Here is a 72,089-nt window from a genome sequence, read left to right on the forward strand (position 1 = left end):
AGTTTAAAATCAATAAGTACATCATTGCAAATCAAAAAAGATTAAGTTTCCGGATTTTTGTTTGCATAGAAAAAAATTTATACTTTTGTTAAAATGAAAATTTGAAAAAAGAAATTGAAATTAGGAGGATAATCATATTTTTTTTTTTCAACTCAGAAATAATCATTATGAAATTTTATATATAAGAAAATAATATGTTATTTTAATTAAAGTTTGAAATAAAAAGGACCATTGCATCAAATCAATTAAAAATAATAATATAGATAAGATTGTATCGAAAAAAATAATAAAATTTTGCTTTAAATTAAAGTTTGAAATTAAGAGAATAAAAAAATTATCATGATAAAAAAATATCTTGATTTAATTCAAAGTTTGAAATTAACAAGATAATTAAATCACCCAAATAAAAAGACTAACTAAGTGATTATTATCATGAAAATTAAAAAATAAAAATAATTTTTTTGGTATAATTTGAAGTTTAAAATTAGGAGAGTAATCAAATCATTCAACAAAAAAAATTTTAAAAAAATAAAAAATAATTATCACGAATTTTTTTTAAAAAAATCTTGATTTAAATCAAAGTTTGAAATCAAGAAGATAATGAAATCATCAAAATGAAAATAGAAAAAAAATCACAATTTATTTCTAGTTAATAATACTTCACATTAAACAATGAATTTTTCTTTTTTTAAAAAAATCATATTCGATCTTTAACTAATATCTACTTCACCTTAAATAAAGAAAACATTTTTAAAAAATCAAATTTTCTTTGTTTAAGGTGTGTTATCTTTTTTAATATTTTTTTCTTATTATTTAAGATAAGTTGTATTTTTTTAAAAGTTTGTATGAGATTGAGATTTAGAATGAATAGTTTTTTCAACTTATATATAAATTACATTTTCAACGTTATGAAACACATACAATACATATAGTTCAAACTAATTTTAACACGTATAATGCATATAGTTTAAATTAGTTTTTCATAAATGAATCAACGTAGTTTCGATAAGTAATTAAATATTTGATTTTAAAAGAAAGCATTTAAGGAAAAATGCAGAATATCATACACGCTCCCCCGCGTTTTAAGGAAAAAAGAAATAAAAGGAAAGTAGGCAGTCTTGTTTGACTTTGAGTTGGGCTAAGCTCAGCGGAAACGTAAGGCTGCAAACCAACTAACTTCACACAATCTCATATTATATTATATATCAAAATTGTCATCTTACGTGGCATTAAAATGTTCTAGCATCCATCCTCCCATATGTCTAGGTTTGAATCCTTTCACGCAATTTTTTAGATTGAAAGTTCAAAATTCTTCTAGACATAAATTCAATTTTATATTTAATTAATTAATTATTATTTTTTAAATAATGATAAACACAAAAAAAACCTATTAGATATGAAATTAAAAGTAACTTATTAAACATTTTTTAAATTTAATGATTTATAACATAAAAAGATTAAAAGTTATCAACAAATTTTGTAACTTAATTCTTTTTACTCATTTCAATATTTTTATGAAACTTTAAACTAAACTTCTAAAATAAAGATTTTGGATTTGACCTAGTATCAGAGAATATTCATTTATTTGCCATTGAAATGGATTGTCTAAAATAAAATTTTAGTGAGTTATAGGAGAATTGGAGCATAGGACAAAATTTAAGGTTTTGTTTTGAAAAATGGTAAAGAATAAGATTTATGGAAAGTAATAGTAGAATATCCTCATTTTGCTCATGTAATTAACATAATCTCCATATTTTATTATTAATTTAGATTTTGTTTAACCACCTTTTAAATTAAGCTCACCTAAATTAAATATCCAAATTTTTATATCAAATTAATATTTTAAATATTCATATATTATTAAATTTTATTTTATCTAATCATATTTCAACGTTATTCAATTTTTTTTAATGTTTTTTTCATTACTTTCACATATTTAATTTTATTCAAATCTTTGAATTGTTTTTTATAATTTTATACGTATATTCTTAATAAATTAGTTGTATATTTTCCATATTCGTGAAGGATTAAATTATTTTATATACTATTTTTGCTATTATTTTAATGATTTTCATAAATTTACACATATATTCGTAATAAATCCATAAAAAAAATGTAAAAAATGTAAATATAATATAAATAATAGACATTTTAACTCGTTTAAAAATCACAAAATATTTATTTACTAATTTACATTTTTTTATTTTTTAAAAAATATCCATCTAAATCGACATTTTATCGATATTTTCATCAAAATTTTGATAAAATTAAGATCTCGATATTCCCATCACATTTAACAATCTAAACCTTGATGTAAAGAGAAGAAGACAAAAATCTTAAAACTTAGAATGTAGCCTAATTTTGCCTAAAAAATGTAGCTTAATTTTTTTGGGTCGTTTTCAAATGTAGGAAAATGGACAAAAATATTTACAAACCAAAATTTCACTGTCTATCTAAGATAGACCACTCCTATAGACTACTAATCGTGATCTATTGTAGATAGATTATAATATTTTAAGCAATTTTATCATTTAATATAAAATTTCAACCTTTTTCTGGTCGTTCCTACGATTATCCCAATATTAGTCATTGTTCCTCTTTAATATTGCTAAATAATACACAAGAGAATAAATATAATAAAATTGTCATCAAGTAGCCATTCAATTCGAAGACATTGGAATTACGAGTTACTTAGCTTGTAAACTAGTGATTGACTTATTCCATATACTTTATAATTTATACATATTTATATGGAGTTTTTTTTTTTTTAGAAATATTTATATGGAATTTGGGAGTTTATACAATAGCCACAAAAAGTTTTTTTCTTTAGTAGTTAATAGAAAGTATATTAGCTATCAAGGCTAATTGACATAATTTTAATGATCTTTTAAATATTTTTAACAAATATGATCATTACTATTTAAAAAAATAAATAAATATAACCATTATTAATGGTTGTGTTTCTGTCCTTTTTTGTTTTTTTTTCATTCAACCATATGCGTGGTGAAGAATTTAAAATTTGATCTCTCAATTGAATACTTAAATTTTTGCTAGTTGAGTCATGCTCAAATCGACCAGTTAATTATTAAGTTAATTCAATAATTGATCGAATAACTTTTTGTCATAGTGATCAATTTATTATATTTTTTTTTAGAAATATTGATTATAGTTAAAGATAATAAATAAATAAAATGTTCGCCTATAAATATATTAATTTTTAAAATATTGCTTGTGACATATTACTTATTTGTCAGGTTTAGTTATTTAATATGTGGATATGTTTTTAAAAGGGGAATATTGAATTTTAATTATATAAATAATAATTGATAGTTATTTGGAGAATATTCATTAATTGAACTCAATTTATATTAAAATATATATATAAAGTGTTTTTTGGTATTTATTCAGATGTTAAAAGGGATGTACCTTTTTTATCCTGATGATTTGATCATTTTTTCCCTTTAAACTATTTTTGCATTTTATTTTTGATTTCTGTTGGTATCTCTCTTATTTGTTATATATATACACTATAAAGTTAAACTTACTATTTTATTTTAATATTTAAAAGAATTGGAACCTTTGTTTTGAAGTTAATTTTCAAAATGTTTCTAGGATCTTAAGAACATTTCAAATATCAAAATTTCAAAAAGTTGTTATCCAACAACTCAAATTTATGTATGTATAATCATTATTATAGGCTTTAATATAATCAGATGTGAAATTCCATAAAGCAAAACATCTCAAAATATTAAAACAAAATTCCAACTTACAAGGAGCACAGAGCCAACATAAACAGTTATGGTTCAATCAAAGTTTGTGTTTAGTCGATAAGTAGATGGTAGGCAAATTATAAACAGAAAAGTCAGGGTTTTTTCATACCAAAACAATTGGTTTAAGGATAATTGCAAGTAATGAGTAGCGCTTTTTACATTGTGATATATCTATAAATACTTTGAATCTGATGACTATATTTGCAACGTCCCTTTATTCAAACAATATTGATGATTAATGTTCACCATTCAAAATACAAAACCTACTTCTTCACCTTCTCCACCATTATCATTATTCAACAAACACACCTATCTCTCTTTTTAGTGATTGATAATCATTGTTAGGTAATCTGTCTATTGCACTAGATGGTGACTTTCAAAGGCCTATAACCCAAAATTATTGATATTTTGGTTCATACTAATCACATGAGATTAGATTCAAATCCACAGAACATTCTTCGTATTAACTTATCATTATTAATTAAGTATTATTATTGAAAATCTTATCTATTAAAGTTACTTTGTTCGACAAGTGAATTCAACTCTAAAGTACATTCAAACCTATAAATATGAAATAATTGAAATGTATTGTGAACTTGATGAGCACAATGGAAACACGAATGTTAATAAAGTATAAAATTAAATTATAATATAATATAATATAATAATAATAAATTAATATTAAAATAAATTAAACATAATATATAAATAAAATAAATTAGCAAAATATAAAATAAAAAATTTCTCTAAATTTTTCACTTTCTCTAATTTTCATGGAATTTGCCTGATGTGTGTCTTTTAAAACTCACAAAATGTCACTATTTATAGGCAATTTGACAAGTGTGTAGATTACACGAACCTAATAATGTGTAATGTTGAGACATATGGACAAAACTTTGAGAAATGGGGATGTGACACATGATCAATGAACACTAAGTATAAGCATCTAATCTATTATCATAATATTTATAATATTCCCTCTTGGGTGCCCATTATATATATATATATATATATATATATATATGAAATATGTCTTGTTAAAACCTTACTAGAAAAAACCTCAATGGGATAAAAATCATAGTGAAGGGAAAATAGTACATATTTCATATAATTTAGACTCCTAAAAAGTATACTTACTTTCTCTCATAGAAACATCACTTGAAATTTTTGAGTCGCCATATTTTAATGTTGTGCATCAGTTTTTCAAAGATTGCGGTAGGTAATGCCTTTGTAAATAAGTCTATCAGGTTATCTTTCGAACAAATTTATGGTACAGTGATACCGCCATTTTCTCCAAGATCATGAGTGTAGAAAAGATTTGGTGAAATGTGTTTTGTTCTATCTCCTTTAATATATCCTCTTTTGATTTGGGATATGCATATTATGTTATTTTCGTATAATATTGTTGGAAGATTTTTATTAGAAAACAAACTACATGTTTCACGAATGTGATGAGTCATTGATCTTAGCATACACATTCTCAACCAGCCTTGTGAATTGCAATAATTTCAGCATAATTTGAGGAAGTAGCTGTTATGGTCTGTGTCACTGACCGCCACAATACAGCAGTTCCTCCATATGTGAATAGATAATATGTTTGAGATCTATCTTTATGTGAATCAGATAAATATTCAGAATCCACACAACCAACTAGATCAAAATTTGATTTATTTGAATAAACCAAACCCATATCAATCGTTTCTTGGAGATAAGAGAGTATATACTTAATTCCGTTCCAATGTTTTTTTGTTGGAGAAGAACTATATTTTGCTAATAAATTTATTGAAAATGCAATATCTGGTTTTGTATCATTAGCAAGATACATAAGTGCACCAATTGCACTAAGATATGGTACTTCGGGACCAAGAAGTTCTTCATTATCGTCTCAAGGTCGAAATATATCTTTCTTCACATCTAGTAAACGAACTTCCATTGGAATGTTCAATGGAGGTGCTTTGTCCATATAGAATCTTTAAAAAGAATTCCTATATAAGTTGACTTATGGACAAATATCCCATATGTTAAATGCTCAATTTGTAAGATAAGACAAAAATTTGTTTTTTTTCGAGATCTTTCATCTCAAATTCTTTCGTAAGATATTCTATTGCCTTTGAAAGCTCTTCAGGAATTCCAATTCTATTTAAATCATCAACATATACAATTATAATAGCAAATCATGACTGTGATTTCTTTATAAAAATACATGGACATATTGGATTGTTTTGATATATTTTTTTTCAACAAATATCCACTCAAGCGATTGTACCACATTCGTACTAATTGTTTCAATCTATATAGCGATCTCTGTAACTTTATTGAATACAATTCCCAGGAATTTGATTTATATGTTTTAGATACCTTAAATCCTTCTGGAATGCTCATATATATATCATTATTAAGAGATCCATATAAGTATGTCGTGATTACATCCATAAGATGTGTGTCCAAACTTTCATACACAGTTAGGCCAATTAAATATCTTACTGCAATTACATCCACCACTGGAGAATACGTCTTCTCATAATCAATATTAGGTCTTTGTGAAAAGCTTTGTGCAACTAGTCTTGCTTTATATCTTGTGAACTCATTATTTTCATTTGGTCCAAAAACCTAATGTTTTGAAAGTGAGTTTAATTCTGCCTTGATTGCTTCTTTTCACTGAAGCCAATCTTTTCTATGTTGACATTTTTCAACAAATTTTAATTCAAAAACCTCACTTTCAGATGTAATATCAAGAGCAACATTATGCGCAAAAATATTGTCGATAACTACATGAGTTGGGTTCCATCTTTTTCCTGTCATGACATAGTTTATTGAAATCTCATTATTATCTTTATGTATTTCATCTTCCTTATTAGTCATGTCATGAATTTCTTCATGAGTATTTACATCCTTAACCAAGTCTTCTTGACTATTAATTATTTTTCTTTTTCGAGAATTTTTATCTTTGGAAGTAACTGGTCTACCATGCTTCTGCGTGTTCTAGACTCATTAGTGATAACTTACTGTATTGGGATATCACTTTTCTATGGAACATTTGCAGCTGGTACATGTGATTTAGTTCCTTTCTTTGCATCTATAAATGAATTTGGTAATTAATTTGCTATATTTTGCAAATAAATTATTTTCTAAACTTCAAATTCACATTGATCTGTATGGGGATCTGAATGAGACAATAATAATGATGCATTCCAAGTAATTTCTTTTTCCAACTTTTGAATTCCTCCCCTAATGTTGGAAAAATTGTCTCATTAAAATGACAATCAACAAATCGTGTAGTAAATACATCACCGCTTAGAGATTCAAGATATTTAATAATTGATGGGGAATCATATCCAACATATATTCCTAACCTTCTTTGAGGACTCATCTTAGTACATTGTGGTGGAGCAATTAAAACATATACTGCATATCCAAAAATTCTCAGAAGGGAAATATTTTGCTCATGGCCATAAACTAATTGTAATGGCAATACTTATTATAAGCTATTCGCCTAATGCGTACAAGTGACGATGCATGTAAAATAGCATGTCCCCATATAAATGTAGGAAGCTTAGCACTCATAAGCAATGGTCTAACAATTAATTGCAAACATTTTATGAATGATTTTGCTAAATCATTTTGTATATGAACATGAGCTATAGGATGTTCAACACTTATCTCAATTGACATACAATAATTATCAAAAGCTTGGGATGTAAATTCACTAGCATTGTCAAGACGAATGGTCTTAAATGTATAATCAGGAAATTGTGCTCTTAACTTAATTATTTGAGCAAGTGATCTTACAAATGCAATATTTCGACTTGATAATAAACAAACGTGTGGTCATCTGTTGGATGCGTCTATTAATACCATAAAATACTTAAATGGTCCACTTGGTGGGTTAATAGGTCCACATATATCACTATAAATTCTTTCTAAAATTGCAGGGATTCAATTCCCACCTTGGCTGGTGATGGTCTAATTATTAATTTGCCTTGAGAGCAAGCATCACATGATAATTTATTAAATTGAAGAATCTTCTAGCTCTTCAATAAGTGTCTATTTGATTTCTCAATAATTCTTCTCATCATTATAGATCCTGGATGACCTAATCGGTCATGCCAAATTAAATTATAAATATGTATGGATTCAAGAACTTCAGGTCCATTGTTGTATATATTTCAATTACTCGTATATGTATATAATATAATCCAAAGGATAAAGTAGGTAACTCTTCCAATATACGCTTTTCATATGAGATAGTAGATATGATATAGAGATATTTTATATTATTATTTCTATTAATCTCAATATGATAATATTGCAATGTATATCTTTAAAACTAAGTAGATTTGTCTTTGATTGGCTAGAGAACAATGCATTGTCGATTGTAAATTTTGTTCCTCTAGTCTAAATAATATTTTCTTTTTCAAATCCTTCAATTAGGTTTGCAGAACCTGATATTGTATTGACTTTTGCTTCCACCATTGTCAGTTTGAAAAAAATATTCTTTACTTGTAAGCATTGTGTGTGTAGTTGCACTGTCTTGCTAGACATATATCTTCTTTGCTTATTTTTGAGTCACCAACATATGAAAATAATCCAGGCTTCTTCACTAAACAAAAATAATAATAAAAAGAAAAATAATACTTGAAATATACAAAAGTTAACATTTACCAAAAAAAAAAAAAATATGAAGATAGATAAGAGAAAACAACAACATTAAATCTAGATATTCTCAAAGTCACTTGATGTTTCATTAATTGTGTCAATCTTCTCTTTAAGAAATTCAAAAAAGTCTGCCACATCCAAATTAGTCATTTGGGATGGATCAAATATGTTATTATCCTGGTATACAAAATTTGCTTCCACATTTTTCTCTTTTTCCTTTAGAGATGTTTGATAGAGATCAACTAAGTCTAAGTGTTTTGACATACGATAGGTACGTGACCAATGCCCAGTCATTCTGCATCAAGTTCTGCTTTAGGTGAAGTATCTTGTGGAACATTTTTTTTGTGATCAACATTTTGTGTGGTTCTTTTGAAATTTGAATGATTAGAATGACCACCATGAAAATAATAATTATTTCTTCCTCTGCCACGGTTATGACCTCAACTATGACCACGATCTCGACCACGATTATTAGAATTCACATTATTCACTTCAGAGAATGATGTTGTTCCAGCTGGTCGAGATTCATGATTTATTCACGATTATTAAAATTTACAACATTCACTTTAGGGAATGTTGTTGCTTTAGTTGACTGAGATTCATATTTTTTTTAGTCAATAACTCGTTATTTCATTCAACCATGAGAAGACATCAGATGAGTATAGAATACTTTTAAAATATTTCTCTCGATATTGCTACTGCAGGTGCATATCCGAAATGTAGAAAATTTCTTCTCTAACATATTGATTTAAAATATTGGAGTCTCAAGAGCATCCATTTATGACGAGGTTTAGGAAGAAATTTTTTCTCTTTCTGATGACCACATTTTTATGGCATCAATATGTATTTTGGCATCAAGCACTAATGATAAATAATTATTACCATTAATATCAAATGTTACAAATTCTAATTTTGTGAGATTTGTCATGCACTATCATAAAATATTATATTTATATTAGAAATTTAATAGATATTAAATATGTAAAATAACATTAAATTTATTAATTATAATGAAGAGAAAAAAACCAACATACCTTTGGGACCTATCTTTAGCAGGAAAATCAATAGGAGCTCGTGTTGATAACATGTTGTGAGCTTGAGGAGTACAACGAGAATACGAATACCAATAAAATATAATATTAAAATAAATATGATATAATATAATAAAAATGAATAAATATTAAAATAAATTAAACAAAATAAAATAAATTAGCAAAATATAAAATAAGAAATTTCTCTAAAAACTCCACTTTCTCCAATTTTCATGGAATTTACTTCATGTGTGTGTTTTCCAAAATCCACCAAATGCCACCATTTATAGGCAATTTGACAAGTAGAGGTGGATTGCATGGACACTAATAATGTGTAATGTTAAACATATGGACAACACTTTGGAAAATGGGGACATGACACATGATCAATAGACACTAAACATGTGCATCTAATGGACATTTATTATCATAATATTTATAATAAAATGTTTAATAAAAAGAATGTAAGTGAACGTAAGGAAAATTTGAAGAATGTCAACTAGCATTTAAGGCCACGTTTATATGAGGAAAACGTAATAAATCAATGGTAATCTAAAAAGTGGATCTCATGTGGATACGTTTGGTGTTGTGTACTTGTGTTCCGTACCCTTACTTACATCCAGAGCCCACTTCTAAATTGTAATAAAAACACAAATTGATTGACTAGGTGGAATGCATTTGAAAATTCCGACGATATCATTAAGGCTAATGTTAGTGTTACTGTAGAATATGAGAATTATGAATTTGTTACTTTTATTATCATTATCATTTGATCCTAAATAATAGTAAATATGACAGATTTAATTCTATGTTAACATGACCAAAAACAATCGAATTACGTTTGTGATTGTGGTTCATTACGATTTTCATTACAAATCGGTACAAGTAACCTAAATTAGATTTAATTTAAGGAATAATGGATGGAAAAAGCATATTATAAATAATAAGAAGGTCATGGGTGAAACAAACTTTTGGTGAGGGCCATAATGTCTCCCTTCTTGCAAGGGTTAATTTATTAGGTCTTCCTCATGGCCTCTCAGTTTGCTTTTGGTATGAAATAATGATTAAAGGCTATGGTGCCTTTAGAAGGAAACTACCTTTATTGAAAGGACTTGTAGGTTGTCAATTTGGTAACCCAACCTTATCTCTCTCCAAAACATACAATCAAAAATGTGTTCAATACGACTTTTCTTTTAGTTTCTTTGAATCAAATCTCATATACTTTATTCCAACCAACATGAATCCACTAAATTACGGTAAAAGAATTATTACCATTCACTTTCACATTGTTTTTCAGAGTTCAACTACTTCATATATTCTCTTCGAAATGAAGTTAGAAAAAGTTGATTTATACTTAACTAATATATCACCTATAATTCAAACCATAAAAAAGTTCATATCTAGCTATAAACCTTTACGAGATAAAGCAACTTTAGTAAACAAAAGGTGTTAGGTTGGCCACTTATTAAAGTACAGTGCATAATTTAATGAAGTTGAAATTTTAGGAGGACATTTATCTTATTAACTTGGATGCACTCTAAATATCTCTTGATACGATATTTATATTGTAACACAATAATCATACAATGTTCTTTTTAGGATTTATATTGATTTAATCTATGTTACTTCCGTTTATGTCTAAGTCATTAGAAAAGATCAAATGTGTAAATTTAAAATGCAAAATCCGCAAAATCATTTCAACTATTTGAACTTATATACTTCACTTGTCTAATTACCAATGCTTAGGGATGATATATAACTAAACAAAACAAACATTCTATGCCATCAATGAAATGTGAAGTGAAAAAGGGTAATAAAATTGAAGCACTAATTGAAACTTTTTAGGGTTCCAAGGTTAAGAAGTTGAACAAATGGGTGCAATTATGAAAGTTGGGAAACAAATGAAGTTCTTGATTCAAGTAATTTTCCTATTTAGGTTCACAGTTTTGTGGTCCTCTTCCTCTGTAATTGGGCTATTGTGACCATATTTAGAAGTTGATAGTAAACCTAAAAAACTAGAATCTTCCCATTTAATTCCCAAACTATGAGACAAACATCAATCTAGATCTTGATCCATTTTGCTATCACTAGGATTACTATTTAATTTTATTAATTAAAATACTATTTCGGTCTTTGTACTTTGAATCTTGTTTATTTTTCGTTTCTACACTTTTAAAGTTGGATTAATTGGAATAATATTATTGTTAAAAAAAAATCAGACAAAACAAATATTTTAAAAACTATTTAGTAAAACATGCATCTTTTTTATCTTTCATAGAATGCGTTTTTTAAGAGACGTATTCAGAGGGCCACTTTTATATATAAAAAAAAAAGTCCCAAAATTCCAAACAAATACGTCTGACATAGTGGTTATGCTGCTACCATGTTTTATAAAAGACCTTGATGACTCGTGACCAAGATTTGTTGCAAAACTCGCACTATCATAGCCACTATGCCAAATGTGTGTGCACCTATTTTGTATTTTGTGATTTTTTAAAATAAAATGTCGCATTGTCACCCAAGTTTGTTTACCCAGTTAGCTTTCATATTATTTTTTTAAGGTGTATAGAAGATTTTCTCAATGCATCTCTTCAAGAGAAGTATTTACAACAAATATTGCATAGTTTATATGAATATTTTCAAAAATATTTGTTTTGTATTTTTTTTTTTGAAAAAACAACAATATTACAAATTTTAAAGTACAAGAATCAAAATGGTATTTTAACCAATATTATTTATAACTTTCTATGCTAGAAGTCCCTAACAACGTATTTGTACTTTACCTCTAAATTTAGGAAGAACAATAATATTACAAAAGAAAAAAAATGTAAAAAATGAGATGAAATAGCTACTAAATGAGTTTATAGTTAAAAACTAAAAATTTGTTTAAATACAAGTTTAGTCACTGAAGTCACACGTTTGTGTCTAGTATTTTCTCAAACTTTTAAAAACGTTAAATAAATATACAAACACTCAATTTTATGTCCAGTAAATCATTGATCTTAACAAATAGAATTAAAAAATGTAAGTAGATCACATAAAATTGAAGATTCTAGGACCTTTATAGTACCATTCAAAATTCAAAACGTATTATATATTAGATTAAAAAAAAAAAAAAAACTTGGTAGACAATCTTAAACTTGAAGATGAAACTTGTAATTCAAATTTAAAAACTAAAATTTAATATTAGAGAATGGGAATCTGATCTAGGTACTAATGGTTAGGATCTAATTCCCACCAAACACGGTGATATTGATACAACATTTGATAACGACTTTGTGCAACACCATCTTGCTCTCTTTCTATCTTTATGAGTTGTGATGTTTCTAAGTTAACAATTCATTAGTTAAGGATGGAAAAATTCATCATCATTAAGCTAAGTGGCCAAATAAGAATAAAGATGGTTACTCAAGACCTTAATTTAACTTTATATTATAATTCCCAACCCCAACCACTTTCAACAATTAAATATATTGATAATGTCAATTAAAATAATGGAGGAATATCTGATGTGTAGATAATAAACAACAGGTTTAATCATTTTTAGAATTCTATATCATTCTATTATACAATATATGTGTATTATAGAAAAAATAAATTAAACAAAGGGATCAGTGGAATAAGAGAGAGAAATTTTGGCTCAACTTGAGGAAAATAAAATGATTTTCCTTTTTTTTAAACAGTAAAAAATCTTGAATTGAAACAAAGGAAGCCTAATAAAGGAGACACATCACACAGTTGATTGTACCATGAAAAGCAGAAGATTGGTTTTTTAATTATGAAATCAGCAGAAACAACAAAACCCATCACCACGAAGGAGAAGAAAGAAGGGCGCAAAGAAGAACAAGACATGGAAGAAACAGAGAAAAAGAAGAGCAAGAAGAACAACAAGAAGCAAAAACATCAACACCCAAATGATCAAAACACAAAATCAGCCTCTGATTTCTCTTTCAAGCCAAGCTCTGATGTAAAGGGTCTTAGATTTGGTGGCCAATTCATTGTTAAATCCTTTACAATCCGGCGAGCTAGGCCTCTAGAGCTCCTCCAGCTCCTCTCTTTTCCGGCTACCACCAGAAATTCCGGCCACAAACCGCCGTTCCCATCAGCCACAGCTTTCATTCCTACAAACTTCACAATCCTTGCTCACCATGCTTGGCACACCCTCACTCTAGGACTTGGCACTAAGAAATCCAAAGTTCTTCTCTTTGTGTTTGAAAATGAGACCATGAAAACAGCCATAGATCGTGTTTGGCCAACAGAAATCCCTTTAGGCGAAGTGAACAAGAAGATGATTAGAGGGCTAAGTGGATGTGAGATGGCTCGGTTCAAATTCAGAAAAGGGTGCATAACTTTTTATGTTTATGCAGTTAGAAGGGAAGGGTGTTTTGGGTTTTCTTGTACTGATGATTTGAGAACTATTTTGGAATCTGTTGTTGCTCTTAAAGATTTCTTGGATCACACTGCTATGCTCGCTATGCCTAATCAGAGAACCATCAGCTTTGCTGTACCTCCTGTTGCAATGGCTTATTAGCCTCTCCTCTAATTATATTGTTATTCATTTTCCTCCATCATAATCAATATTAGCCAAGCAGAAGGGATTGATTGGTAATTGGTAATTGGTTTATTTGTTCACACTCCTCTTCTTTTTCATTTTTTTTTCCAAGATGAACATTTGTACCGTAGAATGAATAAGATTAGTCAGACTACTTCTTATACTGGTTGTATACATTTTCTCTGTGCCCATATCTGTCTTTGTTGTGATTGTATACACAGTTTGCTTTGTGAAAGTTGAAATGGAAGAGTATCCACTCTTCACCAACATGGAATTCTCTATGTACTTACAGATAAATTATGAAGATTTTGCATCTACAGACCACAAAATCCCTGCCCTTTTCCCCATTTCACTCCCTTTCCTAATCTTTATCTCCAAATTCTGTTCTTCTTTAGTAATTCCTTAAAGATCTCTACTTAGCTATGAATTACATTGCATGTTTGCATGTTAGCATATAACAGTGTCATTGCAATCCCAGAAGATGCTAAAACTGAAATCCACAGAGTCCCAGAACAAAATTGTTTTCACATACCATGAAGTGTCAAATCCCCAATAGATTCATCCAAACGCCAAAAACATCACATTCATTTCATAATTCAGACAAAACCCATTAATGAAATTGGAACAAATCAACGAAATTTCTAATTTCCTACTTTTCTTTTTTCTCTGTGGCATTATATCAAACACTTGATGCATGTGAGTGGTGGTACAATTAAAAACAGTGAGGTCAAAATCCTGCAGCACCATAATAACTTTGTGGTCTAAGAAATTAAAGAGAGAAGGAAGAAAGAAAGAAAGAAGACTTAGCTTTTTCGGATTCCCCGTACTCCATGGCATTAATCATGTCGAGAGAGAGGGCCCCTTTTCAGTGAGCTTTATCGCACCACGAGTCATCATGATCAAGTACACCACTACCACCACTTGAATAAAATGGAAGCTTTCATGTGTATGGTTACGCTTCTCTGCAGGCATTTTTATCCTAATGGGGTATCATTATTTTCCTAAGAAATGAAGAATTTTCAGTGAATCATAATTTGTCAGCTTCAACTTGTTCAATTTTCTCTCTTTTTGGGTTTGAATTAGTTGAAAGAGATAAGGAGACAGCATTATTTGGAATTGAGAAATTGTAGAGAAGTTTCACTTCACTTGCTTTGAATAAACATATGACAATGGTGATACTTAAATTTGATAACGAATCATTTGACACTTAGATAATATCGAAACATTAACTTTTGAAATTATAGTAATAGGGAGTTATGCTCAAAATAGTATAGTTAAAAGATTAATAGGATTATGTTGATTTTTTTTAGTACAATAACTATATGATGGAGAATTGAACCTTCGACTTAGAGATAAACAATATCAATTAATGACTTCAATGGTACATAACTAATTTGTTTTTAAGTGAAAAGAAAAATATAATCACGTGGGAAGGAGCTTATTTCTAAGGTAAACAATATTACTTGATTGTAAAGTATGGAAAGTTTTATTTAATCTTAATAGGTACTACTTCCTTAAAATTTGATGGAAAAGGATTGACGTTAAATCTATTTGAAAGGATACTTTTTTTTTTTTTTTTTTTGTCTAAAAGAGAGAATGATTAGGACGTATATATAATTTTGTATGAGTAGAAATGTAGACAATTCTGAGCATATACTACTCATTTGTATAAGGCTTCTTGAATGGAAAACCATTGGCAAAATCATTCAATTTTAGACCAAAGATAGACAATGTGTTTCATTCAATAAATATACATAGATTTGTTGTCGTAAGTCCTAACAAAAATTTATCATTATTTACTAAAGATGCCTCAAATATTTACACTCAAATCGCTATGTATTTCATCATCCTTGCCATGAAGCCACTTGGATTAATAATCTTTTATTGTAATAGAAGTGAGAAGCTAGTAACAATTTTGTTCATAAACTTTAATTTGTTATGATTTTGTAAATTACTTTCAATATTGTAACAATTTAGTTTTTGAACTAGAAATGTCCAATTTTTAGGGATGGGATAGGGATTCCCCGATTAGGCGGGATGAGGGAGGGGGTGGGAGAAAAAATTTTCTATGAGCTAAACAGGGACGGGGACGGGGACGAGGAATGCGTTCTCCATTGCCCATGTCCCATTCTCGCATCGATTAGTCTCTATTTATTTATTTAGTATAATTATTTAATGTTATATTATTATTACATAAATATTATATTTAAATTTAAATTTTGATTGTTTATTGGTTAAGATAATGGATATATTTAAATTAATTATTTAAATTTAAATTATATAGATAAATAATTTGATTTATATTTATTTTTTTACTAAAAAAGTTGATTAATTTTTTTAGACCAAAATTTGAGTAATTTATCTTTTTCAATTATTATGTAAAATAAATCATAATATGATTTAGTCATGGAGTTAATTATTTAATTAAAATTTATCTTAATTAGGAAAATTGTATGCAAATACAATTTAAAAAAGCAAAGAAGTGACTTCAAGTTATTTATTTATTTATTTTTTTTTTTGTTATTACAGGCATGACACGTCCTCCTCTCTTTTCGATATTGCATCTGCCTCTTTAGTTCATCATCATATCTCTCTTCTTTCTTTCTTTAGTTAATTTCTTAAACCAATCTTTACTTCTTTATCCCAATTTTTTTGTAATTTCCAATATATATATATATATATATATATACCAATCTTTACTTCTTTATCCCAATTTTTTTGTAATTTCCAATATATATATATATATATATATATATATATATACATATGAAAAAACTCTCTTTATTTTCTTTTTGGTGTCTAGGTTTGTTTTTAGACAACTAATACTTTTTTTTGTAGTAATTTTCACCTTTTCCAATTTTGATGGTGAGAACCAAACCACATCATATTGATTTTTTTTAAAAAAATATTTATTTGCCTTTTTCTTCTAATGCGGTTTCAGATTCTTCCCTAAATTTTCCTTTTCTCCATTTCCAAATCAATTATATTAGGTGTGAGTTTTGATTTGCATGAGATATTAAATATTTCCTAATTGTCTTAGGATATATATATGATTATTATTTGATTGTCATCTTTGATTATCATGTGACTTTTCTTAGAAATTAAGTACTTTGTGATTTCTTTCTGATTACCATGTGATTTCTATGTGATTGTTCATTAGATATTAAGTATTTTGTGATTTCTATTTGATGACATATGATTGTTATCTAATTGATATGTGTTACCCCTATCATAATACTCAATCAATAGGCAATATCAGAAACCAAGGGTAATCAATAGGCAATCAGAAGACAATCGACCGAAAATATAAAAAATAACTAACTATGCGTCTAAGAATAAAAAGGAATTAAATACTAATCAGACAACAATCCAAAGATTGACAACAATCACATAATAATCATATAGAAATCAGATAGCAATCAAATTCCAGGCGGAAGTCAGTGAATTATGCCCACATGGGTAGAATTTTTCATGTTTGCAAAAAAGCAAAAACAAGGAACACGCTCCAAATTTCCATTTTTTTATAATTAAAGTTGCAATTGCCACTTTAAATTAATTGGTTTTTCTTTTTAAAAAATTAACAGAAAAAATTTTCCGATCCTCGCTCTGATCCTCGTTGGGAATTTCACGGGATGAGAAATGAAATGGGGAGCGAGGATGGAGATAGGGAATGACATCCCGATCCTGCCTCACCCTTGGATATCTCGACTTTGAACTTTACTATGTGATGGTAATATAAAAGTATTTAGTCCCTATCGTAAAAGAATCATGAAAATTAAATATCGATTTTATTATTTCATGATGTAGATACTTTGTAATTTGTAAATATTGATTATATAATTAGTTTATCTATTTACTCTAGGCAAGAATCTCATTAAGTCTTAACATTAATTTTAACAATAGGGAATAAATCGTTACAAATTTTAAGTACAAGAACCAAATTTACATATAAAATTCATGGACTTAATTGTTACAAAACCTAAAGTATTGGGACTAAATCGTTAAAAACCAAGGTTCATCGATTAAAATGATATTCTACAAAAGCTTAGGGATAGGAGTGGTTTTTTAACCCAAAAAAAAAAAAGAAAAAAGAAAGTCTAATATGTAGGAAAAATAGCCAAGCCCAATATACAAAAGAGCATTAAAAGCCTCACAGGCCCACACTTTGGTTCAGGGGAATAACAAAAAAATGTAACGCCCACCGTGGGGCTCGAACCCACGACCACAAGGTTAAGAGCCTTGCGCTCTACCGACTGAGCTAGACGGGCTAGTTGTTTCGTTTCTTCACATAATAGAATAAATTTGAATTTAGCTTTTCTTCCTTTTTTTTAATCTTTCTACAAACTCCGGTTGTTGACTGCTGAAGGGCGGAGTAGCGCCAACCTCTCTTGGCTTCCGCTGCAATTTGAGCTACAGAATGGAGTATCCATGGACGATACTGTTCATTTTGATTAGCCTTGCTCTTTGTATTGCAGTAGGTTTGATATCTGCTGTCATCATTGAAGCTTACAGGAGGAGATTCAATCACCAGTACGCTACTGCAGCATTCGTCATTGATTTGAATTGCAATTTCTCATATACCTGTTTAGATGAGGTTTTTGTTGTGCTCATTCGTTGTTGATTTGTTTCAGGCACGTTGAAGCTCCAGCAATCTTCGAGGACCCAAACTCGTTGAAACGGGTAACACTTTTTGATCATCGCCTGAAAGATTAAATTATACGTTTAAAATCGACTCTCAATCACTCCAAGATTGTCTTTGAAGAAGTTGAATTTATAGGCAGCTAGTGGTTTAGTCAAACAATCTAGAATTTGATCGTAGGATTGTATGTTATATGTACCTTCATAGCTTTACAAATTGTGCGCTCAATTTACACCATGACAGGGATAAAAAAGTAGTTGATGTGAGGATAGGATAGGTTGGAGATCTTGTTCCTTGTCTGTAGAAATGCTGGCATTTCGCGCAAGCCATATAGACTACAAAAAAGCCGATGGAGTTTAGCCTATGTGTTTCCCTTTCCTTTTTGAATGGATTCACATTGAACACAAGAGAAAGAAAGTCCCGAATATTGCTAGGAAAGACAGTCTGCCGACCAAATGCTTCTAAAATGTAATTCCATCTCTTATAATCCCAAAAGGTAATACATACCGAGATGTTTCAATACAAGGAGTTTGTTCCAATCTGTAATGGGCTCTTTCATCATTGCTTTGGTATTTTCTCTAATTAATATATTACCAACATGAATGAGATTAAAACGAGTTGTAGCTTCTTTGAACACACATATGGAAGAATCCGTTTTGAGTCATGCAGCCCAAACTTAATAGAAGTCGTTCTTAACCTTTCGAACCTTGGAGCTTGTTTTAGACCATACAAGGCCTTGTGTAGCTCGCATTCATGTTCAGGTTTCTTTTAGGTCCACATAACCTTCTAGAAGCACATACAAATCTGTTTTAAACTATTCATGAAAAACGAGCTATTTATATCCAATTTCTTTTTTATGATTTTTGTTTCCCGTAGAAAAGAGAATGCCAATTGGTTCATGTCCCATCCTCACTAATCAAAAACAAAATAGAAGAAGAAGAAGAAGAAAAAAAAAGAAAAAGAAAAAAGAAAAAGGAGCAAAGCCTAGGTCTCTTGTTGCTGATATGGTAATTGGCAGGGATGATTTGATGGTTGAAGAATCATATCATCAGTCCTTACAGATTGTGTTTTTGCAAGGATTTTTTGAAACCACTTGCAGATTTCCTTTCATTGGAAGATGACCTACCACAGGCTCCAAAGATATTCTGAAAGGTATCATTTATTATTACTCAAAGAAACAGTATAATATCGCCTACAATCACAATCCTCGATCTTAGACGATCGATCCCTCTCCTATCTCTCGCTCTCGAGAAGTTTATTCTCAGACTTCCCTCCCTTTCTCCTACGCTTCTCCCACCATATAACCTTCACTCCTCCCCCCAACCCTTGTGGACCCACTCTCAACTCCTTTCAATACAACTATCTCTCACTTGTGGTCCCACCAACACACTTCCTTGCCCTCTCCTATTCTTTCTAGCATATGTATGTACAATTTGGGGCCTAACATTACTTCCCGCCTCCAACTTCACCTTGTCCTCAAGGTCAGGGAATTGCTGCTGAAAATCTTCAAATACTTCCCAAGTAGCTTCATGTTGTGGCAAGCCCTCCTAACCAATCAATACTTCTCAGTGCCTTGTAGAAGGATTTTTGCGATAACCAAAAACCTCTTTTGGTTTAGTAAGCCATTCCATATTATCAAACAACGGTGGAAGATCGATTGAACTTCTTGCCGTGGCCCCATAGCCTTCTTCAACTGGGAAACATGAAACGCGAGATGAATGTTTGCCCCAGTGGGCAACAACAATCGATAAGCCAATGTCCCTACACGATCCACAATCTGTTATGGCCCAAAATATTTGGGAGACAATTTCTCATTCCGTTGGCCAGCCACCGAAGTCTGACGATATGGATGAAGCTTCAAATAGACATGATCCCCAACAACAAATTCAACTTCCCTCTTCCTCCTATCAGCAAACTTTTTCATCCGACCTTGAGCGGCTGCCAAATGATCCTTCAAAACACGTAACATTACATACCTTTCTCGTAGTTGCTGATCCAAACTAGAAGTAGAGGTAGCCTGCTCTCCATAGTAGATCAAAGCTGGAGTTTGTCGACCATACACAACTTGAAATGGCATAATTCCAATGGAAATGTGAAACGTGGTATTATACCAATATTCTGCCCAGTGCAACCAAGCATGCCACTGTTTATGTCGATCCCCATAGAAACATCGCAGATAGACCTCCACACTCATATTCACAACCTCTGTCTGTCCATCCGATTGGGGATGGTAAGTTGTGCTTCGGTTTAAGTCCCTGTTAGCCTAAACAATTCTTGCCAAAATTTACTTAAAAAGACTTTGTCACGATCAGAGACAAGGGATCTAGGATAGCCATGTAGATGGACTACCTCTTTAACAAACACATCTTCTACCACCTTAGTCGAAAAAGAATGCTTAAGTCCAATGAAATGACTATATTTAGATAAGCGGTCCACCACAACCAAGATAGCATGATAACCATGTGATTTGGGCAATCCTTCGATGAAATCCATTGAAACGTCCTCCCAAATAGCATTGGGGATAGCCAAGAGCAACAACAACCCCGCTAGAGATATGGCCAGAGCCTTATTTTGCTGACGAATAGAGCACTCTTGAACATACTTTCTCACATCATTCTTCATTCCCTCCCAATACAAGTCCCCTACTAAGCGCTTATAAATGCGCAAAAAATCCGAGTGCCCCCCAAACACCGTATCATGGTATGTGTGCAAGATGGTAGGAATCAATGTGGAAGTCTTAGAAAGCACAATTCTTCCTTTGAATCTCAATACACCTTGCTACACTGAAAAGTGAGGGACACTATCTTCATCAGTGAGTAGTTTTTGTACCACCGCCTGCAACTTAGGATAATTTTTCACCTCTTTGATCACCTCGATATCCAACAACGTAGGAACTGTCAAATTAGCTAATCCCACCTCCTCTAGCTTCCTAAACAAAGCATCAGCTGCCTTATTCTCCACCCCTGGATGATAGAGTACTTCAAAATCATACCCAAGCAATTTTGATAACCATTTTTTATGTTGAGACACGCGCTGCTCCAACAAATACTTAAGAGAATGTTGATCTGTAATAACCATAAACTTCTACTCCAACAAATATGGACGCCATCACTGAACTTCCTTAACAACATCCATCAATTCTCTCTTATAAACTGGCTTGTTGCGATCCCTGGTAAACAAAGTATGGCTAAAGTAAGCAATTGGTCTCCTCTGTTGCATCAATATAGCCTCCAAACCAAAACCAGAAGCATCGGTTTCCACCTCAAAGGGCTTACTGAAATCGGGTAAAGAAAGAACAGGCAATGTTACCATAGCATTTTTTAATTTCTCAAATGCCTCTTGAGCAGCCTCGGACCAATCATAAGCTCCTTTTTTTAACAATTGTGTTAACGATGCTGCGATGCTCCCATAATTTTGCACAAAACGTCTGTAGTATCCAGTGAGTCCCAAAAAACCCCTCAATTCCCTTATGTAAGTGGGTGTTGGCCATTCAAGCATAGCTCTAACTTTTACCAGATCTGCTTCCACCCCCTTACTGGAAATTAAATACCCTAAATACTCAATCTTCCCTCTCATAAACTGGCATTTATTCCTGTTAGCATACAACTCATTGTCACGTAGAATAGCTAACACACAATCAAGATGCTTCGCATGCTCCTCTAAGTCTTTACCATACACCAAGATGTTATCGAAAAATACTAGCACAAATTTTCTCAGATACGGTTTAAATATCTGGTTCATCAGTGCTTGGAAGGTTGATGGAGCATTAGTCAAACGGAAGGGCATGACTAAAAATTCATAATGACCTTCGTGCGTGCGAAATGCACTCTTTTCCACATCACTTGGGTTCATCTGAATCCGGTGATACCCTGATTTTAGGTCGATCTTAGAATTTCAACTCTCATTTTCGAGACCTCCACATCAACCGCATAGATCTTCTGCATCCTCTTCTGTGCAATTTTTCCAAATTTTCCTAGGGTGAAGCTCTGATACCAATATGAAAGGTATCGTTTATTATTACTCAAAGAAACAGTACAATATCGCCTACAATCACAGTCCTCGATCTCAGATGATTGATTCCTCTCCTACCTCTCACTCTTGAGAAGTTTACTCTTTGACTTCCCTCCCTTTCTCCTAGCCCCTCCCACAATATAAACCTCACTCCTCCCCCCAACCTTTGTGGACCCCACTCTCAACTCCTTTCAATAAACTAACTCTCACCCGGTCCCAAATACACTTCCTTGCCCTCTCTTAGTCTTTCTAACATATGTATGTACAATTGGGGCCTAACATATTCCTAGCATACACTTTGGGTGGTCATCCCTTCGAAAAGAAAAAGAAACTTCTTTGGGAATACTTTGTTAGAACATTTTGCTGGATTCTTTGGCTAGAAAGAAAGCTAAGGATCTTTCCATATAAGAGACTCACCTACAATAGATTTTTTGAGGCTATAGTTAGTTTGGTTGTGATTGTGACCAGGTGTAAATGTTTTGCACTCTTTCATTACTGTAGCTTTTCTTTCCTCAGTTCTAATCGGAGAGGTCCTGTAGCTTTTATTTCCTCAGTTCTAATCGGAGAGGTCCTTTGTAGATCCCCCTACTGGGGACTCCCCATCTTTTGTAAGTTCATGGCATCAATGAAATTGTTTCTTATAAAAAATCAAAAAAGGAAAAAAATAGATTGTTGAAGATTTAACCATTTCATTGATTCCTATCCTTCCCCAACCAACTTGGCTTTTAGCTTGTGCAGGGATTATCTGAGTTTAGTTTCACCTTGAACACCCATTTATTCCCAATGATATTTAATTCTGATGAGAGGGGAAATAGATTCCAAGCTTTGTTTTTAAGCAAAGCAGTAGGTTCTTCATCCTTTGTGATTATAGACTATATTTTTCCACTGAACTTTCAGTTCGACAAGATGAATTTAGTACCTTTTGGGGTTAAAATCCCCATTGTCTGCTCCAGTAATCAGTGGTGCACTTGGTCTTGTTCAATTCTGTTTGAGGGTTCCCGATGTAATCTTAAGTCCTCTTCAAAGCCCTTCTGAAGTCTATTGAAGACTTGTGTTACGACCTCAATGTAAGCAACTTGAACGCTGAACCAGGACAGCCTGAGTTGAGGTTCCTTCAGCAGTTAATAGTGGGCAGTATATGGTTCCTAAGATTTTGACCCAGATTTCTGCCACAGGATGTTCAGTTGTTGATTTTATTAGCTCCATGACTTATGGGATTTTAGCAATCTGATCTTGCCTGATTGAGAAAGTGATCGACATTTTGTAGGCCTTTGTAAGGCTCTAATACTCAAAAGATAACAGGGGAAGGAAAATTTCTTGAACGCTTTTCGTTAAATTATTCAGATAATGAGTACAATTATTTAAGGCATGAAGTCTTGCAGTTCTCCAACTCTAAAAATTATCTAAAGCAACCCCAGTTAATCAGACAAACAAAACTCTCTTACAATTTACTACTGCCTAACAACTCATTAGAAAAAAAAAAAACAAAACATTTTACTGCGACTTAACAACCACTGCCAGCACCTAATGGATCCTCTTCACACCCGGCTAGCCAATAGTGGGTGCACACCAGATATTGAGTTTGAGCTTGATTTTTAATTGGTGAAAATTCAAAGCGGGTAGACTGTAGAGTGTGGTAAGAGGTTTGGTTAGGATGTTCGATGTTGTAAGCTAAGTAGAGAAAGGCAGGGATTGAACACTGTAGTTCTTGCCAAGAAATAAATCGCACGCAAAGTAAATGTCAATCCATATTTAGTAGGATTGAAACTAAAACTTTTATTTTATTTGCATCAAGTAGTCCGTAATAAGAAAAAAAATATTCTTTTAAGTAAAATTAATAAGCAAACTCATAAAAAGAATAATGCAATGAAAAAAAATAAAATAAAATAAAAGGGGTCCTTGTAGAAACTGCCTAAATACGGAAGGGCTCCAAAATTGCAATGATATTACATCATGTTTATGTTTGTAATATTTGGATCAAAATCGATGCAAAGTGGTTTTTAGAATGCATGATAGCAAGTTTCTTGAATCCTTAGGTTCCTTGCCCCTCAATTTTCGATCCAGCTGAGAAGTATATGTCCTTGATCGTCCCTGCTTTCAATGAAGAGTACAGGCTTCATGGAGCTCTCGAGGAAACCATCAAGTAAGTTGAAACATTACATAAAGCATTTCATTCTTTCCATATAAATATTGTTACTTCTTGTCTTTTATACCTATTAGCTCTCTTTGACATTGGTTTCTCTGCATACCAATCCTGTCTACTCAGATTTTTCTGAATTCTTGGATTTTTCAATTTTGTGGTAATAGTCTCTACTTAGCTAGATACGACTTGCAAAGTAAGATGTGAAGAGCATGTTTCTCAACTTTTAAAGGCCACAATCTTTCCTAATTCATGGAAAATATTAGTAGACCTAAAAAACTTACAAAGTAAAATCTCATTCCTCCTTTGTGTTTTAGTTATCTTCAACAACGTGCTGCAAAGGACAAGTCATATTCCTATGAGGTATTTTCTTTTTTTCATCTGTGTCTTTTATTCTTGTTTCCTGTTCATGAGCATTGATCGGGACAACTTTAAGAAAATTTGTATTGTTGATTTGTTGCTTATGAAACTCTACATGTCAATATTTTATTGCTTGTGATACCTTGATATATTCTTCTTCTTTGTATTTTTATATTTTTTAATAAGAAACCTGTAGCTATGTATTAAGAGAAAGAAAAGACAACCTACGGGGTTGGGGGAAGAGGAATTCCGCTCCCAAAAGCAGCTACTTACAAAAATACCTTCCCATCTGGAAGAATCTTTAGAAGGGAGTAATTACAAAAGAATTGGCTATAACTATGACACTAGTCACTACTAAGAAGCAGGGAAATATAAGGAAGTCACTAGACTTATCTTCGAATGTTCTGTTCCATTCGAACCAAATACCTCATATTATCGCACAAGAAGCAAACTTCCACAAAACCTTGGTTCTTCCTTTCAAACTTTATTAACTGTAGATGATGCTTTCGGCTCCTGAACTGTGGCTGATGCATTCCTCTACTAAACTGTGAATGTTGTTGAAAACTTGTTGCTTTGATTCAATCTATTTTTGTAATGAAGACTTGTTCTACTTCTTACAGAACACAAACTGTTTAAAACACCAAAGTTGAAATCTAATAATGTTTAGTTCAAATTTATTTAGACTTTAGTTTATCTGATGAATTATGTTTCTGAAGCCAAATTATGAAATAAAATTGGCTAAATTACAAAAATTACACTGAAGCAATGAACTTTTCTTCTCATTATTTAAAAAATACCCCTATTGTTTCAAAAGTTGCAATAATATCTTTGACTTTTCATTAACGTTTCAAAATCACCTTTGTAGGAATGTTTTTTTTTAAACAAAGGGTGTAATTGGTTTTGTCATGCTTTGCAATAGTATCTTTGACTTTTCATTAATGTTTCAAAATTATCTTTGTAGGAATGTTTTTTTAAACTAAGGGTAATTGGTTTTGTCATGCTTTTTGTAAATTTATAATTTGTAAAGGAGATAAGATAATGGTCTGAAACTTCGTTCCAAGTTTGAGGTTTTCTTAAGAACAGGTTGAGCATTTTTAATGTATAATAGATCATAGAAATTAGGTTAAATAAAAAAATTTTAAAAACATAAATCATAGAAATTGATTTTGTTTCGTACTAAACAAAGGTGGAAGCTTATTTTTACGTTGTTTTAAAACAGAAATAGAAACTCATTAAAAAGATATAAATGCTCATTGTTTTCCCATCTCCATCCATCTGAGATAAAGGAATGGAAAGGTCTGGTGTTATATAATGCATGAAGCTGAATTGATCATGCTTTGTGTGCTTTGCCTTTGCTGAAGATATAATCATTTGACTTGTATAGGTGATAATAATTGATGATGGGAGTGTCGATGGAACAAAAGGTGTAGCTTTTAATTTTGTTAGGAAGTACTCTGTCGAAAATGTGAGGGTTATACTTCTTGGAAGAAATCATGGAAAAGGGGAAGCTATTAGAAAGGTGAGTTTGGACTTCGCACTTTGTTTGCAACACTTGTATGGTTACTATTTTCTTTACACCATTTTTTATGGCAATTTGTGAGACTCACTTTCTAAAAGGTATTATCAAGCAGGGAATGCTTCACTCACGTGGTGAGCTACTTCTAATGCTGGATGCTGATGGAGCAACCAAAATTACTGACCTAGAAAAACTTGAAAACCAGGTTTCGACAAACCAATCCATTTTCAAGTGCAATTTATTTCAATGAAGTTAGCTTATGTAAGCGAAAGCCCTGACTTCCAAAAATGTGATAGTTATTCAAGATGATTTTTTTTCTCCTCCAGATCCATGCAGTAGTTAAGAAGGAAGCTTCAAGAGATCCAAGCATTAGAATATCTGATATTCCTATCGCTGCATTTGGTTCCCGCGCTCATCTTGAGGAGAAGGCTCTGGCGACAGTTTAGTTTTGCTCTTGCAGTTATCTCAGCTTCATCATTTAAGCTTTATTTTTTATTTGATGGGTTCTCTCAATTTTCAGAGGAAGTGGTACCGCAATTTCTTGATGAAGGGTTTTCATCTTGTGGTTCTTCTAACTGCTGGTCCTGGAATACGGGATACACAGGTGATTCTTCTCACTGTTTGCGTGCATATGCTCCTTAGTATATATGTGCCATTATCTCTGTGCTTATGTTGCTGTGCAGTAATGCAGATATAGTGCGGATTCATGCCAACAACTGGCTGAAGCTGCTAAGCTTCATTTTTTGTTCCTGACTTTCAATCACTGTGATTATATGCAGTGTGGTTTTAAGATGTTTACGAGATCAGCTGGAAGGAAGCTGTTTACCAACATTCGTTTGAAGAGGTAAGATCTTCTACAATATTTTCTCTTTAAGTCACGACTGCTTATTAGAGGTTTTAGTTTGGATTATCATGTCATACGGAGTAGATCCCGCTCTCTTTTAGGAGCATGCGACCACACCAGAAATAATATGGTAAATCAGTGAGTATAGTGGAATTGATTGCATTCAATCTGAGAGCAAAACCGCAACAAATGAACTTTGTTGGCTTATTTTGTTTCCCGTTCTCTTTCTTAATCCTTCCACTTGATGATACACTTGATGATAAATCATTTTCAGCAGCTATATTAAACTTTCATCTCTGATTTGTGCTTCCATGAAATTGCTGATTTTGATCAGGACTAACCTACTAAGGATTCACTTCCTGCAGGTGGTGCTTTGATGTTGAGTTGGTTTATCTCTGCAAATTTTTTGGCATTCCTATGATTGAAGTATCTGTGAACTGGTCTGAAATACCTGGATCCAAGCTAAGTCCACGGAGCATTTTAAACATGCTTTGGGAGCTCGCACTCATGTCGGTCGGATACAGAACCAGAATCTGGAGAATTTTCAACTCAGCATCCGACTGAATTTCTCAGACCAAGAAAAAAAAAAAGGGATGAAAAATGAACAATTCACCAATACGGTACATATTTCACCCGCAATAGTCCGTGGTGTGCAAAATTTAGAGCTGAACGAATTTAAACCAGCCATTGCTGATCATTCCCATCTATAATGCTGGAAATTTTCGTTTACCAAATTGATATTATACTGTTTCTTCTTCAATTAATTTTCAAATTTAATATAGCACATCTCAGATTATTTCTTTTGATGCATGTGGTGTGGCTATGTTTTCCTAGTACAAAAGCTTCTTTAACATTACATCTCTCAAATCTCTTCAAGATCCCCTTGATTATATGTGGGCAGTAAGCAATTTACAACTCAATGTGTCGTGCAGCCAAAATTTCAGCTTGTCCTGCAGTTTCCACTATAACAGGTAGTCCTTAAATCTCTTTATTTCATTTGAACTCTTTCCAATTTTAATAAAAATTGGGGTAAGGGAGTGATTGAAACGTCGTCCAACACTAAGCTAATCATCAAATAAGTTTCTTCGTTTATGCTGGAATGGCAATTTGAAGTACAAGTTCATTTACGAGAATAATTTTGGTAAGCAAGTAGAGACGAAATAAATATTAATAAAAGAATGGTACGGTCTCGGCAACCAACTCCAATACGTTCTTGAAATCAATTATTTCAATATTAGAACAATAGAGAAGGATAGTAAATCTAGAACGAAAATTTCCTTCCGAGACTTAAAAATAACAGTACTCCCATGTCTTAATCGTTCTGTTTCTTGTCATTTTAGAAGCATTTCCTGTGCACAATTGATGGCCCAGATTCATCATACTCTGCCTTTGCAATCCACATCTGCAGGAAAAGAAACAAGACAACGATAAGTATAGAAAAACAAGTGAAAGCAAAATTGAAAGCATTTGTGAAGGTCTTATGAATAATATCAACCTGCTGGAAGGTACTCAGAGAAGCCAAGATAGAACCACCAATCCAGACACTATATTTTCTCTCTGGAGGTGCTACCACCTTGATCTTCATGCTGCTTGGAGCCAATGCAGAGATTTCCTTGCTCATTCTATCGGCAATTCCCGAAAACATGGTCGAACCACCGGAGAGGACAATGTTGCCATACAGATCCTTCCTGATATCCACGTCGCACTTCATGATGGAATTATATGTGGTTTCATGAATACCTGCAGCTTCCATTCCGATCATGGATGGTTGGAAAAGAACTTCCGGGCATCTAAAACGCTCGGCGCCAATTGTGATGACTTGTCCATCAGGCAACTCATAGCTCTTTTCAACTGATGAACTGGTTTTGGATGTTTCAAGCTCCTGCTCGTAGTCAAGGGCGATGTATGATAGCTTTTCCTTCATATCTCTCACAATTTCACGCTCTGCTGTGGTGGTGAATGAATAACCACGCTCCGTGAGAATTTTCATCAAGTTATCAGTAAGATCACGGCCAGCAAGGTCGAGTCGAAGAATGGCGTGTGGAAGAGCATAACCCTCGTAGATGGGGACTGTATGACTGACACCATCACCAGAGTCCAACACAATACCTACATAATAGAAAACAAAACAATCCCTTTGAGAAGAAGAGTAATTGCCTAATATACCAATCCGGTAGCCTCACAACATGTCAAGAAATCATTTCAAATCTACAAGAAAACATCATTACGTTGGCAAGACAATCAAATCAAAGCATCGAACTTTCGAACCTTATTCAATCTTCAACAACGGTGAACTTTATAATATGAACATAGACAATGTAAATGATATAATGAAGCCTTACCAGTTGTTCGACCACTGGCATACAGTGAAAGGACAGCTTGAATAGCTACATACATGGCAGGAGTGTTAAAGGTCTCAAACATGATTTGAGTCATCTTTTCACGGTTAGCTTTGGGGTTGAGAGGAGCCTCAGTTAGGAGTACAGGATGCTCCTCTGGGGCAACACGAAGCTCATTATAGAACGTGTGATGCCATATCTTTTCCATATCATCCCAGTTGCTCACAATACCATGCTCAATTGGGTATTTCAGGGTCAAAATACCACGCTTGGATTGAGCTTCATCACCAACATAAGCATCTTTCTGGCCCATGCCAACCATCACACCGGTGTGACGAGGACGACCAACAATGCTAGGGAAGACTGCCCGAGGAGCATCATCCCCAGCAAATCCAGCCTAAAACAATGGCACAAAGAAGAAGAGGTATTAACCAAACGTATAATATAATTCATTCTTTTTGTCTTTTAGAAAAGTCTACCTTAACCATTCCTGTTCCATTATCACACACAAGAGGCTGAATGTCCTCTGCATCTGCCATCTTTTATACCTGTTAGAGAAGTTACTATTAGCTGGGAAAAAAACAACTTTCCAGACAAGAAGATTCACTGCATGTCATTGGAACGCTAACATCCAATGATAAATATAAGGGTATATCTAGAATGACTTTTCAAGTGTTTTCAAAAACTATTCCGTACCGGCTCTATAACGTAGAATGGTTGTGACTATTTTTTCTAGGGATGAATAAGTTAATCGCCAAAAGTGAGCCTAAACATTTAGCAGAGCCAATACACTTTCTATCTTCAAATAGGCCCAAGCCCCCACATCACTTTGGTATTGAAAAGACACATAATACACTGCAAAAGACATATAATATGTTGTTCTTTTTATAGGTTTCTTATTCATTGTTCATACATTAGCATCGAAATCATCAGTCTTATCCTAATAGATTCTCATGATGGAGTAACATGATAATACACTCAATTAATTCCAACGCCATAAGATAAAATCAATTTCATTAATACACAAACATATCCAGCAATGAAGAAAAACCTTTTGAAAAATGTTATTGGTCCAGAAAAACAAGAGAGAAGAAAGAAGAAGAATACCAAGAAAAGGAGATGGGTAATGAGGAAATAAGAAGAAGAAAGAGAAGGGGAAGCAAATAGAAAAAACCTTTGAAAAAAGTGAAGGAGAGAGGAGAGAGGCTTCCAAGGGAGAAAGGGAAGGAAGGGGTAATTATTATTTATTATTAATTATAATTATAAAGAAGGAATTAAAAGGGGGATTTTCATAAGAGGGAGAGAAAAATGAGAGGTTCTTGTGGTAATCACTCACTGGATTTGCGACTTCATTGGGATGCCCTTCCTATTTCTTGGGGTTGTTATTGCTTTGCTCTTCAAACTTTCTTCCACCACTCATTTCATTCATCAAATTGAATCCATCATAGTTTTTTTTTTTTTTTTTTTTCAATTTTAATAATTTAGTTTCTAAATTTAAGTTGGTAATAATTTATAATTTGTAAAGATTGTCTTGATAAATACTATTATGATTTACTGAAATTTCTTATATGTGTAGATGAATAAATTGATTGAGGATTGGATTTATTTATAAATTATCAAGACTTAGTCATTAAAAAATGACAATTAAGTTTGACGAGATTTTTCAAAATAACTAAATTCTAAAACATTTGAAAGTATAAAAACTAAATTGTTATATGCAAATTCAAAAACTAAATTATTACAAATTTGAAAGTAAATTGCTACAAATCAAAGATTTGTGATTAAATTATTAAACTTTGAAGGTTTAGGGACTAAAAGTTAATTTTATTTTTTATCCATTTTTTCATCCAATCTTATTTCAAGTTTTACTTTCAACTATTTAAAGATTATAATTATTATTCCAAAATCTTGAGATATGACCCTTGAGTATTATATAGTTCATGAGCTTTAATTTTTATAATTATTTATTTTTTGAAATGATCGCTCACGAGGAGAATTCTACGATAATTAGTATATTTGAGTTTTAGATTAATTAGTATTTTATAATAAATAGTTAATTTTCTTATTTTTTTATAAGGTTATAAATAGTCACTTTAGGTTTGTAATAAGAAATTTTTGAATCTAGAACATTCGGTTCTTTTGAAAGGTGTTCTCTCAATTTTAAAGGATAAATTTTCTGATTTAGCCTTATACTTTATTCGGCTACATCAAAGTGGTATCAAAATCCTCGAATGATGTTATAGGGAAGAAGCCAAACTATAGATAGCGGTCGGAGATCGCCACCATTACCACTTCCACATTCATCATCCTACCATAGCCATATTTATCACTATTCTACCTCATCCAATTATCCCAACATCATATCACAAATCATCCAAATATCTTAACCCATCATCATCCAACAACATAGTGCAGAAAATAGAAGTTAAAATTATTGAAGAAATTAGAAAGAATGGAAGATAGAGAAGACAAGTTATGGTTGATATGGAAAATCGTTTCAGGTGGTGTATGCTTCAACTCCAATGTACCATTAAAAATTCGAACAGAGAAAAGAATAGAAAATTTAAAACTAGACCCCGGAGTTTGCAACTTCGTCAGAGGAGATTGTTTTGTTGGAGAGTCATCAGACGAGGCCCAAAATCATTGTTGTTGCAGAATCGTCGGAGATGGAGGTCGATCTCGCCGTCACTACATCGTCGGAGCCTCCGATGACATTGGTGGAGGAGAAAAAAAAGAAACAATGGCCATGGATTTGACCTAATACTTTATTCCACTACAACAATTGCACGTGTATTTGATCTATGTTATCATGAAAATTGAGTCTAAGTGTGGGTTAGTGATGGCTTCTTCGTCTCTGTCCTTGTTCCTATCCCACTCATGCACTCTCCATTTCATTTTCTTATCCTTGGGATTGGGTTCTCGGTGGAGACCCTGTTTGGTAACATTTGATTTTTTGTTTTTGCTTTTTAAAATTAAGTCTATATCATTCATATTTCTTAATTTGCATATAATACGATGGTTAAATTTTTAGTCAAAATCCAAAAACAAAAACAACTTTTTGAAAGTTACTTTTTTTAATTATCAAAATTTGTCTTGGTTTTATAAATTATTGGTGAAAAATAGATAACAAAAAAAGAAATTTAGAATTGGGAGTAGTGTCATAAACTTAATTTAAAAAAACAAAACACTGGTTACTAAAACGGGCCTAGATAATTAAATTTCTTACTATTTTTAATATGATTAATTTTACATAGACAATTTAAATTTAGCGAATTGACTCAAATTTATTGGTAGAAGGAAATAATTACCTACCAAATTATCCATATATATATATTATTCAATTTAAATATATTCATTATCTTGACCATTAAAAAAAATTTAAATTTAAATATAATATTATATAATAATAATTACATAACAATAATTATTGTAATAAATTAAAAAAGAGACAATGAGAAATGGGGAACAGGGTTGACTGTTTGTTTAACTTAGGATGAATTTTTTTCTCACTCCCTAAATGAACATCACAAACTAAGACATTATACCATCAACCATAAAATTAAAGAATCAAAATCTACATGCTCACATGTTTTTCTTTTTAGATCAACAATGGTAGAAGTAGAAAAATCAAATTGTTGATACTAATATTAGCTAAATTATCTTTGATTGAATTCATAATCATAGGAATTTTTTTTTAATAATGTTATTTTGATATATATTAACAAAAATAGGATAGGACCGAAAAGATTGACAAAAATAGGTTTTTTAATTGTGTATAAGGTACACGATTACACCTAAATCGTGTACCAGGTACACGATTACCTTAAGTCGTGTATCGGATACACGACTTTGCTCTACATTAAACGGTGGTGCCTCTTCTTCTTCTTCCATCCGAAAACTACTAAATCCTTCTTCCTCCATCCAAACATCATCTGAAAACCATCTAAAAACCTCTATGGCGTCGCTTTTTCTCTTGTTGCTGCCACCGTGAGTCAATCTACCTAAGGGTTTTCTTCATCTGAAGTGTTTCTTTGCCTGAGATAAAGTTTTTTCTTTAATTTTTCCCAATATATGTATTTTTTTTATAAAAGTGAGGATCAAGTTCGAAAATATATAGTTTATGGATCCATGATTTAAATATATAATCTTCATATATGTATCATTTTGTTTGCATTTAGACTGAACCAAATGTGTAGTTTATGGATCCATGATTTATTTTTGGATATATATTGAACTTAGAAATTAGATTTTGTTGGGTTACTTTGTTGGATGATTAGGTTGACCTATTTGTTGGGTTAATTTGTTGGATGATTATGTTGGAACTTAAAATATATGTATATGTTTATAAAAATGAGGATTGCTTCATATATATATATATATATATATTATTTTGTTTGCATTTAGGCAAATGTATGATTCATGGATATACTATTTTGTTTTTATTTAGGCGGATTTAAATGTATAGTTTATGGATCTTAGATTTGGGTTGATTTAAATGTATAATATTTAGATCTTATATGTTGAACTTAGAAATTGGATTTTGTTGGGTTGACATATTAACATATTTTTTTTTTGTCAACTATAATAGTTGAAAAAATCATAATAAAATCATAATAAATATGCCGAGGTGTCCGGAAGATTTAGTAATTCTTGAACTTGGAAATGGTGGAGATAGTAATATTGATGTTGAAGTTGATGAATTATTTGGAAACGATAGTAGTGGGGAACATGATCTTGAGTTGGTACCGTCGCACATGTTCACCCAAATAGATTGAAAAATTACAAATTCAACATGTGAACTAGGGTCAACATTGGAGGAAATGAGTATATGGGTAGATAATTGTAGTTTAATATATTTAATATTAAAGAAGATTGCTGTTAATTATAGACGGGTGTGGCAAGCCAAGAGAAAAGCGTTGATTGTTGTGTTTGGTGATTGGGAAAAATCATATTTAGAGCTTTCGTATTGGTTGAGTGCTCTTGTTCATTACAATCTAAAAATACGATCAGATTGGTATTTCCTTTTGTCCGATGTGCCAGGTACGACTATTTTTTGTCGTCCTTCGGTCTTGCAAGAGAATGGTTCAAACATTGTAAGCCATTAATCCAGATCGATGGAACTCGTCTCTACGGAAATTATTGACCGCCTTATCTATTGATGTAAACGGGCATATATTTTCCCTTGCTTTTGCTATTGTTGGAGGTGAAAATTCGTCCAGTTGGTCATGGTTTTTGTAGGCATTGTGTGAATATGTTATCCAAAGAGATGGTATTTGCTTGATTTCGACATAAGGGCATTCTTGCTGCAATTAATAATGAGGAAATTGGTTGGAGTGAACCTAGAGCATACCATCGATATTATCTTCGCCATGTTGCCAGTAATTTTAATACGAAATATAAATCAAAGCAACTAAAAGATTTGGTGTTTAAGGTAGGAAATCAACAATAACTCAGACATGCAATGCATGAATGGTATTTTCAAAGGTGCTAGAATGTTACCAATTACTTTGGTTAGGCTAGCATTTTATCGCACAATACTGTATTTTGAACGTCGAAGACAAGAAATCAATGAAGCACTCGATCTTGGGGACATGTATACAGAATATGCCCTGAGAAAACTTAAGAGGTGAGAAAAACGAGGATCTGCGCATACAGTGACATCTATTGACAGGAAAAGTCAAACTTTTGAAGTACAAACTGACATAAGTATGATTTCTCCCTATAAAGGACAACACACAAGTTTTGAGCTTGAAAGAAGGAACTTATTCTTGTAATAACTGGTAGTCATTCAAGATTCCATGCTCTCATGTAATTGCAGTTTGTAATTACATGTGTTTGACATACATACCACTTATTGATGAATGCTACAAATTGTCCAATTTCAAGCGATGTTATGAAGGTCGCTTTCATCCAATAGAACACCCAGATTATTGGCCAGGATTATCATTTATAGAAGTTCGCCCGAATGCGGACTTACTAAGAGAATAGGGTTGGCCAAAAAGTACGCGCATTCATAATGAAATAGATTGGAGAGAGGCAAGCCAAAAAAGTTCGATGTACAATTTGCAAAAGAGAAGACATAACAGACGTACTTGTCCACAACGTACATTAGGTATTTCGTCTTCGGGTCATTAGGTGTATCTTTTATGTACTTATATTTTTTTTATGTAATTGTAGTTTTCATGTAATTATATGTTTTATGTACTTATATTTTTTTATGTAATAGTTTTATTTTATGTAATGAATTTATTTTTCATGTAATTGTATCTTTTTATGTATCTTTTATGTGATAGATTTTATTATATAATGTAATTTGAACATGGAGCCTGGTTCTTCTAATCCTGTAAAACTATATCAACAAAATACGCATAGTTCACAATCGATATGGGATAGTTCTTCTACCATAGTTTTGAGTTGTAGGAGAAGGGAGGCATCTGCACAATATATTATCTCATTTGATCAACGTATTATTCCCTACGTTGAACAGGCAGGTTTTCTTGAGGTTGCACAAATCGGATTTATCCAACTTGATCGTGTGTTTAGACAGTTCAGTCTGCGACAAACGATACCTTCGTTTGTCTTATACACTCTCAGCACTACACCGGATTGATTTGGGAGGTAAGCACGGCCAAAACTGGCATCGAATCCACGCGGAATATATATCCTATTGGCATGGACGACATGATCATTGTGCACAAGGAGAAATAACAAATGAGCTAGCTGTATCAGATGTACTTTTCCTAGTATGATTCAATCACGAGGCAATTTATCACACCTGACGCGTGCTTACTATTACTACATGGTAAGAGATTTAAAATCAGATATTTTCCATATATATGATATGAATATTGTTTAATATTTTTTTTTTTATCGTACAGAATAATTTTATCGGAGATGTACAATAATATTCAGTGCAACACAACCTACCAAAGTTGGGTTCAATGTGTCACCAAACATTAGTCAACATAGAAACTATTATTCAACAAACAAGGCGACTCAATGTTGCTAGGGTGAACCTAATTTAGAGGGACACGAAGACAACTCCTATGTGGGGTAACTGCCAGGGGGTCGTTTTTAAATTTCATGTAAATTTCTATTTTCAAATTAAAGAACTAATTGTAAATCTTATTTAATATTATAACATCTTTTTTTAATATGAGTGTAGAATAATTATGTTTTCATTATAGATTAAATATATAATTAAGCTTAATAATAAAGGAATTTGTGGACCCGGTCCTTAAGTCTTAATATTGTTGTACATCTCCGATTAAAAAAGTTAGTCAATCTATTTTTTTTAAAAAAAAAAAAGAAAAAAAATCATGGACCCATCTCATGAGTCTCCATGCAACTGGTCAACCAAGTCAGTCGACGTGATGCTAACTGGTTAATCGTGTACCCCGTACATGATTTCACTACTCTACTTTTGTCAATACTTTCCATTCTCACATATTTTTAAAAATACTTTCCCATAATACTTTTCCATATAACCCATTTTTGTCAATAGTTTGAAAAAACACTATATTTTTTAACTTCAACCTAAACATAGCTGAATTAGTTAAACATAAAATTTCTATAATGTAGTATTTAAGTACAAAACAAATATATTTGTCTACATCAACATAACTCAACTAAAAAGTTCAAATATCCACCCCCACATAGTTCAACTCAAATAATAATAATAATAATAATAATTAATGGTAAAGAATGAGCCTTTATCCATTTTCCCCTTTAAAATATTGAAAACGCAAATGTTTTATCAAAATAGAAGAAAGAAAACTTTCAATTGACAAGAAAAGGATGTCATTTAATAATTATTTCAAAAAACTGAAATATTTTTAATCAAGTCTGACACCATAACTAAAATAAGCTTAGCTCAACTTTTCTCCTTAGAGATCGAAATTTAATCTCCATACTCACAATTATTGTACTAAAAAAAGAGCAACACCATATTATTTAGAATGGTACCGAAGTTTTGATTTTATTTTATTTTACATTTCCCCCTTTTTTGTAGTGCCAGAATTCTATTAGAACAATAACTTACAAGCATCTAAAATATATCAAAATGAGTATAATCGACATAGTATTTGTACTATCGACCTAGGTTCGATTCATTCCCAAATTGTCAAAAAAAAAAAAAAAAAAAAACCGAGAGAGTTGGAAAGTCTATGAAAAGAAAACATGCAACCATCAATCACCAACAATACACTAAACTCCAAAGCAAAACAAAAGGACCATTGTCCATAATGTTTAGACTAAAACAAAAGAACATAAATTGCATTTGGAAAAAATGATGTCTTTGCCTTGTCTATGTCTTTCAAGGGACATTTTTAATGTTTAAATCTAAAGCTACCAGCTTGAGATAGAATGGATGATGAGGCCACCAAATCCTTCTACAGAAATGGAGGAAGAATCACCCATCTGCGTGGATACTTTGGCCTTCCCTCTTTCCCATCAAACAGCTGAAGATACAAAACAATTCAAGTTCAAATGAGAGGCAAAATCACTACAAAAATGCTTCTAAAGAAATTTGCAAAACCCAAAACTACTGCCCCTTCAAAACCCTCTACCAAGATCCAAACATGTGATAAGTTTAGTCCAAGGGAACCACACGTTTAAGCTCAGAGCATCCCAAAACATAGTGCAAAGGATATCAAAAGTTTCTAATAATCTATTGGTTTAAGCTTTTGAATTTAGTAGTGATTCAATATATCAGCAAAGCTAGAAATACTATTTTCAATCTGTTGTAGTATCAATTCTCCAGTTAATAGGGATAATTCATTTATTAGATCTTGTGTTAGGTCCTAAGGCCACTAGCAAGGGACAGTGTTACCCATACATGAAAAAGGATTAGTAGGTTCTAACCTATCAACTTAAAAACCCCTTTAGGAGGTGTTTGGGGCACTGGGTTGGTCACTATAGTAAGTTAATTATAGTGAATTACCACTAGACCTAAAAGCTTAAACGGCTAGAAAAGATGAGTTAGATGATACCTTCTTGAGGCGACGGTGCTTTGCGAGGGCCCAGTTAGTCATGATAAGAGCAGCAACCACAAGAAAGACATAACCAGCAAAAGTCTGTGTAGCTATATTGAAGCCTACCCACTGATATATTTCTGTTGTGTAATTTGCACACGTCACAATGTTGAACAGAAACCCCTTGGGGATTTGATATCCCCCATTGCCCTCAGGACTCCGCAATTTTCTCAGTAAGATATGACAGTAGAAGTTTGACAGTTGACACAGCAAACCAAATGCAAAGCCAATCTTCATTTGTAGGTCACCAACAGGGGTATAAAGTGGGTGATTGACATAATATGCAATATACGAGCCAAAGGACCAGTAGTAAGCACAGTTTCGGAACACATTCGAAAGTGGTGAGGTTGCATGGCTGAACCTATGCACAAAAAATGTTTCCATGATTCGTTTGAAGTAGTGAAAACACCAGTAGTACATTGCATACGTCTGAACCGGATGGATGACACGTTCTGCCTTGTAGCCAAAGAACTGATATACAGGGAAGTAGTAAAAGATGGGGTAGAGGATCAAGGGACCCAAGTATTCCCAGAAAAAGAGCGTACGATAAGAAACTTGTGGGCCCAAGTCCTTGAAGATAACAGTTATGTTGTCCGAGTTGTCGCTACAATATTCTCTGAGGCTTTTCTTGTAGTTAAGAACAGTAGGCCTCTCCTTTGAACCAGGTTGAATGGGAAGAGTTAGCCTTTGCCTAGCCGGGTAGAACTTTTTGGCTGTTTCAACAAAACAAGGAAATCAGATAGCTGCACTTTACATAAAAACTGACATCGAACTACATGTATGCATCCTAAATGACAGGAAACTTTCCACTGCTTAAGAAACATGTAACAATATCGAGCAAAAATATCAAATGTTCCAGGTATAACTATAAGAACTATAGGTAAGAGACTATCAAGTCTAAGTAGTTTTAAATTCCCTTTTGTTTTTCCTTCTTCGTAAAACTCATAGTGGGGTGGAGGATTCTACAATAAATGTTAAGGGACTTCATGTCTAATCTTAGCTGACAACAATAAGAGAGCCATGTCACAACAATGCTGATCTTCAAAGTAAATATCAGGTAGATAATGCAAACGGAACTGCATAAGCCTGCAAAGCATGGTTTTCTTTTCTTAATAAGAAAATTCCCCACTCTAGCCACAATGCATACTAAAAGCCAGAAGGCATGAAGCAACTGCAGAATATTAGAGGAAACAAAATATACCATCATGGTAGTATGATAACCATTTGGATTTAGCAGCTATTCTAATGCACTCCTCGTTGGTTGAAATACAAATTTATGTAGTAATACTGAAAAAGATACCTCTTCATTCAATTTTTTGACAATGATTCCTCTAAAATTTATGACCAAAAAGAAAAAGAAAGAAAGAAAAAAACCTTGCAATAGTCCTCGCCCAACAATTTTATTTATGATAAGATAGCAAGGTACTAGGAAGGTTACCTCTCCCAATTCTCTAAAGAGAATACACAGAAATGTCAAAAGATACCCCCAGCAAGCAAAACCACCTAAATAACAATCTTTCTAGCACGTTCTATCTAACAAAATACCTTGGGGCCCACTACATACGTATGCATATACACTTTTACAATTGGGGGGCTATCACCTTGCTAGGGATGGGGAGGGGAGGGATTGCCTATGTAGCATCTAGAATGCCAAGTATGCATTTTGTAAGAAAAATGAGAGGAAAGATACTTTTCATTAGTTTTCACACCACAACCATGCTGATATGAACATTTATTTAAAGCCGTTAAGGTGCATTAAAAATCATATTGAGCCCCAAAAATGTATTTTAAACCCCATTCTACGAAATCAAAAGGCAACTAACCATCTATAACGAAATCATTTCATCCTTTGCCTATCGTAAGTCTAGAGAAATGATAACTCTATGCAATATAATCAAGAACGATAAACATATAGTTGTAAAAAGCCAGAAAGATCAGCATACCCGAGCACAGAAGGCCTATTCTCATCTTCTGTAATCATAGAAGTTATAAAGACTAATTTTCTGGAAGCATGGCACAGGAAGAATACAATGGACTTCTTCAAATACTTTACCATTTACGTACTAGTAACAAAATTTTGAGTCCTCAGCAATTCATACCCAAAAATTAAACTGCTAGGCTAGGCTGAATTTAATTTTTAGATTTATCCTTTTAATAACTACAAATAAATGGGCAAACCACAAGCAGATGCATGACTTAAGTAACTAGAGCAAAGCTCAACAATTCAAGGCATATGCCGGTTCGAATTTTTCCACCCTGTCACTCACTACCATAAAAATGCAAATCTAAGCTAATAAAAGAGCATGTGTGCAACACAATTAAAGAAGGCATTCTACTATCTTGCACTCACTTCTCTTATAAATCGCATCCTGTAGATCTGCCACTGAAGCCTGCAAAAAACAAAACATCAATTTCCATGAAACTTAAAGTCCCGTCTTCAACTCATCTGTAAGAAGCCAAATTGGTAGGTCTACAAACAGAACACAGCCACCAAAACAAGTTGTACTCTTCTCATCCTATCAAGAATCGAGAAGGGAAGTGATAAAAAAACAGTAAATCAATCAAAATCGAAACACTTACAGAGTCGCTAAGTTGAATACCCCCTTTAACAACCTCTCTCCCGCTGCGGGAAACTACCGAGACCTTCATTTTTGCAGCCAAATTAGAGACCCAGTTGGGGAATAAGCCTATTATTTGTACCCAGATCCTGAAAAGAGCAGAATGAGAAGACCCAGAACCAAAAAAAATGGTTTTCTGATGAGATCCGCAAATGGGTGTGAATTTAAAATTGGAAAAAGTTTCTGGGTTTGAAGTGGGAGGTTGGGAAGTAGGCTATTAAATGGGGTGCAGTTGGGGTAGGAGAGCTAATTCCGATGACTGATGAACCGTGTCGCTAATCATCTCCTTATTGCAATTCGACACATCGTTCTGTCTGTGAGGCTGGAGGCTGACACCCAACTGAATAAATAAATTTATTGGGATGAACGTGAACCTAAATTCCTAGTTGCAGCAAAAATTTGCCATGGATTAGTGAAGAGAATGTGCCTGTGTCATCACTCCAAAAATCTAAGAATTGGTAGTGAGTTTAAAGAAGAGCAAATGATAATTATAGAGAAAATATCTAAAAGCCAATCTCATTTATTTTGAGCCCATCTTGCATTTATGTGGCCAATTTAGAGTTAAAATTTTGACAATGGGTGAAATATTGGAGTTTGGGATCACTTCATCTTAAATGAAACTTTATTATTGAGGAAGATTTTAGATGCTTTAGGATATAGAATTTTAAATCAACACAACAATTATAAACACTAATAAATATTATGTAACTTTTAAATAAGTAAATAAGTATATTTGTTGAAATTTTCTTAAAATAAAAAATTGTAAAAGAAAATATAGTTTACCAATGATTTTTTAAAGTGAAAACTATATATTATTTGTACGGTCCTAATAGGTAAAATTAGAATTATATTGTAATTTTTAAAAGTATTTATGAAAATGTGATACTTTTAAAAATATTTAGAAAAATATTGTAGTTTTGCAGTAATTACATTCTCTTCTCTTCTCTCTCAATATCCAATAATCTCCACTCATGACTCACATTTTATTCTCTTTCTTCTTTTCCTTTCTTTTTCTTAAACCAATAGGTTAATTCAAAAAATTCAAATTGAACTAATTCATTTATATATCTTTTCTTAGATAAAGATGACTTATATACCTTTAAACATAATGTGAACACAATTAAAAATTGTAGCAAAATCTAAAATTAATCAAATGTTATAAATAAAATAAATTTATGGTTCGATGCAATTAGAAATAAAAGCTAATATATACTTTAATAATTACTAACTACTAAATTAAATTGGTAACACTTACACACATAAAGCTCAAATTAGTAATATTACAATTTTACACTTAAAATTTGATTTTTATTTCAATTTGGTCCCTAGACTAAATGATTTACATTTTTAATCACAATTAATCTAAAATAATTATGACGTGAAATTTTAAATTCAATTTTAAAAGTGATGAAAAAACAATGAAACTCAATTAATTATAATTCATTTAATTAAATTAAATTTATTAGCATACATTAACATTAAAGACAGAAAAATGGGTATTCAATGGAAAATCAATGTTCAAAAATATAAATTTTGAAATCTAGAGACCAAATTGAAAGAAAAATCAAATGTCAAGGGTAAAATTGTAATATTTTGAAACCGATTTCAATAAATTTTCAAACTTTAATTTTAACCAAAATATCATTATTTATTTTCAATGATAAAACAAAGTATTTAATATGGTATTTTTTTAAAAACAGTTTATTTAATAGTTTAAATGTGAAATTATCTATGATCTCCCTATATCCACCGTCAACTAAAAGGGGTAGGAGGGGAAATCAAATGAATGGTACTCTTATAATTAATCACTAAAATAGGCTAAAAAGGAAATAAAATGTTTCTTCTTCATAGTCCCTTTTAGCTAGCATAGATAGATAAAATACGTTGCTGTTATTATTATTATTTATAGAATTAGAAAATAAATACAATGTTAATTAAAATGTATTGTCAATATAATAACTTTATTATCAATACAATAACTTAGTGTTTCCCACTAGTTCGGGTTGGTTTGGGTTATTTGAACTAAACTTATAAAGTTTTCATCTAATTTAATTAATAATTTCATTTAAATCATATTTAGATGAATATCTCTCACATAACCTATAGTTTTAATTCAATTACATCAAATCAAATTAATAATTAATTAATCTTCCAATTAATTAATTACTAAATTAAATATCACAATTTAATTTAACCTACATGCGAGTCATATTCAATTATATTTACCTCTGTATTCTTACGTACTAGTGCTTCTCTCATGAACAATCTTTTATGGTCCAACTATTAAAGAGAAACCCTCTCGGGCCAGTGAGAGGGTAGGGATCCTTTGTTCAAGTCTCAGAGACACCAGGAACAATCATCTACTTACCCTAAAATCGGGAATGAGCGAAATTCATCTTGTATTATTATGTTCTCAGCTCCTCACTTGGTCTTGTCCCTAAAATAGTATACATATAGACTCTTTAGGCTCCCCATATGATAAATATAGAGTGAAATCCAAAATGGTAAACACAAAAGTGTATACATAAAAAATATTACATATATTTTGAACACACTAAAAAAAAACTTATTAAACACAAAAGTGAAATTGTATAAATTCTTAGATACTCTACAAAAGGTTAAAAAACATTGTTGGTCCCTAAACTTTAATGAAAGTAACAATTTATTCCCTAAATTTTGGTTTATAATGATTGAGTCCTATACTTTTAATTTTGTAACAATTTAACCCCTTGACTTAATATGTATTGATTTGATTTTTGTACTTTCAAATTTGTAACAACATAGTCCCTAACATAGAAAATTCATCAAAATTAGATGTCAAAATTTATTAATTTATTATGTAGATATTTTAGTATATAAAAACATTGAGTCTCTAACTTGTTCATCGGTTTATTTATGCAAAAAAAATCTCATTAAACCTTAACACTAATTTCTACGATAGGGGCTAAATTATTACAAAATTTAATATAAAGAAACTAGATTGTTATATAGTAAAGTTTAGGATCTAAATTGTTACAAACCAAAATTCACTAACTAAATTATTACTTTTACGAGAGTTTATAAACTAAAAGTGATTTTTAGTCTTTATAAAATTTGGAGATCTATCAAATATAAACTTAATTGCTTTATATATTTATTTGATACAATTATAAAAGTTAAGAATGTAATATATATTGCTTGAAACCAAAAATTAAATAAAATTTTTTATGGTTGATATTAAGTTAAAATATAGTTATCATAAACGACAAAGAAAAATCAAACAAAGAAAATAAGGGTATTTAGGTCATTTTGTTCATCAAGATTGCCTCAGGTGTGACACCGACAACAGCAACCATTTTTTTCCATTCAGATCTCTCTTATCAAGAAAAACAACCATATTTTCATAAATATTTTGTACTTTTCTAAATAATTTTTTGAAGTAAAATATTTTAAAAAATGATCCGTCCTAATACTCATGTTGAAATGTTTACATTAAAAGAAGCAATCTCTGATCAAGGTATGTTATCTATAATTCTATATCATACTCAATCTACTACAACTTTGATCAAATAATTACTAAGGCATCAAAGTGTGTTAGACATAACATCACATTAGTGCGAGTGAACTGGCTTGCAATTATCAAGAAGACGACGTGACTCGTCCAATTGACTTAATTTGTGCTCGAATTGTCATATCTACCCATCAATTTAGAAGCATCTTTAAAAAGTGAATAAAAAATAAAGGAATTTATAGATGAAAGTAATGTTTATAAGTTTAGTTTTTTTTTTTTTTAATGATTATCAAAGATGATGTAAGTATTATGACATGTAAATTGATCACCACCCGTTTAAAAAAAAAAAGTTGTATAACTAAAACATGCAACTTTTGAAGGACCATATCAGAATCTTTTAGTTTTAATCAATCAAGACAAATAAAAGAATGGTATAATTGAAAGAGAAATTGCGCAGAATGGCTAAAACGAGATGTCCATTTGAAAATATAACCAATTTTTTAATTTTATGATTTATGGCCAGAATGTTATATGTAGGAACCCTCAATCAAATAGTTATATCTTCATGTATTTTTGGCAAATCTACACGTGGAAGATCGTTTATCTTTCTTCGTTAAATTTGTTTTTGATTTAGAAAACCAAACTCTTCATCTTCCCTTTTTTGTTCAAAACCATTTCTCTTCTCAATTAAATGGAAAAACAACGAGAACCAATCTTTTCTTCTCCCAATTTCAAGTTATCAACTATTTAACTCAACTATCAAATATTCTCTTCGAGCTCCTTCTCCAACAATAAGGTTTCTTTTTCGAACTTTTTCTATAGTTCAAAAAATAGTTTTTTCTTTTAATCCATGAATCCAAATGTTCCAATTTAGAACGAATTCGATTCGGTAACATAAATCATCTTATACATGAAATTTGTGGGTCAAACTCATGATTTGACTCATTTTCCATTTGTTTCGATATGTATCGTAGTCCATTTTTTGTAATATTGGTGATGAGTTCTAAAAGGTTTGCGATATGGAGGTGTTTTAGAGGATTGAATGGGGGTATTGGAAGGATGGAGATGAAAGGTGGGGGTGGGAGGGTTTTCGATGGACATGAAAGGTTGGAGATGAAAGATTGGGGATATGGGAAGGTTTGCATTGAATATGGAAGTTTGAAGATGGAAGGTGGTTTATTGAAGGATTTCTCGTTGGAATATGGAAGGTTTATGTGGGGAGATGTGTTGGTTTTTGCAGGTATTAAATGCTATTATTGATTTCGTTGTTGTTTTGGGTTATATCCTATAATTATTGGATTAGAGTTTATTCATCCAAAGTACATTGTATCTGCATTTGTAGATTTTAATAATTTTTTAAAAACATGGATGAGATTTTTCTCCATTATCATTGTAGATTTGAGGAAGATTTTCGATGGTGTATTTTGAATATAAGCTATTTTCATAGCACAATATAACTCACTTTAGTTGTTTTTTTAGGTGTTAAAAGGTATTTTTTTTTGTTGTTACAAGGTATAAGATTAATATAGTCTAATTTAAATTGTCTTAGGTATTTTGTATTACTAAAAGAGTAATGAAAATTTTAGCTAATTTTAGTATAAGGTATTTGTGTGGCAAAACTATGAAGAGAAATCTAGCATTTTATAGTAGAACACATACGTGAAATGCTATGAATATGAAGTAAATGAATGAGGAAAATAAGACAAAACAAATACCCTCCTTATAAATACGAAAATAGATAATTAATAAAACATAGAGGGTTTGTTGGTTAATAAAGAAGTGGGGTGAGTGAGTATATGACATATGATGGAGATCCCAAATTAGGTTTTATTTTCATATACATAATATTTTTGTATTCCAAATTAGATATATACTTCTTTTGACACAATTTTTGAAACTTTTACCGTATCAAAGAATTTTATGTTAGGTAATATATTTGTTACTTTGTTGTTAATAACCATTCTTTTGCTTGTTTTTAGGAGTTGAATTTTCAAAGTTGGTTCACTACCAGAAATCACCAACATTCCTTAATTTGAGGGATTTGTTTGTTTTTATTTGAAATTTTAATTTGTTAGTATTTTAGCTAGATATTTTGTTGGGGTATTTTTGATATTTGATCAATTCTATTAAAAAATCTAAAACAATTGTTTGGCCATTTATTCAAAGAAAAAGTTTGATGGTCATTTTTTAAAAGGTCCATTAGATTTTGACCAGTTGTCCAAAGAACCCTAATTAAAACAGGTAAATAAGTTAATAAAATTTATGGAGGAAAGACGAATAGAGATTTAAGTTTAGAAAATAGGCATTTACGCATATCCCACATATTTATTATTTGTAAGAAGAGGTTTTAAAATAAAAAATTATCTTTGGGTCATATATTTCATAAATGTACTTAAATTTCAAAATTTTCATTCAACACTTCTAGAGATAATTTTAGAAAATCTTACAATTCTTTCTATTTTTTTTAATTTATGACTGATGAGATTTTCTTTTTCTTAATTGTAAGGGTGTTCTTTCATCTTCTTAATGAGATTTAGTTAACCATTGTACGGATGTTGAATGGTTTCAAATATTTGTTTTTTCTCTTTTATCTATATATACGAGACTCATTTCAAATATATACAATGGTAATTCAAATATATATGAGGTTATTTCAAATACATTTAGAAGAAGTATAAATTTATGGTTATATAATATGTACACCATATTTTAATTTTAGTCTCCTTTCAATTGAATTATATATTCTACATACTTTGTCATATATACACATGTATATTTAGTTATTTTACAGATATGTACCTCATATTATTTGCTACAAATTAGATCAAATTATTTTTTTAAAAAAAACTAATAGAATTTGTAGAGTTCAAATTCTTAAGTTAGTACTATGAAATAAGTTAGTGCTATGAATGTGTTAGTAATTTTTCCCCTACAATATATATACAAATATTCGATTGTATATGTGATATATATTGTAGGGAAAACTGTATGAATTTACAATTTACAATATACAGTCGCATATTATATATTAACTATATTTAAACAATAGTGGTAGATGATATTGCAGCCACAATAAATCCATATATATTTAAAATTGAAATTGAAAACAAAATGTACAAATACACCTAGATCAATTGTCCATCCATTTTCAACCTTAGACTAGATCGACCAGATATATATGAATTATTTCAAACAAATTCAGATATATATGAATTATTTGAAATAAACTTAGATACATATGGTTTATATATGAGTATGAAAAAAAAGAGAAGAAAATATTTAACTTTCTCACTCAGCCGCATGACCCCCATCTTCTTCTTTCACGCGAGCATATGCCTCCCCAGATCGTGAGAGAACCTAACGATGATGGCAACCTCCATCAATCACTATTCACCTGTAATTGACAACTGCACCACCATCATTCGAGCCTACGATCATGCTCTATCGCGAAGTCACATTGAACGACAACGTCAATTCCTCTCTTGGCAATCTCAAGCTTTGTCCATCGCCAACCGCTTGCAACTTGCATCATTGGAAAGAAGAAAAAGAGAGTGAGGAGGAAGAGAGGATTCAATTAGGAGAAAGAAGGAGAATGAATTAGGGGATTTCAACTATTTTTCCTTTTTTGAAAGAAACATTGATGGGCACATGGATACGCAAAACCCTAGGTAACTATTTTTAATTTTTTGTTTTATAAAAATCATGGATGAGGCCTTGATGGTAAATAGGCTCCATTATTAGTGAAAATTTATAGTCCATTGGGTTATATTTGAAATAAATTGAATATAGAAGACAATAGTATAATATAGACCTACAATTAAGACCTTCTATATAGAAATTCTTTGCAAAAAAAAAAAAAAAAAAAAAAAAAAAAAACAAAAAAAAAACAAAAAACAAAAAACAAAAATGAAGCCTAACCCACATATGAAAGATGTAAAATGTCGCAAATGCCCTTACTACTCATATGTACTCGATATACTTGATACACTATTATCTTCACTTGATATACTATTGATATATCTTGATACACTATTCTTAGGAAACTTAATGCTTTGATGTTTTTGTTGTATAAACTTGATACATTTGGCTGATATACTTGATAATGATGCACTTAACTAATAAAATTTTCGATAAATTAGTCAATCATGCACTCGTTTATAATGTTAATAAACTTAATACATTTGATTGATATACTTGATACTGATATACTTGATTGATATACTAGTGATAAACTTGATAATGATGCACTTTTTTGTAATACTGAAACACTTGACTTATATACTATGTTGAAATTTATGCCCTAAAGCCTCGTAGTTAATTTGTTATTTGATATAATAATTGATTATCTTAAATATGCAATAACGAACTATCCATTACGAGAAAAATCCAAGGTCATTTCATGAGACTTAAACAGTATATAGTGGACATACAAATGGATAATGTTCAAGTAATAACCTAAAGGGTCTATAGTGAAGGAACCTGTTTTATAGAGATATTTGAGTGGAAACGAATCGTACAAATTCCATTTTGATTTAAAAACTAAATTTACAGTAAACATACAAGATATGCATTCTATGTATAAATTATAGCATGCATGAAAAAAGAAAAGGATTCAAGAGATACTACCTTTGAAGAACTTTTCTTCTTGTAAATCCCTCAAACGCTTACGAACTAAAAAACAACAACAAACTCGAAGACCCTTTTCAAGAATTCTCGAACCAACAAGAGACACAACCACTAGGAGCCTTTGGTATTCTCAGGGTGAGAGTCAAGGAGTGGTGGACTCTGACTATTTTGGTTTGGAGGAGGAAGAAGATTGAGAATACAGAACGTTTCTATTCTTTAATCGTATAGTGCTCTACGTTAGTCTTGTGAGGAAGAAGAGAAACAAATTTCTTTTTTTTTTCTTTCTTTTGTCATAAAAAACCAATTAACCACCCACTAAGGTTGTTGTAGAGAAATTAGGAATTATTATCGGAAATAATAAAATTAATATAAATAAATATGATAACTAACTTATCATATCTTATTTATATTAAACTATATGTTATATCAAATATAACACATAACATATAGTTTTAATATTGTATCATATACAATATAAACTAAAGTTCCTTATCTCTATTTTATGGCAATTAATATAAATCATATTCATATTAAATTTAACAACTATGAATCACATTCATAGTAAATATATTTGAATCCCATTCAAATATTTATTTCCTCCAATTAAACTATAATGTATCAAATACATTATAACAATTATATCATATATACTTGAATCATATATAATTAAATTCCCTCTTATTAATTTGAACAATTCAAATTAACCCAAAAACTGATTCTCAACTAAATTCTTTTGAGCTACCAAAGGAACCTTATGGGCCTGTGAATAAATAATTAAACTCTTTAATTACATTATCCACCATCCGTTAACTGTTGGACACTCCACTAAAGACCGATAGTTGCACTCTTTACACTACAAATATATTTTTGTGTCCATTGGATATAATCAATTAACAGTACGATGACCCTTCACAAATTACTCATAAGTACATCTGGGCTAGAATACCGTTTTGCCCTTGTAGTTACATCTAACTCCTTAAGTACCACTGCTCCCTCTAATGAACAATAGATCATAGTCCCACTCTGACTAAACCCCTCTCAGGCCAAGAGAGGGTGTGGCGCCACATTGTCAAGACTCAGAATCAGCCCTTAAGGAAGTAATTTATCTATTTAACCCTACTTCGGGGAAGGAGTGAATTCCATCTTGTGTAGTTGTGTTCCCAACTCCCCAATCAGACGAATCCCCAAAATGGTAGGCTTGTTGAGTCGGCGATCTGGCCACTCTCACCAATACAAATCAAAGGACCGCCCTCATAGACAAGAGTTCACAAGTCACTCAGGATTAAGGTCATGTTACCTATGGTCAACTTGGTGAAATGAAAGTCTCTATTATGAACGGTGTTATATAATGAGACTAAACATTTCATGGTCCGGTCTTATACAAACTAAATCTAATTTAATATATATATTTAATTAATTAATAAACATCATATGTTTATTTGTCTCCACCTCTTAAAATTAACTAATTAATTTTTTATGAATCAAATTCGTAAGAATTTAATACTTGAATCCTATTCAAATATTTCTTTCTTAATTATAGATTAGGTCTATAATTAACCATAACATATTAATCCCATTAATATGTTATTCCATCAATTGATTTGAACAATTCAAATCATTCCTCTTTTTCTTTGGTGAGCTAACAAGGGGATCTTATGGATATACAGATCAGAAACTTCAATGATATGAGATTAATTAATTAAACTCTTTAATTAAATTAATCCATATTCATTAACTATTGGGCACTCTGCTAAAGACCGATAGCTGCACTCTTCACACTATAAATATATTTATGTGTTCACGGATACAACCAATAACAACAATTAGTCCTTCATGAGTGTCCATAACACCAACTGGGTCAAATTACCATTTTACCCTGGAGTTACATTTGTATCCCTAAGTACCAGTGTTCCTATAATGAACAACCCGTTTATGGTCCAACCAATAAACAGAACCCCTCTCGAGCCAATGAGAGGGTAGGGCTTTTTGTTCAAGTCTCGGAGACACCACTAAAGGGGACACTCGTCTACTTACCCTGAAGTCGAGAATGAGCAAATTTCATCTTGTACTATTATGTTCCAACTTTTCACTCGGTCTTGTCCCTAAAATGGTAGGCTTATTGAATCGGAAAATTGGCCACTTTCCCCCATACAAATCAAAGAACAATCCCTCATGAATAGGAGTTCATAATACACTGAGGATTAACATTAAGTTGCCTAGGTCATTCAATTGAAATAGGAATCAAACTAGTTAATGGTGTTACATTTAGTGGTTACTATTTTGCCGTCCGATCTTATGCAAACTCATTGCATAGGATGCCCCAACTCGTGTGTCACCTACATGAACACGTTGGATCATTGCGTTTGTATTAAATACAAAGTGAGTCGTATCCATAGTGTCACTAGGATAAGGTACCCAACCTTATCCCTATTGAAGGAATCGGTGAAGGTCCATTGCGGAAGCGGGGATCAGTCCCAAATTCCAACTTTTATAGAGCAACGAATTTTATAGAATAAACAGAACAATTATGCATACAATCAAAATTTACAGCATGCCAAAATTAAAAGTGAAAAGGAAAAATTAGGGTTTGAAGAAAACCCTTACCTTTAAAAAACCTTTTCTTCTCGTGTATCCTCTTCTCCAAAATATCACGAACAAATCCAAATGGCCACCACCAAAAGTGTTCCCTCTGCATTCTCTAGGATGAGAATCCAAGGAGTTGTATGGGCTCTTGGAATTTTGGGAGAGAGGAAGATTGAGAGGAAGATTGAGATGAATTGAGAGGGGAGTGTTCTTTCTGGGAGATTTCTATGTTCAATTTTTTACATAGAGAGTTTTTTGTATCTTCTTCCACAGAATTTGTGAAGATCAATAAAAACCCATAACACCACACTTACACGTAGTGAATTGAGAGAGGTTAAGGGAGGGAAGTTATTTCCCTCCCATTAATTCAAAAATAAACATAAAAATAAAAAATTATTTTAAATTTAAATAAGACTATTATATATATATATAAATATATATATATATATATATATATATATATGTAACTATAGGTTACATGATATAAAACATATAACCTATAGTTTAATATTGTATCAATACATTATATTAATCATATCATATATAATTAAATTAAATTAATTATATCACATATAATTAATTCCCTCAAATAATTTGAACAATTCAAATTAATTCAAAATTGATTCTTATTTAATTCTTATTGAGCTACAGAGGAGACCTCATGGACCTATCGCTTGAAGCTCAAATGGTACTTGAATAATTAATTAATTAAACTCCTTTAATTAAATTATTCAACATCCATTAACTATTGGGCATTCCACTAAAGACCGACAACTGAACTCTTTGCACTACAAATATATTTCTGTGTCCATTGGATATAACCAGTCAACAGTACGATGACCCTTCACAAATTGCTCATAAGTACAGTTGAGCCAAAATTACCGTTTTACCTCTATAGTTACATCTAACTCCTTAAGTACCACTGATCCCTCCAATGAACAATAAGTCACAGTCCAACCATGACAAAACCCTTCTCGGGCCAAGAGAAGGTGTGACACCACATTGTTCAAGCCTCGGAATCAGCCCTTAAGGGAGCAATTTATTTACTTACCCCGACGTTAGAAAAGGAGTGTATTCTGTCTTATGTAGCTGTGTTCCTAGCTTCCCAATCAGACGAATCTCTAAGATGGTAGGCTTATTGAGTCGGCGAACTGGCCACTCTCACCCATACAAATCAAAGGACCGTCTTCATAGGCAAGAGTTTACAACTCACTTAGGATTCATGTCATGTTATCTATGGTCATCTTGGTGAAATGTAAGTTCTATTATGAACGATGTTATATAATGAGACTAGTTATTTCATGGTCCAGTCTTATACAAATTCATTTGTATAGAATACTCTTGCTCACATGTCTCCACATGAATGATCCGGATCAAATCATTTGTAGCACTTTACAACAATTGTAACATCTACAAAACGAGCTGTATTCGTAGTACACCAGGATAAGGTATCTAGCCTTATCCATCTACTACAGACCATTTAGGTTATCACTTAAACATGATCAATCTGTATGTCTCTACATACATGTTTGAGCTACAGATGATAACCTTGGATGTTAGTTTATTGGTTTGTGGGTTTAATGCTACTAAATGTCATATAAAATATCTCATATTTTATTAAACAAATAAAATGTTTGTACAATACAATTACAAACTATAGGACCTACGAGATTTAGGGCATCAACCCCAACACTATAGACCCTTTAGGCTGTTTCTAGAACATTGATCTCTATATGTCTCCACATATAATTCAAGACTCATAAGACAACCTTGGATGTTAGTTTATTGAATTTAGGGTTATTAAGACAAAATAGAATACAACAAAATCAATAACATTTATTGAATTAACATCGACAACTCTTTATTGATGATGATCAAGTGATAACATTTACTATCTACGAGTTTTAGGGCATAAAACCCAACAATAGTTTTATTATATCATATGTAATATAACCTATAGTTTGATATTCTCTCATTTAACCTATAATATTTAATATGAATCAGATTCATATTAAATTTAGCTTATAGTATTTATATAAATTACATTCATATAATTAATATTCGAATCATATTCAACTATTAATTTCCTCTCAAATAAGACTTTATATTATAATGTATCAAATAAATTATATTAATTGTATCATATATAATTAATTATTTATATCATATATAATTAATTTCCTTAATTAATTGAACAATTCAAATTAATCCAAAATTCATTCAATTCTCATTAATCCTAGTTGAGCTACCGAGGGGACTTTATGGACTTATAAATTGAAATTCCAATGGTACTTGATAATTAATTAAACTCTTTAATTAAATTAATCAACTTCCATTAACTGTCTATCACTCCACTAAAGACCGACAACTACATTCTTCATACTATAGATATATTTTTGTGTCCATTGATATAACCAATCAACGGTGCGTTGACCCTTCACAAATTGCTTGTAAGTATAGTTAGGCCAAAATTATTGTTTTTCCCTTATAGTTACATCTAACTGCTTAAGTACCACTGATCCCTCTAATGAATAATAAGTCACTGTCCAACTATGACCAAACCCCTCTTCGACCAGGAGAATGTGTGGCGCCAAATTGTTTAAGGCCCGAAAGCAACCCTTAAGGGAGAAATTTCTCTACTTTCCCTAATAATAGGGAGTGAGTGAATTTCTTATTGTGACATTCCCTATTTTGAAGTTGTGTTCCCAGCTCCCTAATCAGACGAATCCCCAAAATATAAGGCATATTGAGTAAAAAATACTGGTCACTCTCATCTATGCAAATCAAAGGACCGCCGTCATAGGCAAGAGTTTATGACTTACTCATGATCTAGGTCATGTCACCTATGGTCATCCTGGTGAAATGTAAGTCTTTATTATGAAAAGTGTTATATAATGAGATTAGTTATTTCATGGTCCGGTCGTATACAAACTCCTTTGTATAGAATACTCTTATTCACATGTCTTCACACGAATAATCAGGATCAGATCATTTGTAGCACTTTACAATAATTGTAACAACTACAAAGTGGGCCGTAATCGTAGTGTCACAAGGATAAGGTACCCAACCTTATTCATCTACTACAAACTGTTTAGGTTATCACTTAAACATGATCCATATGTATATCTCCACATACATGTTTAAGTTACAGAAGATAACCTTGGATCTTAGTTTATTGGTTTTGTGGGTTAATGCTACTAAATGTAAAATAAAAGCCTTAGATTTTATTAGATAAATAAATTATTTGTACAGTACAATTACAAACTACAAGACCCATGAGATTTAGGGTATCAACCCCAATAATGTGTTTACTATGCTATTTTTATAGGTATTGAGCAACTAGGAGGTAGAACAAACCTCTGGAGTCCAAATAAGACAAAAACAAACCAAAACGAAGCTTCATAGCATCAACCGTGAAGAAAGGGTGAGAATTACCAAAATGCCCTTGGGAGCGTCACAACCCTGTACTTACCCTTTGCCTTACCCTTGAAGGTAGTAGCTGATGATCCACACGGTGTTGCAATACTTTAGAAGTTGATGGACATGGAAGTTGCGTGTGCGTCTGGCAAAGTGAGTAGCGTAACATCAACATAGCTACGCTTGAGGGCTACACTTCGATAGCAACGTTACAATGCTCCCCTTAGCATAGCTACACTCTGCTCTTAGTATAAATGAAAACTTGCTTTAGGTCATTCCATGCTCGATTTGACAGCCACCAACTTCATTCTCTCTGCATTTTTCCTTCCTAAACCTAAATTCCTTTAATTCTTCATTTATTTTGATTTTTAGACCATCATGGCACATGAGTGGCTAAGGTAAGTGCTTCTAGTTTAGGGATAGGTTTAAATTCATTTGATTTAGTTATGAAGACTTGAATTTAATGCTTTGTTGTTGTAATTCTCTGAATTCTTGACGAGTTTTATTATCTATGCTTGAATATATTGTGGCTTGATCACCCATAACGTTTTCTTTACTTTGCTATGAGAAAAATAAATCTATATGTTTATCTCCATTAAGGCACAAATTAGAGCATGCTTGTGATTAATTTGTAGATTATTTAGGATAATGCAATTGTTTCATTGCATGACTAATTATTCAAGAATCATATCATTAGTAATTTGAGGTCTTTCCCGGTTGCTAATGACCTTGGCTAGATTACCTAGGCTTACTATGGTATTTTAATTAATTTTACCTCTAATGGAACTAGTTAATTAAGCATCTAGACTAAGAAATTGCATGATTAATTATTCAAGAATCATATTGTTGGTTTTGATTGTAAGTCTAGCCAACGAGCCAAGAGTAGAATTGAGCATGCAGTGATCTTTAAAGTTTCAGTGAACAACCAACTGAATAAATGAATATCGAACTCCCAAAGCTAGACTTTAAATCAAATCAAGACATCACATTTAATTACATTTTTAAGTTCATGCTTTTAAATTCAAATGCAAAGCATACTACTCACAAATCCCCTCCCCCCGTTACCTCTCAAATTCATAAATTGGTCAATTCATCTCAGATTCTTCGTAGAGACGACCCGGTCTTGCCATTTCTCCTACGTTGTAGTGTAGGTAGTAAAGATTGGTGTTTATAAAAATTATTTGATTTGTTAGGGGTTTTCTTGCAATGGCAAATTCTCCAACGATCGAATTGAATGCTCTGAAAGTTAACTGACATGGGAGTCACACACGTGCGTACCTGTCAAAATGAGCAGCGTAACATCAGCATCGTTGCGCTTGAGGGCTACACTTCGATAGTAGTGTTGCAATGCTCTCCTGGGCATTTTGGTCATTTTTCATCCTTTCTTCATAGTTGATACTACAGAGCTCTGTTTGCTTCATTTTTGTCCCCTTTTGACTCCGGAGGTTGGTTTTACCTCATAGTTTCTCAATACCTACAAAATAGCATAATAAGCACATAAAATTCATGAATAGCCTGAAGCTAGGAAAAATAGCACTTTTATGGTGTTATCAAATATCTCAAACTTAATTCTTGCTTGTCTCGAGCAAGGAAGAAATACACACATTATGCACAAAAATATGCTTGCTTAATTGCCGACTCGTTACTCTTGTTTTAATAGTCTAACAAGATCATGCATGCATACAACAATGTAATCCAAAAACAAACAGTCAAATGAGGCAAGTTTAAGAAAGCTTCTTCAAATCTATTCATGCATAAGTGAGTTCAAAGCCCTCCTACCTAAGCCTAAGCAAAACGCGGAATGATTTATACTCAATTTGTTTTCCCTCTACTTTTGTTTAAAATGTTAAAAATTAAACTTCATAGACTCCAAAGTGGCAATAATATGCAAAAAGAAAAAAACAACCTCATTTCTTGTTATCCATTTTATTTTCTAAGCAAATGGAGAGTAGACCTTTTCCAGAGAATCTGCTTTCGTTTTGGCTTGCCCACACAGATTACGTGAAAGACATCCGACTACGAGTCGAGTTTCTTTAAAGGTACCTAAGTTACCCATTTCTCGGGAACACTTTAACTCAGAGGGAAACTACGAGTGTCATAGTCGCCCCAGGTTAATCATGCCCCTAGGAAAGCGGAGTAAACCTCTCTCTATTAACTTTATATATATATATATATATACTTTCCTTTTTCTTTTACCCCTTTTTTTTATTCTTATTTAGATAAATGAGAAAATCAGTTGGTTTGTTTCCTTATGCATGTATTACTAAGTTGAAGTTTGGGATAGTCTAATTATATTCCTAAGACCTTTCGGGAAGACAACAAAAATTTAAGCCCCATAAAGCAACTCTAAGCATGCAAGATATAGGATAGACAGACAAAGAACATCAACATGCATGAGAAACATAAGAATTTTTTTTTAAAAAGACTAAAAAGTCATGCTTATTTTCTTCCCACATCATCTCAAACATGCAAGATCCCAATGAGTGTATTATCAATAGTCATAATAATGGGCACAAGCAACAAAACTAACAAGCAATAAAATCACATAAGTCTAAACCCAGATGCTCAAAAACTGCCATATATGCTTCAACACAAAGCAAGCGATATTTAGGATTGCTGGAAAAGTGAAGAGGGTCTTCAAAGGTGAGTTCTTTCTTCTTCCCTCTAGTTTTTATTTAGAGCATGCTTAGGCTACTATTTTATGCATTGTGAATGTTGTGTTCTATTTTTATTTTTTTTTGTGCTATAAAATTCTAAAACAAAAATCAAAAGTAAAGAGATCACTTGCTTCCGCTGCGAGATTCAATCCCTTCGTACTACTAATACACTTGATTGATATATCACTGATAAACTTAATAATGATGCATTTGACTGAAATGATCCTTGAAATTTCCCTTCAAAACAAATATGTCAACGTCAATAGAAATGAAGCCCTTCCTAATCTTTATTATTTAGCAGCTCATAATGAAGAAATTAAGCTTAATCTCTATATAATATGATTATCATGATATATTTAGTATAGAGTTTTCAAAAACTATTCCGCAAAACTAGGATTATAAACAGCCTTTGGGTTTTAGTTACAATGATTAAATTAATCGAATTCAACTAATGATTCATTGTAGCTTATTCTGTACGTGGGCAACTTGCCTGTGTAACGTGTTCTTACATGTCACAAAGACCAGCAGTGAATATTGACCAATCTGTGTTAAGAGAATCCCTGTAGTGTTGACTTCCTATTGTCATCAACCTTTAAAATAAATGCCTCAAAGTGCTCATTAAGTTGGCTACTTTCTCAATTCTCATCAATCAGTGCAGCAGAAAACAGATTCAAGAAGATGAAGATAATGGAGTTGTCAGGGCTCTATTCCCTCTTTGGTTTTCTGCTATGTAGTCTAACTTTTCTACTTCTTGTTCAAGCCCAGGATCAGTCAGGTAAAAAAATCTTTCTTCCAGTGGTCTTCACTACAGAGAGTTGCATAAAGAATAAAAATTCAGATTGTTTTATTTACATGTTTCTCAGGATTCATTAGTTTAGACTGTGGAACCCCAGAAAATACGAGTTACACCGAAACGACGACCAAGATCGACTATGTTTCTGATGCACCCTACATAAACAGTGGTGTAAGTGGAAGCGTAGCTTCAGTTTATGGAGACGCCTACCAAAGGCAAATGAGGAAACTTAGAAGCTTCCCCCAAGGAATTAGAAATTGTTACAATGTAAGCGTTACAAAAGATACCAAATACTTGATTCGAGCAGGTTTCTTATATGGGAATTATGATAGCCTGAATTCTCTACCGAAATTTGATCTCTATATCGGGAATAGCTTATGGGAGACGATAAACTTCACCAAAGTTGATATTGACGTTTTCAAAGATCTCATACATATTACCTCCTCAAACAAAGTTCACATCGTCTGATCAATACAGGAAATGGGGTGCCATTTATCTCAGCCTTAGAATTTAGACCTTTACTCAACGTCACTTATCAAACATTATATATATAATATATACAATTTAAGTAGTCAAAAATCCCAACAATCAAAATTTGTTGTGAAGGTGGAGAGATAGAGAGAGAATGAGTGAGAATTTTGATAAAAAAAATTGGTTGAAATAAATCTTGCACTTTGAATCAAGGAAACTTTGAGTTTCCTTTTTCTAAAATATGTGTAATTAATTATAGGTTGGAGACAAAAAGGTAATTGGACCCTAATTTTTGTGTAATTAAGAAGTCATTTGGATAGTTTTGAAAATAATAGGAAAGTTGAACAAAAATGAAATATAGGACATTTATTAAGGCCTTGTGTGTTGTTATCCTTTATTTAGGTTTTGTGAAATGGGTCATAGCTGGGAGTTGGGTGGCAGGCAGATTGAATTATGGAAACCATATTTAGTGTAGAGATAATTGTATAGAGAGCTTCTTTATAGGGACCAAATAAAAAGTAACCCCAAAATCAAAAGTGAATGAAATTTAGCTCTCTGTTCGTATTATCATCATGTAAGATTACTATTTTAATCCTTCTTCTTTCTTCCTTTTACAAATTTTTTCTTTTTTTTCTTCATTCATTTTTATGAATTTCTTCTTCATTTTTTCTTTTTTTAGCGTTTCTTCTTCTTCTTCCTTTTTTTTTTTTTTGTGTTTTTTCTTCATTCTTTTTTCTTCTTTCGATTTTAGTTGGTTTGTCTTTGTCTGCATTCGTCTTCTTCTTCGCTTCTGCGTGCGTTTGTCTTTGTCTTTGTCTATGTTCATCTTCTTCTTCCATTGCGATGAGGAGTGAAAGCACGATAGGGAGTGGGAGTGAGATGTTGAGAACACAAATAGAATTACATAACAAAACTACTTTTATTGATAATGTTGTTAATCTTAAATAAAATCTAAACTGCATCTACGAAAAAAAAGAGAAAAAATAGCAACCCACCCTAGCTACAATTCACCTAAGTGGAAACAAAACTAGGAATAAAAAGAATACAAAAGCTAAAAATAGGGAACTGTTCTAACCAATGCAAAGAAACCTTTCATTCTCTCCCTTAATAAAAATGCTTAGAAGCAATTAGTTTTGCTCTCAACTTTCACATACTCCCAGCAACATTCGAAGCTTCTGAAAAACTTCCAATTTTAAGGGTTTAGTCATGATGTCTATGAAGGAAATTGGAAGCGAGATTTCCATGAGCAGCGGAAGCAAGATTATTCCAAATCACAATCATGAATGAACATATATTTACAGTCGATTTCAAATAAGCAGTTATGCAAATAATACATAAATTACAACATGAAAATCTCAAATGTACAAAGGGAAAAACTGTACGAATAAATGCAGAAGCGTCTCCACGCTCTGATACACATGACTTCTCGAACAACAGCAACCTCGAACGCTCGATCTACACGACCGCAACACCGCAACAAACACAGCATGAACACTTCGCGCTCGATCATGAACTCCTCAACGATCGCCTCAGTCACGAACTCCTCAGCAACATGAACGACCTCCAAAAAACCTTGACGGTGTCGAGTTAAGTCTGACACCACCAACAAGGCTACCTTGGTATTCTTGATGTGAGAATCCAGAGGGTGGGCTTTGTTCGGACTTGGTATAAGGCAGATGAAGGAGGAAACATCGATTGCGTACACGACTGGGCAAGTGGGAGATGGCGGAGACCTATCGTATATGTCTATGTCCAATCGTTTAGATAAATCTAAGTGATCATCTAGCAAAAGCTATGCGATCATTTAGCTCATCGTTTAGCTTGGTCTATCGCCTACAGACACTACACAATCGTTTACTTAGGGCAAACGATCGTTTAGCAAAACTATGCGATCGTTTAGTAAATACTGCACGATCGTTTAGCACTCCACTGCACGATTGTTTAGCTCACCCAGCCATCGTTTAGTAAATATGTATTTATTTGACGACTCTGTGAGTTTCTTTTGCGCGAGAGAGAAAACTCAAAAAACTTTTTAGCGTTTGTAAAACTTCTTTTCAAAATAGAAAAACCATTTTCCTTTTAAACTCACAGTTACCATGAACCTAATAACCATCCACTCACTTGGTTATTAAAGAAAAAGAATTAATTATCCAATAGTTAATATTATTATAAATATAATTGATAACCAACTTATCATACTATATTTATAACCTATAGTTTTAATATTTCATCTCATGAAACATATAAACCATAGTTTTTTTCCTATTCCATGGTACTTAATATAAATTTCATTTACATCAATCCTCCACTAGATATATCTCATATATCATACCGATTATATCATATATAATCAAAATACCTCTTGTCAATTTGAACATTTCAAATCAACATCAAGAACTGATCGTCAACTAAATCCATTGAGCTACCAAGGGGGCCTCATGGACCTGTAGCTCGAAGCTCTAACGGTATGTGAATAACTGACTAAACTCTTTAGTTATGAGATCCACCATCCGTTAATTGTCAGGCACTCCACTAAAGACCAACCGCTGAACTCTCCTTACCACAGATATATTATGTGTCCATCTTAATCAATCAGCAGTGCGACAACCGTTCACAGATTGCTCGTAAGTACAGCTGGGCCAATAACCATTATGCCCCTGTAGTTACATCTATCTTCTTAAGTACCACTGATCCTTCTAATAAACATAAGTCATAGTCCTACTATGACTGAGTCTTCTCTTCCAAAGAGAAGCTGTGGCCACTATGTTCAAGCCTCGGAATCAGCCTTTAAGGGAGCAATCTCTCTACTTATCCTTGCTTCGGGAAAGAAGTGAATTCCATCTTGTGGATTGAGTTCCCAGCTCCCAGATCAGACAAGTCCCCAAAAAGATAGGCATGTTGAGTTGGCAATCTGGCCACTCTCACCCATAGTAATCAAAGGACCGTCCTTAAAGGCAGGAGTTCTCAAAACACTCAGGATTGAGGTCGTGTCACCTATGATCGTTTAGGTGAGATGTAAGTCTCTAGTATCAACGGTGTTATATACAGACTCTAATCATCTCGTGGTTCAAGTCTTATACAAACTCTTTGTATAGGACACCCTCGCTCCTCATCTCCACATGAATGGTCAGGATCAACCATCTGTAGTAGTTTACAACACTTGCAACCCTCTACAAAGCGGGTCGTATCCGTAGTGTCACAAGGATCAGGTATTCCATCTTAATCCTTATACTACAGACTTATTTAGGTTATCATTTAAGGTATGATCCACTTGTATATCACATATACATGCTTAAGTTCACATAAGATAATCAAGGAGCTTTGTTTATTGGATATGAGTAAATGCAAGAATTAAATAACACTTATTTTATTCATTGAACAATGTGTATCTTTACAAAACAACGAGACTCCGAGAGAATTAGAACACCAATCCCAACAATCTCCCACTTATCCTAATGACTCGGGAGACTAATGTACAATACAATTTTAAAAATGTACAATATACAATAAACTAGGGCATACCCCAGTATCATTTCCTACTTTCCCTAGACAAGATGCCGCATGTCTCGCAAATCCAGACTCTCCAGGTGACCCTCGAACACTTTAGTCGTGAGGGCCTTTGTAAAGGGATCAACAACATTGTGCTCCGATGCGATCTTTGTGACTATCACATCACTGCGATGCACAATCTCCCTGATCAGGTGATATTTCCATTCTATGTGCTTACCTCGACGATGACTCCGAGGCTCCTTCAAAATTTGCCACAATCCCGCTGTTATCACAATACAGTGTGATTGGCAAATCCATATTTGGAACAACTTCCAAATCTGAAAGGAACTTCCTTAGCCAAACAGCCTCCTTAGCTGTTTCACAAGCCATTACGTATTCGGCTTCTATCGTGGAGTCCGCGATGCATCCTTGCTTGATGCTTTGCCATACTACCGCCTCTCATTCAGAGTAAACATTAACCCTAATGTCGATTTGTGAGAATCTCGATCAGTCTGAAAGTCAGAGTCCATGTATCTTGTAAGGTTCAGATCCTTATCTCCATACACAAGCGTGTAGTCCCACGTTCTCCGAAGATACTTGATGATCGTCTTGACCACCATCCAGTGATCATATCCTAGATTAGACTGATACCGACTGACAATCCCTACTGCATAGCAAATGTCGGGTCTGTACACAATATCACATACATCAAGCTTCCTACAACAGAAGCATAGGGAATCCGTCTCATCTTCTCAATCTCTTAAGGCGTCTTAGGACATTGATTCTTAGGCAGAATGATTCCATGCCTGAAGGGTAATAAACCCCTCTTGGAATCCTGCATCCTGTACCTGATCAACATTTGATCATTGTACGATGCCTGAGACAGGGCTAACCATTTGTTCTTGCGATCCCAGATGATCTGGATCCCGAGAACATACTGTGCCTCACCCAAATCTTTCATTAGAATTGGGCAGTTAGCCAACTCTTAATGTCAGTCAGATACCTTACATCATTCCTAATGAGTAAGATATCATCCACATACAGTACCAGGAAAGCTACTGAGCTGTTGATGATCTTCTTATAAACATAAGGCTCATCAACGTTCTGGTCAAAACCAAACGACTTGACAGTAGTGTCAAATACGATGTTCCAAGATCTAGATACTTGTTTCAGCCCATAAATGGACCTATTAAGCTTGCAAACTCTTTGCTCTTGATTTGGAACTATGAACCCCTTTGGTTGAGTCATATAGATGGTTTCCTCAAGATTACCATTAAGAAAGGCAGTCTTGACGTCCATTTTCATATTTCATAATCATAAAATATGGCTATGGACAGAAGAATCCTGATAGACTTCAGCATGACAACAGGTGAGAAAGTTTCCTCATAGTCAACTCCCTCAACCTGGGTATAACCCTTTGCCACGAGCCTAGCGTTAAAGGTTTGCACCTTTCTATCTACACCTCTCTTTCGCTTAAAGATCCACTTATACCTAATAGGTCTTACCCCATCAATGAGACAAGAAATCGAGATTAAGTTCCTCTTAATATGAGGAACTACAAAAATATTATCCAGTAATAGATAACATTTCTTGTCAAAAAATAACTTCAGCCTGCCTACAACAATAGCTAAAAAAACCTCATGTGTACCGACTTGAAGAGTCATCTCTCCCTGTGGCAACGTTTGCCAGGAGCTGAATCCTTGGTAAGAGAAACTGACATGATTGGTAGCACCTGAATCTAGGATCCAGGCAGAATCATCATTCTCTACCAGTCACGTCTCCAAGACCAATAAATCATATTTACTGTCTTGTCTCCTCTTTTGGAGAGTAGTGGGATGGGATCGTTTGCCACGAAATTCGTTTCACACGATTCTTTCCAATGTAAGTAATCAGTCATTTTCAAAAGTTTTAAACGGAAATACTAACGAGTTGCTGAAAAGAAAAACACATTGACCTACATTAGGTTTTAAGCAAATACTCGTAAAAAAAACAACATCCAATAAGGTTTAGTAAAACTAACATGAACCCCATGTGACATCTAGTTTCACAATCACACTTCAAAGGTTTAGGATAAAAGTCGCCGAAGGGAGGTCAGTTATCCCTCTTCTAAATTGAGAAGTTCTCAACCAGTCATTAATACCAGAACAACTCTTGTTCCTATAACGACTAGCCATCATTGATTTGGCCAAGAGATCATTAACTTACTTAACAATCTCCCGTAAGTGTGACTCGCTATTTTAAGCCCTAAAGGTCCGTCTCAAAAGACCAATCCGAAGGGAAAAAATCTGATTGGGGCAAAACCTAAAGCGACCTTATCCATTTCTGGAGTTCACCTTGATATTGACCAACTGCATAAAACCCATCCGAATGGGGATGCTCCGAAGGAGACACGAGGGCGTACAGAATGATCTCACGGTGTGAACCAATGACAGAGACCATAGGACGTGTTGACACACACCCTTAACTCACTTACTATAAACACTCTCTCCGTTCACCTTGATATTTACTCATGCAAACACCATCCGAAGGGGAATGCATCCTGGGCACCAGAGGCCAAACATGAATCTCATGGTGTGAACATATAGGGAGAAACGTGAGTGGAATCATAGACATATCTGATACGCCTCTTCTTCCCACTGAGTATTTTATAACCTAGGGTTTAACTTACTTAGAAAAAACACGGCTAAGGATTTTAACTAAGTGACTTTTAGGTTTTCCAAAGAGTAACATTTACCTTGGATAGTGAAACAACTTTTGATCATCATCCATTAAACTCTTTAACAGAGTCTTTGACCAAAACGTCGCATACTTGTTGAAAATCTATCTAATTCACCATTCCAGGTAGGTTCCCAAGTAGATGTTACGTTTTCGTCAACTTAAGAACCCCAGCCTAGACAGAACCCGCCTTAGACAAAAGATCCCTTGTAGGTAGGTTTACAATAAATTTAATCTTTTATTCGATCAATTTAATCCTATTAAACCGATTTTAAAAGATTAATCAAGGTTAATAAACTCTTTAGAACCACTTGAACTTAGGTCTATCTCATTCCAATTTTAAAACCCTTTTAAAAAACTTGAGTTCACCCTAAGTCCGCATGCAACTCTGAATTATCGATTTTAGGTCTAATTTTCTTTATAACACTTATAAGCGGAAACAACTACCACAATGCGAAGCTAACACATGCAATGCATTCATTACGCTTATAAACAGCCTAAGTGTCATGCTCAATGCATTTTCCATTCATTGCTACTTCTTTTATATAACACTTATACAAAACAGCAATGAAATAAGCAAAACATGCTTCCATTCACCCTTAGACTATAACATTTATAATAAAAGGATGATGCATGATGATGCTCACTGCATGCAAAATATAACTCTTATATTTCATGATACATGTGCATGCTTTCAAATAATTTCTTCATGTAATATTATAACATTTATAATACATGATGCATGAATAATTGCACAACCTAAGGTGGGTTTTTAACTATATGACAAACACTTTGACATATAAGTACCATACATCACATGTATAAGCAATAAAAGTTGATGAACTGGGAGAAATTGCCTTAAAAACACAAAAGGAAAGCTAACTATTACAAAGACAAGGAGTCTCCAGTTCAGACAGGCGAACTGGGTCTTGACCGCTCGAGCAAAACATCGCTTCTCCAACCAACCATCGTGTACTAAGCACCCCGTAATCGTCTAGATGATAAAACAAACTCTTTGCTCTATCGCTTACCAGCGCGCCCAGAGCTAAACGATCGTTTAACATTGACTATACGATCGTTCAGAAAAATCCGAACGATCGTTTAGCTATTACTACACGATCTTGTACCTTTACTAAGTGATGAAGCCTGAAGTACACGATCTCTTAACGCACTCCACACGACGCCTGCCTTCCGCGATCGTCTAAGTGACTACGATGGCGCGAAGCACCATCACCTAAGTGATCGCTTAGCTAGCGCCTCCGTATCACATACGCGTGATCGCATAGGTAGTAACTAAGCGATGAAGCTTGCTAACTACACAATCGTTTAGCGGGCGCTATTAAACGACGAGCATCGCATGCTCCCATTACGATCGCCTATCTCCAGCGCCTACGCGATCGGGCAACCAACTCTATGCGATATGGTAAACGACTTACCCCATCACTTAGCATTAACTAAACGATCGATTAGAAAATACTACACGATCGTCTAGAAAAAACTACTAAACGATCGCTTAATAAAATCCCAACGATTATTTACCTGAGGCTACACGATCCGACCAATGCTTGGTCTTCTTCTTCATTGAGAACTGCATCGCGATGCACCGAAGCTTCATCACGAACGACTCAACGAACTCGAATTTTCGAAATACTGACTCAATTGCAAAGTTAATTTCGCCCAAAAACACAAGAGCATTTTAATTTTAAAAATTTTATCATTACAATATTGTGAACTTAATGCTTTTGGACGCAATATTGTATATTTTTATCATCGCAATCCTTCATTGTTTTATAACTTTGCACTATAATAACGTGCATTTCTGCCCATTATCACATCCCCAAATTTAAACAATTCTTGTCCTCAAGCATAAGCTAAAGTTTTTCTTTAGAAAGTCGACCGCCTACTCTTTCCTAGATTTCTCAAGGATGCCTTATTCAAATCCTATACACCAAAATCTCCTTATCTTATCCAAGTCTCTTCTTAAAGTATTTCTAAAATTTAGGGACCACAAGTTTAACCTTCAAAAAGACTTTACTAGATTCCAGGGCATCACATGATTTATTTCAATTAAAACTTTTTCGCTGGGGTATTTTCAAATGATTTTTATCCTTCGTATTTTAGACATTTTTTTTCTATGATCTTGTGCTGATCCAAGTGCCTAGTCTTCGTTTTGGCTTGCCCCCATGTGTGTCATGCAGACATCCAACTACGAGCAAGTTGCTTTTTCTCAGTCTAAACTCATGCCCATTTGGCAGTGGAGTTGCGATTATGCGTTGATCACGATTCCTACCTTCGTTTTGCCTTGCCCCCACCGGTGTCATGTGAACATCCAAGTATGAGTAGGATCTGATCGCAATGTTATGATTTGAAAATATTTTTTTTGTAAGGCTAAAAATAGCAAGGTCGAAAAATGAATATCGCACCCCCAAATTTAAAATGCGGCAATGTCCTCATTGCTAAAAGATCGAAAGAAATCATGCGATGCTCTTAGGAAGTTTCGTAAAGGGTCAGTTTGAAAGAAAGCTAGCAGACCACTAACTTCTAGAAATATTTCATGAGGTGACTGTTCTAAAATTAAGTTGACTCTAGTATATACAAAAAAAATAGAAGCATGCGTTTCATCATTGAAATCATAATTGGCAAAGAGAAATCATGCGGTGATTTATTAAATTGATCAATGTTAAATGATTGTGCCAACCAAAGAGGATGCGGTGATAAAATTTTCAAAATTAAAATGCGATGCGATAGTGCAAAATTTGGAATAAACAAAGTCAAGGAAAGATACAACTCCCAAATTTGCACTGTCGCCCGCATTATTTGTGGACGCATCCTGTTTTGCGGCGATTTGCTTTCTTTTAATTGTGGTGACAAAATAAAGTAGTTCAGTCTTCGTGTAGTGCCTCCACAATCGTTTACCTTGATCGTTTGCAAAGAAAAAACATTGAGAGGGTTAACTAAAAAAACAAAGTTAACAAAAAAATTTCTCTCTCTCTCTCTCTTTTTTTTTTTTTTTTTGATATAAAGATGCAAAGATAACGATAATTGAAATAACATAAGAGTAGTGAGAGTTCATGAAAAATTGATAAGAAAAGGATATTCCAAAAGACTTGCGCCCCAGATGATTTTCTATTGCATGCCAGCGCAGGGGCCACTCGATCTTCCTTCATTCCGGATTTCTCAGGTCTACAAAGGTCTTTTCCCAATGAAAATCACCTCTGCAATATGCCTTGACTCTTTTCAGGTTAACCTTGAATGTACGGGTCCCTTCCTCATTAATCAGTTCAACTGCACCATGCGGGAATATTTCTTTAATTATAAAGGGTCCGGACTAGTGTGACTTTAATTTGCCAGGAAAGAGTCATAACTGTGAATTGAAAAGTAAGACCTTTTGTCCGACGTGGAGATTTTTGTCGCATAGCCAGTTGTCATGCCAACGTTCTGCTCGTTCTTCGTAAATTTTGGCATTTTCATAAGCTTGCGTTCTCTACTCATCAAGGTCGACCAATTGGAGTTTTCTTGCTTCCCCTGCTGCCTTTAAGTCAAAGTTAAGCTTTTTCACCACCCACAGCGCCTTGTGCTCCAGCTCTAGTGGTAAATGGCATGCTTTACCAAACACCAACGTATACGGAGGCATGCCTATAGGTGTTTTATAGGCGGTTCTGTATGCCCACGGCGCATTGTCTAGCTTTGTTGCCTAGTTTTTTCGCGAAGTGCAGAGGAAATGATCACATGTAGCTTTTCATTCTGCCCCAAAAATGCATACTTCAGGTGGTTAGGAAAGGTCTTCAGCTCTATTGTTGGTTGTTGTCTAAGGACGGTTTTGTTGTTTTTCTTTCTTCATTCACTGTCATATTAGCTTCTTGGGATGCGATCACCCCATCTTCCTTGTTTATTTTTTCTGCGATCGCATTGCATGCTACAATGGATGCGATAGCATCCTCATCTTCGTTTTCATCTTCAGGCTTCTCTTCGTCATTCAAACTCTATTCATCGTCGGATTCATTAAGATCTTCTTCATTAGGATATATCATAGCTCGGATAATGTCAAACCTGAGCTTTTGTCCATTCACGCTCAAGGTGATCTCTCCTTTGTGCACATCAATCTGGGCACGACTGGTTGATAAAAATAGTCTCCCCAGGATGGTGGGCACATCCTTGTTGGCTTCGTAGTCCAGGATGATGAAGTCTGCTGGTAATATAAATTTGTCGATTGTAACCAACACATCTTTCACCTTCCCCTCTGGGTGCACAAGTAATCTATCCGCTAATTGGAGAATCACCGTCGTGGGTGCAAGTTGCCTCACATTCAGTTGCTTAAAAATTGACAGGAGCATCAAGTTAATACTGACCCCGAGATCGCATAGCGCTTGACCGATGTATAATCCTCCAATGGAGCAAGGTATAGTGAAACTCCCAGGGTCATGCATTTTCGATGGGATTATAGATTTTGAACTTTGCGTCAAATCCACAGTAGCGAACTTACCAGTGCCTCTCTTCTTTGTCACCATATCCTTTAGAAACTTCGCATATGCGGGCATCTCTTTAATTGCTTCAGTGAACAGAATATTAATATACAATTGTTTTAACATGTTCATGAAGCGTTGATACTGTACCTCATCATTTTTCTTCTTTCTGAGTCTCTGTGAAAATGGTGACAGTTGTATTCTTACGGTCCCTTATTCTTTTGGGTTTGAGGTGGACGCAATCTCTGGCTCTCTCGCCTTTTTTTCTCCAACTTCTTCTCGAGTCACCGCAATCTCTGGTTCTAGCGCAATTAGAGCAGTCTAGTTAGACTCCTTCTTCTCCCCTACCACAATCTTTCCACTCCGTAACATCACGACTTGACATTGCTATTTACCCGTACCCCCGGGTTGTATGGGAGTTTTGTTGAACTTGGCAGGGTTCCTTGCGGTCTATTCTTGAGTTCCAAATTGAATCTAGTCTATTTGAATTTCCAGATTGCGATTGGACGTCGCTTGGTTTTGAAGCAGAGTTTCGTTCTTTTCAATGTATTGCTTCAACAAACTTTGCAAAGAGGAAGATTGTGGCGCTTGCGAACTGCTGGTTTGATTACTCGTTTGACCGTTGGTTCACAGGAAAAATCTAGGTGGCCCTTCTTTCTTTACCACTGTTTGGAAATTTTGCTGTTGATTTTTCCACGCGAAATTAGGGTGGTTTCTCCACCCAGGTTTTTACATGTTAGAGAACGAATTATTCTTCACAAAACAAATTGACTCTGGGTTATGCGGGCATTCCTCCATTGCATGTCCTTCACCGTAAGTAGCACACCTTGCGGTTGTCTGGTTGATTGCATTCACTTGCCCACTATGCATTGATGGGCTGTTGATTGCGATTCCCTGTATCAAGTTCATCATTACAGTCATTTGACTCTGAAGGGATGCGATAGCACCATTGTTCGTGTCATTTTCCTTTATTCTCAGTCTTTGATCGCTTTCTCTCCAGTCCTCATGATTTTTAGAAATGCGATCAAGGATGTTCTTGGCCTCATCATAAGTATTATCCAGCAGACCTCCAGCTGCTGCCGCATTGGCAGCGGTCTGCGAAGCAGGGTTTAATTCGTGATAAAAAATCTCCATCTGTAAACAGTCTGGTAAGTAGTTATGCGGGCAATCTTTTACCAGCCTCTTAAACCTCGCCCAAGCATCACTGAGCGATTCGTCAATATCCTATTCAAAATTGGTGATCAATTTTTTTCTTTCTGCATTCTCCATTGGAGGGAAAGATTTCTTCATAAACTTCTCTACCACTTACTCCCATGAAGTAATCTCCCCCCGGTTCGAGAGAGTAAGCCCATTTTCGTGCCTGGTCACACAACGAAAATGGAAACAAAGTTTGTCGAACTTCCTCGGTGGAGATATTAGGGAACACAAAAGTGTTGTAGATCTCGATGAAACTCCGGAGGTGGGTGTGCAGGTCCTCGCCACGCCTTCCACTAAACTGTTCGACAGTAAGGATCATTTGCAACATCACCGGCTTCATTTCGAATCTCGATCGATCAAGAGCGAGCCTCATGATTCCTGGGGAGAAATCATAGAGGTTGGGCGATGCATAGTCCCGAATGGGCCTATTGCGGTCGTTCGCCAATAGGATGGGTTTCACCATAACATTATTTTCATTTGGTGCTCCATTTCCCGGTTGTTCCGCCATGTTATCTTTCTCTTATTGCTGTTGTTGGCGGCTATCTTTCAATCTTCGTTGGAATGTCCTTTGAATCTCTGGGTCGTAATGTGCCAGAGATTGAAAGCTGCAAAGAAAATCATAAAATTACTGTTAGCACAATGTATTGCTGAGTTCCTCGGCAATGGCGCCAAAAACTTGA

The 72,089-nt window shown here is 33.1% G+C and overlaps 4 protein-coding genes and 2 non-coding genes across 9 annotated transcripts; 3 read left to right on the forward strand and 3 right to left on the reverse strand.

Annotated features, from left to right (window-relative positions):
• The first annotated feature begins 13,046 nt into the window (after positions 1-13,046).
• LOC120079488 (uncharacterized) lies at positions 13,047-14,338 on the forward strand. Its single transcript, XM_039033690.2, has one exon. It carries the CDS (start codon positions 13,236-13,238, stop codon positions 13,986-13,988), a length of 753 nt encoding a protein of 250 aa, XP_038889618.1. The 5' UTR covers positions 13,047-13,235; the 3' UTR covers positions 13,989-14,338.
• Positions 14,339-18,204: 3,866 nt separating this feature from the next.
• TRNAK-CUU (transfer RNA lysine (anticodon CUU)) lies at positions 18,205-18,277 on the reverse strand. Its single transcript has one exon. It is a non-coding gene; the product is annotated as a tRNA-Lys (tRNA).
• Positions 18,278-18,344: 67 nt separating this feature from the next.
• Positions 18,345-28,325, forward strand: LOC120079719 (uncharacterized). Of its 2 annotated transcripts, none has more exons than XM_039034052.2 (10): positions 18,345-18,539; positions 18,641-18,689; positions 24,696-24,802; positions 25,117-25,162; positions 26,544-26,678; positions 26,791-26,880; positions 27,002-27,115; positions 27,196-27,279; positions 27,455-27,519; positions 27,885-28,325. In XM_039034052.2, the coding sequence occupies exons 1-10, from the start codon at positions 18,427-18,429 to the stop codon at positions 28,081-28,083; spliced, it is 1,002 nt and encodes a 333-aa protein (XP_038889980.2). In that variant the 5' UTR covers positions 18,345-18,426; the 3' UTR covers positions 28,084-28,325. The 2 variants fall into 2 exon arrangements, 1 of the variants encoding a protein (XP_038889980.2); XR_016530114.1 differs by having other exon boundaries at positions 18,353-18,539; positions 27,359-27,519.
• Positions 28,326-28,655: 330 nt separating this feature from the next.
• Positions 28,656-31,212, reverse strand: LOC120079718 (actin-1-like). 3 transcript variants are annotated; one of them, XM_039034051.2, is made up of 5 exons: positions 31,033-31,212; positions 30,338-30,406; positions 29,862-30,255; positions 29,015-29,628; positions 28,656-28,921 (listed from the first exon to the last, which is right to left on the reverse strand). In XM_039034051.2, the coding sequence occupies exons 2-5, from the start codon at positions 30,395-30,397 to the stop codon at positions 28,856-28,858; spliced, it is 1,134 nt and encodes a 377-aa protein (XP_038889979.1). In that variant the 5' UTR covers positions 30,398-30,406; positions 31,033-31,212; the 3' UTR covers positions 28,656-28,855. The 3 variants fall into 3 exon arrangements, with proteins under 3 accessions (XP_038889979.1, XP_090170821.1, XP_090170820.1); XM_090314695.1 differs by having other exon boundaries at positions 30,910-31,201; XM_090314694.1 differs by having other exon boundaries at positions 30,966-31,150.
• Positions 31,213-38,037: 6,825 nt separating this feature from the next.
• On the reverse strand, positions 38,038-42,089 carry CER10 (3-oxo-5-alpha-steroid 4-dehydrogenase family protein). Its single transcript, XM_039034394.2, has 4 exons — positions 41,471-42,089; positions 41,241-41,280; positions 38,849-39,603; positions 38,038-38,317 (listed from the first exon to the last, which is right to left on the reverse strand). The coding sequence occupies exons 1-4, from the start codon at positions 41,537-41,539 to the stop codon at positions 38,249-38,251; spliced, it is 933 nt and encodes a 310-aa protein (XP_038890322.1). The 5' UTR covers positions 41,540-42,089; the 3' UTR covers positions 38,038-38,248.
• A 29,273-nt stretch (positions 42,090-71,362) lies between these two features.
• On the forward strand, positions 71,363-71,469 carry LOC120080679 (small nucleolar RNA R71). The gene has a single exon (XR_005482628.1). It is a non-coding gene; the product is annotated as a small nucleolar RNA R71 (small nucleolar RNA).
• The last annotated feature ends 620 nt before the right edge of the window (positions 71,470-72,089 follow it).

The sequence above is a fragment of the Benincasa hispida genome, chromosome 6 (genome assembly GCF_027475165.1).
Source record: "Benincasa hispida cultivar pf3 chromosome 6, pf3_genome.v1.1, whole genome shotgun sequence".
NCBI lineage: Eukaryota > Viridiplantae > Streptophyta > Magnoliopsida > Cucurbitales > Cucurbitaceae > Benincasa > Benincasa hispida.

Bases quoted from the DNA above. Each gene is read 5' to 3' on its own strand.
- CER10 (XM_039034394.2), bottom strand. From the start codon at position 41,539: ATGAAGGTCTCGGTAGTTTCCCGCAGCGGGAGAGAGGTTGTTAAAGGG. The intron at 41,281-41,470 runs GTAAGTGTTTCG...TGTTTTTTGCAG, and splicing joins GTATTCAACTTAGCGACTCT to GCTTCAGTGGCAGATCTACA. The intron at 38,318-38,848 runs GTATCATCTAAC...TTGTATCTTCAG, and splicing joins AGCACCGTCGCCTCAAGAAG to CTGTTTGATGGGAAAGAGGG.
- LOC120079719 (XM_039034052.2), top strand. From the start codon at position 18,427: ATGGAGTATCCATGGACGATACTGTTCATTTTGATTAGCCTTGCTCTT. The intron at 18,690-24,695 runs GTAACACTTTTT...TTGAATCCTTAG, and splicing joins ACCCAAACTCGTTGAAACGG to GTTCCTTGCCCCTCAATTTT. The intron at 26,679-26,790 runs GTGAGTTTGGAC...ATTATCAAGCAG, and splicing joins AAGGGGAAGCTATTAGAAAG to GGAATGCTTCACTCACGTGG.
- LOC120079488 (XM_039033690.2), top strand. From the start codon at position 13,236: ATGAAATCAGCAGAAACAACAAAACCCATCACCACGAAGGAGAAGAAA.
- LOC120079718 (XM_039034051.2), bottom strand. From the start codon at position 30,397: ATGGCAGATGCAGAGGACATTCAGCCTCTTGTGTGTGATAATGGAACA. The intron at 30,256-30,337 runs GTAGACTTTTCT...CCATTGTTTTAG, and splicing joins ATGGAACAGGAATGGTTAAG to GCTGGATTTGCTGGGGATGA. The intron at 28,922-29,014 runs GTTGATATTATT...CTTTTCCTGCAG, and splicing joins CTCTGAGTACCTTCCAGCAG to ATGTGGATTGCAAAGGCAGA.